This window comes from Cervus canadensis, chromosome 3, assembly GCF_019320065.1.
Source record: "Cervus canadensis isolate Bull #8, Minnesota chromosome 3, ASM1932006v1, whole genome shotgun sequence".
In the NCBI taxonomy this organism is placed as follows: domain Eukaryota; kingdom Metazoa; phylum Chordata; class Mammalia; order Artiodactyla; family Cervidae; genus Cervus; species Cervus canadensis.
Window position 1 is genome coordinate 58,932,294 of NC_057388.1, and position 72,089 is coordinate 59,004,382.

General features: G+C 38.5%; 1 pseudogene; it reads left to right on the forward strand.

Annotated features, from left to right (window-relative positions):
- The first annotated feature begins 23,316 nt into the window (after nt 1-23,316).
- Nucleotides 23,317-24,949, forward strand: LOC122437806 (annotated as a pseudogene).
- Nucleotides 24,950-72,089: the final 47,140 nt, after the last annotated feature.

A 72,089-nucleotide genomic window follows, 5' to 3' on the forward strand; every position in this document is an offset into this window, starting at 1 on the left:
ATTTGATGTAATCTGATTTATTAATTACTTCCTTTATGATGAATGCTTATTGTTTTTGTGTGTTTTGCTCATGCTAAGGCCATGAGGATATTCTATTATGTTTTATTTTATTCAATGAACATTTTTTTTTTACCTCTCACATTCAAAATTGCAGTTTGCCTAAAATGGATTTTCTGTTGTGTGAGAGAGGGGATCTATACTCCTTTTCGTCTTCTCCTCCTGCCCCTTTCAGTCTCCTCTTTCTTCTTTTTCAAGTGAATATCCAAAGAACTTAGCACCATTTATTGAAAGGTTAATCCTTTTCCTTACTCCACTGAAATATCACCTTTGTCAAATATCAGGTGGCCACGTGTTTGGTATTTGTATAAATTCTCTTTTCTGTTCTGTTCGTTTATTTGTCTTTCTGCATCACCCTAAGAAAGCAGTACTCACTGATATATCCCACTAATTCTTTTGGGGGAGGGGAAGTTGGGGAGAAGGATGGCAAGAGAAAGCGAACCCAAAAATGCTGGTATGGTGTTCTCATTCACTTTTTCAAAGCTTCCTGTTTGGCAATAATTTTAAAATTACAGATAAGTTATAATAATAAAAATATTAAAATAGTACAAAAACAACTGTACACTTTTACTCCTAAATACCTTCAGTTCAGTTCAGTTCAGTTCAGTCACTCAGTCATGTCCAACTCTTTGCGACCCCAGGAATCCTTAGGCTACATTTATTAAGACTAAGAATATGCTTTTATGTTAATAACTAGAACACAATTATAACTTCAGTAAATTTACCATAAGATTTTTATTTAATTTATAATTTATATTTCAATGATATCAATTGATCTGAAATTCTTCATATCACTTCCAGTATCCAGTCTAGGGTCTGGTTTTGCTTTCAATTGTCATGTGTCCGTATATTTTAAGACATCGACAGTTTAAAGTATTCAGTCTCCCTCCCTCCTTTTTCAAATAGGACTTGCCATATCTTTGGTTTGTTTGGTGTTTTTCATCATTATACTCAGGTTACATATTCTTGGCCACAATACCACATATGTGTTATTTCCTTATTGAGGTATTACATCCTTATTGGGATAGCTATAGAAAGTTCTTCACTTCAGTTTTTAGAAGTTATTATAAACTATGGACAATATACTTTTATCTTTGATATAGGTGGCTTTTATCCCAGTTTATCATTGTTTCTTTGAGTTTGCTTGTAATATTTTTGCCTTGCAAACCTTTTTGGTTTCTATGTAGTCAAACTTAAACAGTCTTTTAGTAATGCATCTGAATTTTTAGTTATAATTAGAGAGGAATTCATTTGTATTTTCTTCTAGTATTCATAGTTGGTGACTTTTTTTTTTTTGCCTTAATTGAATCTCTGATTCATTTGGAGTTCATATGAATGTATATATGTATACTGAATGAGCCCAATTCTACCTTTTTCCAAATGGTTACTCATTTGTCTAGCATTTACTTGAAAAAAAACAACAACAGGATTATCAAGTTTGAAGTTATTTGAGATATTATCTTTATCATATACTATATTTTTCTATGTAGCTGAATCTATTTTTGAATAGTCTGCTCCACAGGTCAGGGAATTTTTTTGTGAAAGGCCAGATTGCAAATAGTTTTGGCTCTGTGAAACCTATGAGTCTCTCTGGATTGTCTCTGTTCCAATAAAATTTTATTTACAAAGAGATGGTGAATCGTATTTGGCCTGTGAACTGTAGTTTGGAATCCTCTGGTCTGTTCTACTGCATTATTTTGTCTGTACATTCATGAGCCAGTGCCACAGTGTGTTAATTATAGAGGCTTTGTAGTTTGTTTTTATATCTGATAGGGCTAATCTCCACTCGGAACTCAATCTCTTTCTGGTTTATTTTTCTGTGTGAAATTTGCATCAACTTGCGAGGTTAAAAACAAAAATTCATCAGAAATTGTTTCAGAATTACATTAAATTTAAAGCCAAATCAGTTTAATTCTGTATCTTGTTTGTCTCCCTCCGCCCCCGCCCTTTTTTAAATCTCAGTTGCTTTTGGTACTTAAGAAACTATGTACTTTTATTGTAAAGTTTCCTATTGTGTGAATACTGTTTATACTGCCCTTAATCTCCTTTTTGCTTTCTTATCCCTCTAGTCTCTGATCTTCGGTTTTAAATAGAACCTGTTGACTCTTCCCATGACCTATACATCAGTCAATGCTGATATTCTATTTTCTTAATTTTTGGTCCCTTCTCCTCCCATTTAAAAATCTGCATTCTCCCTACTTCATCAGAATTAGTAATATTTACATATTATTTTTTAATCTATATTCCCATCTTGTTTTAGTCCTTGCTGTATAATTAAAAATATGCTAAATCCTTATTGTATATCCTTTTAAAGAACTTTCTTTCAGTCATCTTTGTTTGAATGAAGATCATGCTTTAATAAGTTTCTCTGGGAGAGTACATATGCATGGTATCCTCTCAGTGAATGAAAGAAATAGTAAAAAATACTTTACTTTTTCAGTTCCTATGATGTGATTCTTTTCTTCCATTCTAAGATAGAGAAAATGGTGAATTATTCCAAACAGTAATAGAAGTAATAGTGCGTTCTGAGAGCATTTGCAGCACCTAGGTGAGCTTCTTCAGTTAGCCGACTCTGCATGTCTTGTGGTCCTGGGACCATTCAGAGTTCTTTTGCTTCACGTAAATTTAACTCACATTACATGCGTATCAAGCAGGGGCAACCAAACAAATATTTTTAGAATGTTAGCTGTTCAGGGGTAAAAAATAACACAAAACTATACAAGTCCAAGGCCAACATAATGCAGCATATGAATATCTTAGGTAGTGGTTCTAATGCATAGTAAATAGTGCTCACTTAGCATGATGTAAAATTCTGATACTAATTTTCAGTAATTTCCCTTTTTTAACTCCTGTGACTATCTATGGAGAGTCTCTGGTGTGATGTGTCTTCTGCCAACATGACTGGTACAGCATTATCCACACGAACATTTTTACATGCTAGGTCCGGCCATGGAGCATGAATGATTCTTTTCCTTATGTTCTATTCCCTGGGCCCCCTATTATGAGATTACAAGTGAAAGCTTTGGAGATATGTTGCTTCTGGGGAAGAATCAGATGTAAAGAGAAGGTGTGATATACCTTAGAGACAATGAAGTGAAAAGAAAGAAAAAAAATAAGAGATGAAAGTTAAGGAGCCCAGTAAAATGAAAGCGAAACTAGACACGCAACCATTCTTTTGCCAACCTTCTCATCATCCATTATGGAAATGCCACTGAAAAGAGGATAATGGACAGAAAGAGATGCTCCTAAACATTAAACACTATCCAAAATAAAAGTAGGACTAGAAAAGAATCAGACCACAAACATGCAGAATTACTACAGTAAAGTCAGAAAGTAGAAGTTTTGGCTGATGGAAAGGCTCTTCACAAAATCAAACATTCACTGTTTTTTCTAATAATTATCTCCATTCCATAGTGTTCAATAGTGTTTTTCTTTTTCTTTATTTTTTTTTTTTACTATCAGTCATATCAGAAGCCTTGACAATTCAGGTGTGTCTAAATATGCCTTATAAATAATAAATAGCATCTCCAGAATCTCTGTCTAGTTCTATTAATAAAACATATGACTGGTTCTCAGAAAGTAGCAAATTCTATAATAACTTCCACATACTGTCTTCTCCAATTTTAATTTTCCCAGATTTGAGTCACCATCCTTTTCCTACAGTTTTGTCAAGCAGGAAGTTGTAGCCAAACCTTCCATTCTGTTGAAAATATCTTCAGAAGAATTTTGCCTTCTTGAAGTTAAGGCACTATTTCTGTGGACTGTCAGAAATTGTTATGTTCTAATGTTCTAATGGAAGATTGAGAATTTCTTCCGGCCAGATTCTATGCACTAGAGAACCAATAAAGCAGAACAGCCAAATGCATATCAAAGCATCATTATTCACGAAGGCCCAATAACTCATAAAGCATAGAATTCTTTGGGTAATGTTCAAATGGAGAGCACTCAGGAACATAACTAATAGTTTCTCCAACCTCCTCCTAAATTTCGACCAGAGAACTTGGCATAAACTTGCAGAGGGACTTGGGTATGAATGGATTCAGAGCTCGCTTGTTCAGTTACTTAAGCTGAGGACCATTGTCTGTCCTAAAAATCTCAGGTTCTAGCAGATGGAGAGGGTCAAAAAACTAGTCCTCATGTAAACATGGCCAAATGGATGTCAGATTCTCATTAATTTTACTCATCTGAAAGGTCATTCCTGCTCTAAAGTGAATAATCAGTAACTCACAATTTTTGAAAAATAACTTTAACATTCTCCATGTTTTGAAGGCAGAAAAAAAACTCTCTTATAAAGAAACATGAAAAAGAAGGGCCAAGTGTTTCCTACTAATACATTCTTAGTAGTTGCTATCATGAGTAAAAACATGAACAATGAGTAGTCAGAACCACACATATCAGTTGGTTCTGAAATAACTGTAGAGTAGCAAGCCACCAGCAAAAAATAAAAAAATAAAGTCAAATATTCCACTCTGCCCTTGAGAATTCATGGAAATAAATTCCTTGAGTTTTCATGGAAAAAAACTTTATTTCCTTTAGATGATCCAAAACCCACTTATTTCTTTTCCTAAACTGTGACTCTGAAAGGGTAGGGATAGGTAGTCTTTCATCTCTCATAGCCTGGCTGAAAATGCAACCATAATCAAGAACCATCTTCAGTGGATGGAACTGACCACTTTAAATATTTAAAGACTACATTGCCCCAGATTAGCAGCAATGGATATATTGCTGACATACTGACTTAGCCACCTCTCCAATGGAAAGTTTAAAGGGCACTGTTGGAGTGTTGAGGAGCAGTTGTTCTGATTAGCCTGTGTTTGCACATGATGGCCTTTCCCATATGCCAGATTGGCTGGGGAAATGGAGCAAGGACCCTCGAGATCTGAGATAAAACTGGACTGCAGCAGGCTGTGAGCTGGATTCCTTCCTTCACCCTAATCAATGAGTTGTCATGGCTACCAGCTATGGAAGACTGAAATGGAGGCCAGAAGCTAAAACATGCAAAACAAGAAATAAAATCTGTCCACAAGACCAGAGTGATTCTAGGGATAACAGCCTGAGGGTTCAAATGAAATCTGATTTAAATCTAAGAGAAATTCCACCTCATTTTATGCCTACTATTTTATACTGTCCCCAGATTTCCTTTAATAACATCAAGACTCTGATAGGCTAAGAAAAGTGGTCTTGATTCCTGCTTGCTAGCCTTTGTCCTAAGAGCCCAGAGTTCTTACCTGCTCAGTTGTAAAGCACCTGACTCCTTTAGGAAGAAGTTAACAACACTAAAATTTGGAACCAGAGTGACCCTGGCTGGCCTCTTTAAGACCTTTCAAACATCTCTGCTCAGGGCATTTCAAGCACTTGTACAGAAAGAAAAAGATAGAGGATTTGATTCTGAAGGATGAGTTTTTAAAGCTGCATGTATACACAAAAGCATGGAGAAGGAAATGGCAATCCACTCCAGTGTTCTTGTCTGGAGAATCCTATTGACAGAGGAGATTGATGGGCTACCGTCCATAGGGTCACAAAGAAGTGGACACAACTGAAGTGACTTAGCAGCATGCATACCAAAGCATTTCACAATGGGAAATGTAAATGGTGACTATGTTAACTTACTTGATCAAAAAGTGTTTTGTAAACAATAAAGAGCTTACTATTAATAACTCAAAACACCAATAACAGCAAGACTCTTAGTTCTGATTGCTAACGGATTGGTTAATTAGCAGATATGGCCATCCACTGTAGAGTAAATCTCCTTTTTCTCTGAATACCATGCATTTATATTTTTGCTTTTCCAACATTTTGTCTTTGATATAGAAACTTTATGGACCCCCCAAGAGATGCTACTACTGGACAAGCATCAGCCATAAGTCTAGCTTTTAATTACTAAATAAATATTTTTGGATCATTTACAGTGCATCAGAGTGACAGGCAGCCTGGTATAGATTTGATCAACCTTGACTGATCAATCAAGCAAAAGATTGATCAATCTTTTGCTCTAAGAGATATAGCTGACAATCTCCTACCATATAAATTTTCCCAAAAGTTCTATTATACTTTTGACTCAAAGATTCTGCAAAAGTAGCATTAGAGGAACTCTTTTCTCCACCATTGAATCATTTACCCCAGAATTTAGAAAATGATCTTATCTTCCCTGATAGTGCAGTTGGTCAAGAATCTGCCTGCAATGCAGGAGACCTCGGTTTGATTCCTGGGTTGGGAAGATCTGCTGGAGAAGGGATAGGCTACCCACTTCAGTATTCTTGGGCTTCACTGGTGACTCAACTGGTAAAGAAGCCACCTGCAATGTGGGAGACCCGGGTTCGATCCCAGGGTTGGGAAGATCCCCTGGAGAAGGGAAAGGCTACCAACTCCACTATTCTGGCCTGGAGAATTCCATGGACTGTATAGTCAGTCCATGGGGTAGCCAAGAGTCAGACACAACTGAGTGACTTTCACTTTAACTTAGAAAATGAGAAACAACAAGTGAGACATTCCTTATGCTCAGTTGATATAATGAAAAGAACTGCTTCTTTTTTCTTATTTTCCATCTTCAAAATGAATGTCCTATGACATTTTAAGCCTTCAATTAGAATTAAAGTTCTTTGGAGCAAATAAAAGAGAATTCTGGAAAATCTAATAAGAAAAGCAAAATTCTTTTTTTTTTTTTCCCTTCAAGTTGCCTGTCAGAGTCTCTACCCCAAAGTAGTGTAAGTTGGAAAGACTGTTGTGTGCAAAGAGCTTTAGCTCTCAACCTAACCAACATAATGAAAGGAAGGAAATTAACCATGGCCCAGAGAAGCCAACTTGGGAAACTGGGCTGGATCTCCTAACTGATTCTCCTGTCCTCGTATATGATTTTACTGTGGGGAAAAACAGTGGGATTATTTACCTTTTTACCCAATTATCTTTTTTTTTGACAAAAGTTTTCTAAGCTTTAGGAAATTGCAAAACCTTATATTAACATGTTGAAAGGAAAAACTAATATAGCAAGAAAGCAAAAAACCCATATTTTTTTTTTGTTTTATTTTTTCAGCTGTGTGATTCTTCATGTTTTGATTAATAAATGCTGTGTTATGCTACAGATAGTGTTAATATATATGACTGGCATTTATAAAACATTTAGTAGAATTTTGAATAAATTAAAAACATTCAATTACATACTGACAAATATTGCCGGTTAGGAGCTGATGAACTAACATGATAAATACAGGGAGGAGACTGACATAAGTAACAGTAAAGGTTATAGTCCTAAAAGTAAGACAAGTTGCTATTTTAGTAGGGTTGAGAATAAACATTGAAATAAGATTTCCTTTTTTTATATTATTTTCAATGCTAGCCTAACAAAACAGTATTTTTTTTTAAAGCATATTTGTATTGCTTTACTAGAAACACTTGTGGGTATAGGATGAATGTGAAACTTTTTTAGAGAGGAAAGGACCTGAAATCCAAAATTATACTTTCTCAGAAACAAAAATAGGTAGTTTCTCAAAAACATACAAAGCAAAAGTTTTTAACTTTGGCTGAACATTTGGGTGAGCTTTAATGGTTCTATGAGAAAAATGTTTGTGCGTGTACATGTATATATTTTGAAGAAAGGATCTAATCTTTTATCAATCTCTCAATAAAAGCCACTTTCCCAAGAAGATGAAGAACCATATATCTAAGGCATAACTCCCTTTGCTTTAAAAAGTTCCCTGCATTTTATCAAGGTCCAATGACACCTTAGAATTAGAAAATCTGGTATTTACCAAATTCTATGTTGTGCAAATATTCATTAAATACTACATCTCTCGTTTTCCATCAGGGAGCTCTGTTTGCAGAGATGATTGAGGTATACCTTCAGGCATATATCAGAAAACAGAACCATATAACTTTAAAACCATAAAGCCCTGAGATATCATCTCATATTATTATTAAAGTGAGATTAAGAAAATGGATATGTTTAGGGTGACATGGCTGGGATGATCAGCTCAATAGTAAAAGCCGAAAGATTTTCCTCTAAGATCAGGTACAAGACAAGGATGCTGACTCACACCACTTTCAGTAAACATAGTATTTGAAGTCCTAGCCACAGCATTCAGAAAGTAAAAAAGAAACAAAAGGCATTCAGAATGGGAATAAAAAAGTAAAACTGTAACTATTTGCAGATGACATGATACTATACATAGAAAACCCTAAATATGCCACCAAAAAAATCTTTTAGAACTCATAAATGAATTCAGTAAAGTTCTATATGTACATAAAGAAGAATTAAATATTGCCATTTGCAACAATATGGATGGACCTGGAATCTAAAAAAAAAAAAGTGAACAAATATAAAACAGATAACAGACTTGTAGACACAAAGAATAAACTTGTGATTGCCAGAGAGAAGGAAATAGGGAGGTGGGTGAAATAGGTGAAAGGGATTAAGAAGTACGAACTTCTAAAGTAAGTGTCATGGGGATGTAATATACAGCATAGAGGATATAGTCAATAATATTGTAAAAACTTTATATGGTAATAGATGGTAACTAGACAACATGGTGATCATTTCATGATGTATGAAACTACTGAATGTTGTACATCTGAAACTAATATAAGCCAATATAAAGCAATATTATTTATAATGTAGGCAATCCTGACTTATAGTATTATGTAATCAGATATTATATGTATAGTCATACATATATATGTGTATATATACACATATATATGTGTGTATACATATATATACATATACAGTGTATAGCACTGTAATGGTAATAGGGGTATATATTTCAAAATTTTGAATAAATATCAAAAATACATTTTAAACATATTAATACATGTTTCAAAAAATTTTTGTTGTTGTTGTTTAGTCACTTAGTCATGCCCAACTATTTGCAACCCAATGGACTGCAACACACCAGGCTTCCCTGTCCTTCACCATCTCCTGGAGCTTGCTCAGACTCATGTCCATTGAGTCAGTGATGCCATCCAACCATTTTGTCCTCTGTCGTCCCCTTCTCCTCCTGCCTTCAATCTTTCCCACATCAGGGTCTTTTCTAATGAGGAGGCTCTTCGAGTCAGGTAACCAAAGTATTGGAGTTTCAGCTTCAGCATCAGTCCTTCTAATGAATATTCAGGACTGATTTCCCTTAGGATGGACTGGTTTGGTCTCCTTGCAGTTCAAGGGACTCTCAAGAGTCTTCTCCAACACCACAGTTCAAAAGCATCAATTCTTTGACCTTTAGCCTTCTTTATCCTTCAAAAATTTTAGAAGGATATTATTTTATTAAGTTAAGGGGAAAATAATTAAGCTGCCTTCCCACATCAGGAGACTGTATCTTCTACCCAACTCTTCATGGGAATTCTGGCCATAATTTCATCAAAAGCTCCAAACTCTTAACTTATGCTTATTATATATAATGTACCAAGGACAACATCATGCCTATTACTGATATATAGAAAACTATCCACTTCTTATGTATTTATTTTATAATCAGCAAAAGTGTAAAATTTTCTTATACAGTATTTTTGGCTTTTTTTCCCTATTGTTTTCCCTAGGTTTTCCAGTAGACCATTAAATTATCAGCAAAATTAAACACAAAATACATTGACCCTTGAGCAGTGTGGTGGTTAAGGGTACCGACCCTCTGAGCAGTTGAAAGCGTTTGCATAATTTATTACAGGCCCTTCATATGCACAGTTCCTCCATTTATGTGGTTTCTCCATATCTACAGTTCTCCATCCTTGGGTTCAACCAAGTGCAGATCATGTAATACTGTAGTGTTTACTACTGAAAAAGATCTGCCTGTGAAGTATATTGGAGCATTTCAAATGTGTGCTTTTCAAAGGTCAATTGTAAGCAAAAGAAGCAAACAAAAAGCTCCCAAAGTTAAATTTACTTCATTTTAGGCTCTTTTTTCTCTTATTTCTTATCTAATTGCAGCACTAGTAGAATAGCATTAAATGACTGAAATCATAGTGGCATCTTGTTTTATTCTTGTCCTTAATGGGAAACCACTTGCAGGATGGCAAAAAAAAGTATTGTTTTCAGTGTCCACTCCAGTCTACTACTTTGATTCTTTGTAGCTCTTCTGAGGTCTTTGGAAGAGAGCATGCTGAGTTGGATTATCAGTCTCTGTTTCAGACTTGGAGGAGTGGTGGAGGTATGCTTTCTACTATGTACCTTGAAAAGAACACTTTTAAAAAAATATATTAGAAGAGTATCCTTAGATTTGTATTTTGTTAAGGATTTTTAAAAATGGAGCCATTGCTGAATTTTATCTGGTCTTTTTCGATATCTGTTGAGTTGATTGATGATTCAGTTTTTTCACCTTTGGTCCACTAGTAGGATTAATTATGGTAATACATTTTCTATGGGGCTTCCCCGGTCGCTCAGCAGTAAAGAATCTGCCGGCAATGCAGGAGCTGCAGGAGACACGGGTTTGATCCCTGGGTCAGGAAGATCCCTTGGAGAAGGGCATGACACCCCACTCCAGTATTCTTGCCCGGAGTATCCCATGGGCAGAGAAGCCTGGTGGGCTACAGTCCATAGGGTTACAAAGAGTAGGACAAAACTGAAGGGACTTTGCACGCATGCACATTTTCTAAGGTTTTAATCATGTTTGCGTTACTAGATAAACCCAGAATTAGTCATTGATTTTCTTCTTTTTAATATCTCAGCTGAATTTTATTCCAAAATTTGATATCTGTGTTCATCAGTGAAATGGATCTTTTTCTGGGTTACATTTGTCAGTTTGGGGATCAGAAATATACATATATATGCCAAACGAAGCTGTATTTTTCAATATTGTACCTATTTTCTGGGACATTTTAATATAATGGACATGATATTTAGAAAATGTCAGTTGGAGATGACAGTTTGAAAGTCCTTCTCCAAAATGGTCTGTCATCTTTTTGAGAACAGTTCATAAACACGTCTTTAAATACCTTTACTAACTTATTAAGTTTGCTGTGGCTTCTTGAGCCAATCTAGCCATTTATAGTCTCCTCCATATTACCAATTCATTTAGATTTCAAAAAAATGTAGTAGAATTCATATATGAAGTTTTAATGCCCTCCAAATATTGTTTATCTACTTTCCTATTCTCATGGTGACTACTTTTATTTTCTTTGAATTGTTTTGATGGTTTTCTGAAAACAAGATTGATGAATCCTAGGACAAATCTTAATTATTCCAAAATATACAACTCAAAAATTTTTGTTGATGAAAAGAACACAGAATGAATGACTACAAAAGTGGCTATTATGATTTTTTTGAAAGATTTGTTAATAGAAGCTGATCTGGTAAAATGGGTCTTATATCAATAGCACTTCACATATATAGACAGAAGCCTCTTCAACTACCAGAGGGAAAACAGATTATATTGGGTTTACCCTGAGTAGGGCTGTTCATACATAATGAGGAAGTTATTCACTGATGCCAGACTGTTCCTCTCAAGGCCAGTGTTTTCACTTTAACATAGCTGCAAAGTGCATTATATCACAGAATGACTGAGTTCCAACTCCGCTAGTAACTACTTATAATCATGAGTAAGTCTTTTTCCTACTCTGTTTAGACTCAGTTTTATAAGTGTAAATTGTAGGCGTTATACTACTTTTGTCTATAATTTTCCTTCTAGTTCTAACACAAAATGCGTTCTTAAATAAAAAGTCACATGGCATTTCAGCAATAATACAGTGAAAGTTTTCTTCCAGGCAAATTCTCCGTGAATCAGTCCCTAGGTCCTTAGTAAAAAATAATCTTTACATCTTCTGCCTCCCCATAATATTTATAATTCAGCAATACTGCGGTAATGGAGAGTTTGGAGCTTAATTTCAAGGAGTAAACACTCAAAAGATATATCCTGGTTAAACTCTTCTTTCATTTGAAACATCTTTCTTTAATCTCCTTATTAATGCTTCTCTTACTGTTATAAAACTGCACAACTCACAATAAGCAATAGGCGCCTCTATTAAGAGGTTCAGGGGGAATTAAAAGCCAAATGAAACAGAACCAAACAAAACAAATAAAAAAACCTTAATTGGGTAATGTAATTACATAATTTCACCTGCTTTCTTATTGGCCTTCAGAACTTTATGACATCTGTCACTTATCCTAGAAACCTTGAAATGTTTCTGGATAAATATGAATATCCTGAACAACTTAGAATATATGCATACACACACACACATACATACACACACACACAAAAAACACAGTTTAATTTAGGTCCACCTTTACAGATCATGTATTCACATAAAGCATACAACAAAATGACATCACCTCTGCATAACAAATCTAGGCTTAGTAAACAGATGAACTTTTTACCACATGCCAAGGGAGAAAAAGAAAAAGATCACAGACCACATGGGTTTGAAATATTCACAAATTCAAATGTCCTTGTGACTAAAGGTAGGTGGTGGCTGGCCACTTTCATCTGAGTAGCCTCTTATAATTTTCTCTAGCAAATCTGAGTTGGATCTTAGTTGAATACAATGCAATGTGTCTAGCTTTCCCCAACAAAGCAAAATTAAACACATTATTATTACATGATTTTGGAAACTGAATTCAAAGCACAAAATTTTCATGAGTGGCTATACAACCCATGACTCATTCCCACATTTAATTTTTTATCTTAATAGCATCTGGCACCTAATAATGTTATGTAACTGGAGGAATGAATAACCATTAACTCCTGACCTTCATTACTTTTTAAAATAATTTGGATGGTATTTCCCCTTGTCATTTACAAGTTTCCTCTCAAGCAAGTTAGTAACTAATTATTTATTATTTTAGGCAGTAGGTTGTTCAGGAAATTCTTGTGGCAATTCAGTTTTTAATAGGAGATATCATTTGTAAAACAAACAATATATAATTCTACACTTTTGTGTTTTCGCAACTTTGGATTACTTAACATGAGAGTACACTGCATTGTTGAAGTTACTTGCTACATAAATAGTTTTGTGGTAATTCTTTGTTGTACCATCAGGTCTCTAATTTATATGTTGTGTACAATCTGTTCTAGTGAAATAAGTAGCTGGGAATGGAGTAACATGTATTACCTTGCCACTATAATTAATAGAAAAAATTATCAGCCTCCTGAAATGTCAAATAATGCTATTTAAATTCCAGGGTGCAGTTTTCACCTTATCTATAGAAGTATCACGAGACAGTAATTAGGGGAGACTAAAGTCAAAGTCATTATATCCTATAAGTAATGGATAGTATATAGTAAATTTCATGGTTCCAAGATGTCAGCACATTTATTTTTACCTTTATTTTTTTCTTTTTACTTCTTTCTTTTTTACTTTTATTATTTTCACATTTATTTTATTTTTAAATTTTTTTTCACGTTTATTTTATTTTTACAGTGCAAAGTGCAGTGAGAAAATCTGTTGAAAATTATTCCACTGACTATGATTATTTTGTGAGGTCAAATTATTGAGGCATTTAGAAGGAAAAAATGAGAGATGTAAAGTGCTAGATAGTTGTTTAATAAGCATAGAAGGACAACATGATCTCAGCAAGTACACTTAAATATTTTAAATCCTGCATTTCACACTTGGAACTCAAATTTGACAAACAGTAGCATCAACATTCAGGTAAGATGAACATCTCCTGTTTGCAGGGTCCTGTGCTAAGAATTGGGGGTACCAGAGGAGAGAGAGGGTCATGGTACCTGTTTTCATGGAGGGAGCCCAAAGATAAGCAAGGGAACAAATAAGCAAAGTAATCCCAACTTGTAATAAAGGCTACAGTGAAATTAAACAAGTGGGTAGATATAATGGGCCAGTTATAGATACCACAATGGTGGGAAAGACTTTCTGAGAAGGTGACATTTGTCCTGAAGGAGGAAAAGGGGAGTTTTGGGCACCTGTGTTCATTTCTGAGTATCCGACCCAATGATCTAAGGATCTCATTCATTACTAATATTACAGATGATGACATGATAAACATGGGTAGGGTAAAGGTTACATCTTGAATGTGTTGTGCTTGTTCAGTTGCTTAGTCGTGTTCAACTCTTGCGACTCAGTGAATTGTAGTCCACCAGGCTCCTCCATCCATGGGATTTTCTAGGCAAGAATACTGGAGTGGGTTGCCATTTCCTTCTCCAGGGGATCTTCCCAACCCAGGGATTGCACTCAGGTCTCCTGCATTGCAGGTGGACTCTTTACGGACTGAGCCACTAGGGATTACAGACAATGACATGATAAATGTGTGTATGGTAAAGATTACTTCTTGAATGTGTAGTGACTCCAAAACAAGTACAAAATTATTAGAAAGTACAGCTAAAATCAAGTACAGGATGTATGTTCACTGGTGGCATTAACTGTAGATAAAGAAACCTTAGATGTTAGAAAATGTAATCTGCCATATGGAAGAGAAAGATGCCAGGGTAAAGAGTCAGTCATGCACTCTTCTCTCTTAGTTATTCAGCAGGGCTACACAGTATGACTCTTTCCAATTAAAACTGAGGTACCTAGTTAAAACGTTGCAGTAGACTTTGCTGTTTTCTGCCATCCTGCCTCTTCCCATTTTTATTTTGGTGATTGCATTGTTTTCCTCTTGGGGAAACTTCTTTACCCTGTGTTTTGCAATATTAGTATAATAAATCACCATGCCCTTCTTGACCTTCCTAAGCCAGGCAAGGAATCTGAATCTTAAGCTGAGTGATCAAGGACCTACTAGTATCATTATAGTTCATTCATTTCAGGAACCTCCTAAAGTAAATGCCAATAGCCCAACATCCACAGTAAGTGGATCTATTGGTTGGAGGCAGTAAAGAACAGAATGGATGTTATCAGGAATCATATTAATGAAACAGAAGACAAACAGGCCTGACTATCCCCACAGCAGAGAGAAAGGACAAAGAGGCTTAAATAGGAGTTGATGATAAACAGTAAAGATTCATTCAAAAAAACAACCAGCAGAAAACAGAAGAAACTGGAATCAGAGACATGAACACATAAAGATCATTAGCATATATATACCTAACAATCAAGTGTCAAAATATATGAGACAAAAGCTGATAGAAGTGCAAGAAGGAACAAATGAATGCATTATTATAGTTGAAAATCTCAACACCCTTCTTTCAAAAATAGACAGCTTTGGCAAGCAGAAAAGCAGTAAATTCAACACCATCAATCAACTGAATATAATTATATCTATAGACTACTTAATCCAACAGTAGCAGAATACACATTCTTTTCCAGTTGATATTGAGCATTCACCAAGATTGGGCCATAACACAGGGCTTCCCTGGTGGCTCAGATGATAAAGAATCCACCTGCAATACAGGAACCTGGGTTCAATCCCTGGGTTGGGACACAATTTAATACATTTTTAAAAATGGAAATGGTATGTCTTCTCTCAGATCATAGTGAACTTAAAACAGAAATAAAAAGCAGGTAGCTAGAAAACCCCCAAATACGTGGACAATAAGCCTGGATAAGAAACAGCACATGTATAAATAAGACATTATTCAAAGAAGAAATCTCAAGAGAAATTTTAAAATATTTTAAGCTATTAATGAATATTTAAAATGTCATGAAAATGAAAACACAATTTTTCAGAATTTGTGAGATGCAGCAAAAGTCCTTAGGGGGAAATGAGCAAAATTTATAGCATTGAATAAGTAGTAGAAAAGAAGAAAAATCTGAAATCAATCATCTAAGCTTAAACCTTAGAAAACTAGAAAAAGAAGAGCAAATTTATTCCAAAACAAGCAGAAAAGAAGAAATAAAAATTGGAGCAGAAGTCAATGAAAATAAAAATAGGAAATAAATATAGAAAAATCAATAAAACCAAAAGTTGATTCCTTGAAAAGATCAATAAAATTGATAAACCTGTAGCCTGGCTAACTAAGATAAAAGAGGTAGTGTAGGATACAAATGACTAAAATCAGAAATGAAGGAAAATACATCACTACATATCCCATGGATATTCTAAGGATAATCAGGAATATTATAAACAACTCTGGGCCACAAATTTGCTAATTTAGATGAAATGGACAAAATTCTTGAAAGACACAATCTGCTAAAACTCACACAAGAAGAAATAAACAATCTGATTAGGCCTATATCTATTAAAGAAGCTGAATCAGCGATTAGTAATCTTCCAAAACAGAAAACACTACTGGTAGATTCCATCAAAAATTTAAGAGGTTATATCAATTATTTCAGAAGATAGAATCAGAGGGAATACTTCCTAACTGTCTTTGAATCCAACATCACCTTAAACCAAAATCAGACAAAGACATTAAAAGAAAAAAAACTATGTACCAATACCTCTCATGAACATAGATGCAGAAATTCTCAAAAAATTGTTTTCAAATCAAATTCAACAGTGTTAAAAAAGTTATACATCACAAGCAAATTGGATTTATTCCAAGTATGCAAAGCTGATTTAGTATTAAAAAGTCAATTAATATAATCTCTCACATCAAGAAGAAAAACTACATGATCACATCAATAGACAAAATTCAATGCCAATTCATGGTAAAAACTCTAAATAAACTAAGAGTAGAGGGGATGTCCTGAAATTAATAAGTAATAGCTACAAAAATCTACAGCTAACATTATACTTCTTTGTCACTTTCCTGCTAAGATAAGCAACAAAGCGAGAGTGTCTCCTCTCTCCACTCCTTTTCAAAACTGTACTGGAATTGCTAACTAATGCAATGAGGACAGAAAAGGAAATAAAAGATATACATACTAGAAGGAAGAAATAAAACTCTTTGTTCATAGAGCCCATGATTGTCTATATAGAAGATTCTAAAGGATTGCCAAAAAAAGAAAAACCATCCCTCCTGGAACTAATAAGCAATTATTACAGATAGTAGGATAAAAGGTTAATATATAGTCAGTTGTATCCCTATATACCAGCAAAGAACAAGTGGAATTTGACATGAAACACAAACAAAAGGTAATGAAACATGTTACCTTTTGCAACACCACCAAAAAAGAAAAGAAATACTTAAGTAACAAAATATGTATAAGTTCTATATGAAGAAAATTACAAAACTGTGATGAAAGTATCAAAGAAGAACTAAAAAATTGGAAAGATATTCCATATTCATGGATAGGAATTCAGTGTTGTCAAATATCAGTTTTACCCAACTCAATCTGTAGATTTAATGCAATCTCAATCAGAATCCCAGTAACATATTTTGTAGCTATTGATAAAGTGATTCTAAAGTTTACATGGAAAGACAAAAAAAAAAAAATAGTCAACATGATATTGAAGTAGAAGAACAAAGTCAAAGGACTGACATTATTAGCCAAGACTTAAAAGCTATAGTAATCAAGAAGTGTGGAACTGGCAAAAGTAGAGACAGAGAGATCAATGGAGAGAATAGAGAGCCTTGAAATAGAAAATAAATATTGTCAACTGACCTCTGACAAGGAGCTAAGGCAATACATTGGAGTAAAAATGGTCTTTTCAAAAACGGTTGCTTGAAAACCAAACCTTAACAAGCAAAAAATAAATTTGTAAGTAGACCTGATCACTTCACACACAGACACACACAGACACACACTGACACACACACTCAAAATGGATCACAAACCTAAATGCAAATGCAAAACTGCAAACCTCCTGGAAGGTAACAAAGGAGAAAATATAGATAATGTTTGGATAGAAATGACTCTTTAGATACAGCACCAAAGGCAGGATCCATGAAAGAAGTAATCATTAAGCCGGACTTCATTAAAGTTAAAAAAGTATTTTCTATGAAAGACATTGTGAAGAGAGTGATGAGACAAGCCATAGACTGGGAGAAAATATTTGCAAAATGTATGTCAGAAATATACAAGAACTCTTAAAACTAGGCAAAAATAAAGCAAATAACCCAGTTAAGAAATAGAAGATTTTAACAGACATCTCAACAAAGAAGATACACAAATAAGTATATGAAAATGTGTTCCACAACATATGTCTTCAGAAAACACAAATTAAAACAACAGTAAGATACCACTATACACCTTTTAGAATGGCCAAAATCCAGAACTCTGACAACACCAGTTGTTGGTGAAAAATGGAAGAACAGAACTCTCATTCATTGCTAGTGGAAATACAGAATGGTACAGCCACTTTGCAAGACAGTCTGCCAGTTTGTTACAAAGTTAAACATACTCTTACCATATCATCCAGCAATCACATTCCTTGGTACTTATTCAAAGGAGTTGAAAAGCATATCCATGCAAAACCTGCACATGGATGATTATAGTAGCATTATTAATAATTGTCAAAACTTGGAAGGAGCCAAGATGTTCTTCAGTAAATGAGTGGGTAAACTGCGGTGCACCCAGACAGTGGAATATTATTCAGTGCTAAAACTATATAAGCTGCCAAGTCATAAAAAGACATGGAGTAATCTTAAATATATATTGCTAAGTGAAAGAAGCCAATCTGAAAAGGTTACATATGATGTGTTTCAAATTATATGATGTTATAGAAAAGACTAAACTATGGAGACAATAAAAATATTAGTGGTTTCCAGGGCTTAAAGGTAAGAGGAATAATTAGAGCACAGAGGATTTTTAGGCAGCAAAATTACTCTGTATGATACTGTAATGATAAATACATGTCAAAAATGTTCTAAACTTATAGAAACTTTAAGAGAGACACACAAAGATTCTTGAGGTTGGATACAGAGCCTGTATCATCCACAAAAGGAAAACAAAGGACCATTATTTTATTTTTGATAGTGAAAGCTTAATATAAATGTCTATTTTTAATTTAGATATATATTTTAACTGTATATCAAATTTAAATTTATTCTAAGAAGCAAAAGAGACATTCTTCAAAAAAAATGATCACTATTCTTAAAATTGTCAAAGTCATAAAAAGAAAGGAAAATGGAGGAACTATTCTAGACTGTAGGAGAGTAAGGAAAAAATGAAAATGAATGCAATGTGAAATCCTGGATTGAATCTTGGATCAGAAAAAGAAATGTAGGACAATTTGAAAAATTCCTATTCAAATTCTAATAAAAATTTTTTAGATATAGATATTATTATTCTAAACTTTATACAGCAAGGCAAAGATGATAAAATAGCTAAAATACTTTTGAAAAATAAAAATAAAGTAGGAATCAGTCTTACCAATTTCAAGACTTGCTGTCTAACTAGAATAATCAAAACTACTTAGTATTGACAAAAGGTAAGATTCACAGATCTATAGGACATATGGAGAACTGAGAAGTAGACCCACACAAATATTTCCAACAGACTTTTGACAAAGATGCAGAAACAATTCAATAGACAAAGGAAAACTTTTTGAACAAGTGTTTTGGAGCAATAGGACATTCATAGGTTGCAAACTGAACTTTGACTTACACTTCACACCTAATACAAAAAATAATTCAAAGTGGGTCCCTGATTTCAATGTAAAATGTGAATCAATTAAGTTTTCATTTAAAAAAAATTGATAAAATTATCATGATCTAGTGCTAGGCAAAGAGTTCTTAGCTGCTGCTGCTAAGTCGCTTCAGTTGTGTCTGACTCTGTGTGACCCCATAGACGGCAGCCCACCAGGCTCCCCTGTCCCTGGGATTCTCCAGGCAAGAACACTGGAGTGGGTTGCCATTTCCTTCTCCAAAGCATGAAAGTGAAAAGTGAAAGTGAATTCGCTCAGTCGTGTCCAGCTCTTAGCGATCCCATGGACTGCAGCCTACCAGGCTCCTCCGTCCTTGGGATTTTCCAGGCAAGAGTACTGGAGTTGGTTGCCATTACCTTCTCTGAAAGAGTTCTTAGAATTAACATCAAAAGTATCATCCATAAGGGGAAAAACTGATAAATCAGAATTTATCAACATTAAACAACTTTCCCTGTGAAAAACCTTGTTAAGAAGATAAAAATAAAAAGTTAGCAAGTGAGAGAAAATATTTGCAAACCATATATATGAGAAGAGACTAGTTCCTAAAATTCTCAAAATAAAATATCCATCAAAAAAACAGTTCAATTAGAAAATGGGCAAAAGACACAAGGGATGTTTCACTGAAGAAGATGTACAGATGGCAAATAAGCACATGAAAAGACATTCAGCATCGTTAGCTATTAGGGAAATGCAAATTAAAACAACAATGAAATATCACTAAATGTCTTATCAGAATGGATCAAATAAAAAATCACGCAAACATCAAATTCTGGCAAGAACATATAAAAATTAGATCACTCATACATTGCTGATGAGACTGTAAAATGATACAGCCACTCTGAAAAATAGTCTGATACTTTCTTAATAAGCTAAACATGCAACTACCATACAACCCAGTAATTATACCCTTGGGCATTTATCCCAGAGAAATGAAATCTGTGTTCACACAAAAACCTGTTCTCAAATGTGTATAACAGCTTTATTCTTAATCACCAAAAATTGGGCCAATCTTTGATCCAACTGTAGAACTGAGAGGAATATGCAGTCAGCACCTCTCAGTAAACAAATGTTGGGGCTGAGAGAAATTACCTTCTCTGCAGTAAGCTCCAGCATGGAACAAGCCTCATATACGAGGAGTAAATTAATAGCAAGAATAACAAAAATAAAGAATGCAAAAAAACCCAAACAACAACAACAACAAAAAACCTCCCAGTAAAAGCAAGAGTGGAATTCTTGCTAAAGACTTAAGAGAAAATTTCTGAATATGATTTCTTATTGGAACCATAATGAAGGAGGGAGTGGAGAAATTTTTCTTCCTTACATCACTGAAAAACCTTGACTTCTGTGGAAAAACAGTCTTACGGACAAACTAAGATTTAAAAGCAATCAAGATCCACAAGTGAGCTGGATCCTATAAAGAATTAATACCATAAAAGTAAATATGTAACAGTAAGCTATCAATGCATCTTTGGTGCTGGTAAAAAGTATAATTCATGCTGAAAAAAATGTAATCACTGATACCGAAGACACTTCAACTCTTTTCTCAAAGTGCAAAAGTGAAAGGACAACACAATGAAAATGGTAAGATCCCAAGTGGAGGACAAAACAAGTGAGAGGAACAGAGACCAACAAAAATCACAGATTCAATATAAAGTATAGGTGTGATTTAGGAAGAAACTAGGGCAGTGTAACAGAAGCAATAACACAAAATTAAATAAAATACACCAAGAAAAAGAATTAAAAAAAATCCAATTCTGTTATATATGAAATATGAAATATGTACCAGATCAAATTGAGGAAAATAGGCGCATACCCAAATATATATACTAGCAGGATATTTGTATAAGATGAATTTGTTTAAAAAATATTTCAGGAGTTCCCAGGCAGAAAGTATAGTCTTTCTAAAATAGGAACCAACTTCACTAGAAGACAAGACTGCAACAGCTGCAGAATTTTGGAGAAAAAAAGTTGTGTCTGAAAAGTATTATATGTAGCCAAATTTCTATTTATATGTAAAGGCAGTCTTAGATGTGCCAGAGTTTACCTTGAACATAATTTCTTCAAGATATGTCTTCACAATTAAAGAAATAAATTTAAAAATATGAAAACCCAGGTAAGGAACCTGTTGGATGAGAAGACTGGGTGGCCATCCTTGAGAAAGCCGCGAGGCCCACACTCGACTTACCAGAAAAGTCTGTGGGGGAAAATCACCTGCCCCCTGCCAACCAAGATCACCTCAAAACCTACAACTTACTTCACTCAAAAATGGTAAAGATACATCAACCATGGCCTGGAGATAGGGCTATAAAACAGCCCTGTTTTATTGCAAATTATTATTTTTCATTAACAGCTAATTTTGTTGAGCGAAAAAGTAGCCCTTAAGTAAAACCCTCCCTCAGATACAGAGGTTAATTAAATGTAATTATAAAAATGTCAAAAACAAAATCAAATCCAATATACTGGAATAAAATTTAACAAAATATTAATCTAGTTATATCTAAGCAACAGAAATAAAAATACATACCATTTGTTTTCTGAATGTTGCATATATATTAGATTGCATGGAAAAATCGAGAAATATAAACAAAAAGAAATTATAATCTAACCAGAATGTCAACTCTCAATGATCGTCAGTTTCAACTTGAAAATGTTCTTCCAGATATTTGCCTGTGTGTATAAATATTAAAAAATAAACATTTAAAAATATGTGTGTATATATGTGTATACACACACACACACACACACACACACACACACACACGTATAAAACCTGGGCTTCCCTGGCCCAAAGAAACTGCCTGGAAGCTGTAGATGTGGGTTTGATTCCTGGGTCAGAAAGATCCCCTGGATAAGGAAATGCAAACCACTCTAGTATTCTTGCCTGGGAAACCCCATGGGCAGGGAAGCCTGGCAGGCTGCAGTCCATGGTGTTACAAGAGTCAGACACGACTTAGTGACTAAACCACCACCACCATATGTATAAACCTACATTTGTCCCTTAGACCCCCAGACTGTGGACTTGTACTGGTCTGCAGCCTGTTAGGAACTGGGCCTCATGGGTGGTGGTAAGCAGCGGGCAAGCATGTCCTTCTCCATCTTCCACATCATTTGCCTTACCACCTGAAACACTTCCCCCCATCACTCATGTTATGATACTGCCTGAACCACCCCCTACCCCCATGAAAAAACTGTCTTCCACAAAACCGGTCCCTAGTGCCAAAAAGGTTGGGGATTGCTGATGTAAACAACTTTATATATCAGTTTTGGATTCTACTATGTCTGTGTAATAAACATTATTACTTTGAGTATCTATAACATAACTGCTTAGTTAAAAGCTGTTTTTCTCCAATTTACACTATATAAAAATATAACAATAATAACTAACTTTGCTCCATAATACTTATCTCTGAAATACACTCTAACATACACTGGTAAGAAAGTCACATCCATAAAGAAAGATCATCATAAGTCACTGAGGAAGCAATTATGTTTTACAAATGTATGAAAAATAGCTATGTGGTGGTGGTGGGGGAATCCTGAAGATTATCAATACATTCTATAGACCAAACATATTTCGATATTTCAGGCATTTTTAATTATTAAAAATAGGATGACTAATAGGTAGATAGATAAAAACTCAGCAGGTATTACAGCCAAATATTTATGTACTCTCTGGAAAATAATGCACTTTCACACGCATAAAAACTGGTAAATGTCACAAAATATACTCATTAATTTGACATAAACTTTTAAAAATCTAATGGCTCATATTTTTAACAAAAAATTAAGAGGAAATAATGAATACAGTACCATTTGTGTCATCTGGTCAATTGTCTTCGTGTGTAAAGGACATTTAAAAATCAGTAAAAATATGAGTTTTCAGGTTTCCATAGGACAATGGTAGCTGCTATTCACTTGACCCAGAAAACCCCATAAAATCATGCAACTCAAGAGGCTCAAATCTTTGTGTTCACTTTAACATTCCTGAAACTGCCCAAGCCATTCAGTTCAGTTCAGTTCAATCACTCAGTCATGCCTGACCCTTTGTAACCCATGGACTGCAGCATGCCCTGGGGCTTCCTATCCCATGGACAGTCTTCCCTGTCCATTACCAACTCCCAGAACTTGCTCAAACTCATGTCCATTGAGGCGGTGATGCCATCCAACCATCTCATCCTCTGTCATCCCCTTCTCCTCCTGCCTTCAATCTTTCCTAGCATCAGGGTCTTTTCTAATGAGTCAGTTTTTTGTATTAGGTGGTTAAAGTATTGGAGTTTCAGCTTCAGCATCAGTCCTTCCAATGAATATTTAGGACTCATTTCCTTTAGGATGGACTGGTTGGATCTCCTTGCAGTCCAAGGGACTCTCAAGAGTCTTCTCCAACACCACAGTTCAAAAGCATCCGTTCTTTGGAGCTCAGCTTTCTTTATAGTCCAACAGTCACATCCATACATGATTACTGGAAAAACCATAGCCTTGACTAGATGGACCTTTGTTAGCCAAGTAATGTCTCTGCTTTTTAATATGCTGTCTAGTTTGGCTATAACTTTTCTTGCAAGGAGCAAGCGTCTTTTAATTTCATGGCTGCAGTCACTATCAGCAGTGATTTTGGAGTCCCCCAAAATAAAGTCTGTCACTGTTTCCATTGTTTCCCCATCTATTTGCCATGAAGTGATGGGACCAGATGCCATGATCTTAGTTTTCTGAATGTTGAGTTTTAAGCCAGGTTTTTGATTCTCCTCTTTCAATTTCATCAAGAGGCTCTTTAATTCTTCACTTTCTGCCATAAACGTGGTGTCGTCTGTGTATTTGAGGTTATTGATATTTCTCCCAGAAATCTTAATTCCAGCTTGTGCTTCATCCAGCCCAGCATTTCTCATGATGAACTCAGAACATAAGTTAAATAAGCAGAGTGACAATATACAGCCTTGATGTGCTCCTTTCCCGATTTGGAGCCAGTCTGTTGTTCCATGTCCAGTTCTAACTGTTGCTTCCTGCCCTACATAAAGATTTCTCAGGAGGCAGGTCAGGTGGTCTGATATTCCCATCTGTTTAGGAATTTTCCACAGGCCATTAAGGGTATTAATGACCAGGCCATTAAGTGTATGCATATCTGAAAAGCCATCAAGTATCTGAAGGATGTCACTTTAAAGAAGCAGTGTGTGCCATTGTGTGGATTTGGTAGGTGTGCACTGGCCAAACAGTGGGGCTGAAGACAGGGTTGGTGGCTCAAGAAGAGTGCTAAATTTTTACTGCACATACTCAAAACTGCAGAGAGTAATGCTGAATTTAATTGCTTAGATGTAGACTCTCTCATCATTTTGCTCATCCAAGAGAGGAAAGCCCCTGAGATATGGCGCAGGACTTTCAGAGCTCATGATTGAATCAACCCACACATGAGCCATCCCTGCCACATTGAGATGGCTTTTACTGAAAGAAAACAGATTGTTCCTAAGCCAAAAGAGGTTGCACAGAAGAAAAAAATTGCAGGTCTGCAGAAGGTTGCAGAAGAAACTGAAGAAACAAAAGCTTCCAGCCTGGGGATAAATTCTGTAAAAAATAAATGCAAATAAAAATTTTTTAAAAAAGGTCATTTGATATAAATTTTCAATCTCTATATGAATCCAAAAAGTGTGAGTTAGAGGGAGTGGCCAAGATTGTGGAGTAGTAAGACCCTGAGCTCACCTCTTCCCAAGGGCACATCAAAATTACCACTATTTACAGAAGAGTTATTTATGAGAACAAACTGAAGACTAGTAGAAAGGATTTTCTACAACTAAAGGTATGAAAATGGTATAAAACAAGTAGGAGCGGTGGAGATGTGGCAGTCAAGATCCACACCCCCAGGTAGTCAATCAAAAATGGGAAAATGATAAAAAGTGCAGAGGTTCTCTCCAAAGTACGAGGGGTCTGAGACCTACATCAAACTCCCCAGTCTGGGGGTCCTGTACCAGAAAGATGAGCCCTCAGAACATATGGCTTTGAAGACCAGTGGAGCTTGGGTATGGGACAGCTGGAGGGCTGTGGGAAACAGAGGCGATGCTCTTTAAAGATGAATGCAAATTTTTATGTTTGTTCATTTGTTTTGTTGTATAGTTTCCACATATAAGAGAAACCATATGGTATTATCTCTTTTATGTGTCTAATTTACTAACTCTAGTCCTTAAAAAAGGTCCTTGTCTATGGTATTAATATAAAAAATAGTTAAATGAACGTGCTGCCTTTTTGTCCCAGTCTGGGGTAAGTACAGTATGGAAGAACCCTGGGTAAGAGGTCATGTGTGTTGGGGCAGCTGATGAGACCAAGCAGGCCTGGAGGAGGGGGTGCGGCCAGGGGCATGGGCACTAATCTCCCAGTTGTTGTTCAGTCACTAAGTCATGTCTGACTCTTTGTGACCCCGTGGACTGCAACACAGGCTTCCCTGTCCTTCGCTATCTCCTGGAGTTTGCTCAAACTCATGTCCATTGAGTTGGTGATGCCATCCAACCATCTCATCCTCTGCTTCTCTCTTCTCCTTTTGCCCCCAGTCTTTCCCAGCATCAAGGTCTTTTTCCAATAAGTTGGCTGTCTGCATCAGGTGGCAAAGGTATTGGAACTTCAGCTTCAGCATCAGTCCTTCCAATGAATATTCAGGGAAGATTTCCTTCAGGATTGACTGGTTTAATTTCCTTGCAGTCCAAGGGACTCTCAAGAGTCTTCTCCAGCACCAGTTTGAAGGCATCAATTCTTAGGCGCTCCACCTTCTTTACGGTCCTCCTCTCACATCCATACATGACTACTGGAAAAATCATAGCTTTGACTATACAGACCTTTGTTAGCAAACTGATGTCTTTGCTTTTTAATATGCTGTTCAATCCTTGGGTTGGGAAGATACCCTGGAGAAGGGAAAGGCTACCCACTCTAGTTTTCTGGCCAGGAGAATTCCATGGGGTCACAAAGAGTAGGATCGACTGAGCGACTTTCACTTCACTTCACTAAGTCTGTTTAGGCTTTTCTTCCAAAGAGAAAGCGTCTTTTAATTTCATGGGTGCAGTCACAGTCTGCAGTGATTTTGGAGTCCAAGAAAATAAAGTCTGTCACTGTTTCTACTTTTTCCACATCTATTTGCCATGAAGTAATAGGACCAGATGTCATGATCTTAGTTTTTTGAAGGTTGAGTTTTAAGCCAGCTTTTTCACTCTCTTCTTTCACCTTCATCAAGAGGCTCTTTAGTCCCTCTTTGCTTTTGGCCATTATTAGATAATACCCCTTCGTGGATCACAGCCTTGTCATGGTGAAGGGGCTTGTGTATCTCAATAAAGCTATGAGCCACACAAGTCAGATGACTAATAGTGAAGACGTCTGACCAAACATGACCCACTGGAGGAGAGAATGGCAAACCAAATCCAGTGTTCTTGCCACAAGAACCCCATGAACAGTATGATCTCCCAGTACCCCACTGGATAGCAAAAAAAAACCAAAAAAACAAAAAAAAGGAATTTCAAATCCAAATAAATTTTGCCACATATGGCAATTAAATAGCCCTTCTTCCCCCTCATCTTCAAATATCTGTTTTACACAGCTTATTTTTCCCAGAAGCACCCTAATGCTGGCGAAGGTTAATAAGAAACATGAATTCTGGGCAAAAATAATGACTCTGGGTCCACTGTTGGTAAGTTGTTGGATGCTGAGAAAGGACACTCACACTGTGAATACCATTAGACCCTGCTTTAGCAACTACTCTCCATGTTAGCTATGATTCTGAGGCGATCGAATCCTTTACATCCCTTAACTGAGAGTTAACTTTAAACACCAAAATATTTGGCTTTTAACCATTTAGGATTGGACTGTTCCCAAAGTGGATGTCAAGTTAACCTGCATTATCTTCCCCCTTAAGCCAAGTTTCTGGAACATAGCTCTCTGTCTTCCTGATGCCTTGACTCACAGGCCTTATTCAGATATATGTCTCTATATTCCATAGCTGTAAGCTATTCTCATGTTTGAGTTCCTGATTCTTGTGGATTTTCTTCCTCCTCTGTGCTCAGGTTATCAGTGAATATGCCTCACCGTCAGTGTGCCTGCCTTTCAAGGCAGTTTCTCTATCTCTGCCAGCCTTTCAGACAGCAAAGGATCAGAAGAATCAGAGCAAACGAGGGCCCTGAAGAGTCTCTCCTCCTGTGTCCCATTTTTCTCCCACTTAAAGGGGTGATGTAAAAATAGCTTTGGTCTCAAATGTCCCAGAGCATTTGAATTCTGTCTTTGGTGAGTCACTCTGCCCCTGAGGTCACCTGAGTAATAAATGGAAATCAAGTCGTATTCCTTTTATTGCTATCCCTTGCAACTTTACTTCAAAGAAATAGCCTTTTCCTGACCAAGAGGATGGGCCTGTATGGAAAAGGAAGCTGTATCATTAACTGTCCCCTATTCCTGCTCTCCAAAAGTAGGAGGAAAACTCATCTCAAAACCAGGCTCCAAGACACCTTGTGGGCCCTATTTCTAATGGATAGACTCATCGAGCACCAGAAGATCAGGAGTAGCTAATTTTTTCTTTTCCTTCCTATACCTGGTGGCCTGAGCAGGAGCCTTGACCTGAAACCCAGTACCTGGGTACATTTCCTTCTTGAGCTCTCTTCTCTGACATCCCAGCCTTGATGTAGATGCCTGCCATGCTGACATGCAGGCAAGTTCAGTACTTTCTCTTGGTATCTATCTTTCTCTACATCCATCTCCTTTAGAACTTTGTTGGGAGATGGAACATTAGATTGTATTGAATCAGCTAAGATACTGTTTTCAATTGGGGAAATTCATTGAATCTCTAGCCTAAGCCACAGAGTCCAGCCTCATCTGTAATTTAGCATCAGTGTTTCAGTTTCAAAATACAACTAAAAGAGATTTACTCAGGTTTCCTTTGCCAAGTTTCCTTGTGCTTATAAAGGCTGCATGAGTCTTTCTGAGTATCTTTTCAATGGTAAGATTTTGGCACCATCTAATTGTTCTGCTAGCCTACCATCATGTCACACCTCAGGCATGGTTGTATAAAATCCAGATAAGAAGTTGCTGCTTTAGCAGGTCCAGTGGGTGTACTAAGTAGCTACATGGAGGAAAGATAGCTTCCTGCACAGGAAATGTCCCTGGTGTTTAGAACTAGAACTCTAAGAACCTCTGAGACCTGGAGGACAACCTCCTAGGTGTAGCTGACAGATCCAGTATTAATAGGTAATACATTTATATTAAGAGTGAGGACTGTCTTTTCAAGGTCTTTCAAATTCCATGAACAACAAATTTCTATAAGAGAAAGTTATTCTCACAATAAAATTATCAGAAGTTTAGCATATGAAATTTTTTGGCGTTTAGGATTTTGTTGCTAGATTTACTGCCCTATGTAGAGTTCTTTCTTTTCAGGTCAAGAAAGGAGTTCATTAGGCTTGTCCCTAGCCTCTCTACATCAGTCACAGTCTGAGCTGCAAAGTTTGTTCTTGCCTGTTTATTAACCGAGCCTATGCAAGGGGTTCAAAGTACAGGATCAGTATTTCTTCAGCGCACTACAAAAAATGAATTGAGAAGTGACGCCAGTGTGACTGTTGGGAATGATGATATTGAGTAAAATCACTTATCTAATGCAGGGGTCAGAAAATTTTCTATAAAAGGCCAGCTAATACATGTTTTAAGCTTAGCAGGCCAGATGCAACTATGCAATTCTGTAGCTGGCAGGAAAGCAACAATGGACAATGTAGAAATGAATGGGTCTGGCTAAATTTAGCCCAGGGCCTTAGTTTGTAATATCCCCCAGCCTGATTAGAAATACCAGTTAAAAAGGTAAGATGAAAGTCCCATTTCCACAAAGAAAGGGCCCATTAATTCAGATATTCAATCCTTCTGAGAACCAGCTGTCTTCAGTACCAACTCTGTTTTAGGTCTTGGGCGTGTTCAGTTCAGTACAGTTCAGTCGCTCAGTCATGTCCGACTCTGCGACCCCATGAACCGCAGCATGCCAGGCCTCCCTGTCCATCACCAACTCCTGGAGTTCACTCAAACTCATGTCCATTGAGTCGGTGATGCCATCCAACCATCTCATCCTCTGTCGTCTCCTTCTCCTCCTGCCTTCAATCTTCCCAACATCAAGGTCTTTTCAAATGAGTCAGCTCTTTCCATCAGGTGGCCAAAGTATTGGAATTTCAGCTTCAACATCAGTCCTTCCAATGAACAGCCAGGACTGATTTCCTTTAGGATGGACTGGTTGGATCTCCTTGCTGTCCAAGGGACTCTCAAGAGTCTTCTCCAACATCACAGTTCAAAAGCATCAATTCTTCGACGCTCAGCTTTCTTTATAGTCCAACTCTCACATCCATACGTGACTACTGGAAAAACCATAGCCTTGACTAGACGGACCTTTGCTGGCAAATTAATGTCTCTGCTTTTGAATATGCTGTCTAGGTTGGTCATAACTTTCCTTCCAAGGAGTAAACGTCTTTTAATTTCATGGCTGCAATCACCATTTGCAGTGATTTTGGAGCAAAAAAAAAAAAAAGTCAGCGACTGTTTCCATTGTTTCCCCATCTATTTGCCATGAAGTGATGGGACCAGATGCCATGACCTTAGTTTTTTGAATGTTGAGTTCTAAGTCAACTTTTTCACTCTCCTCTTTCACTTATCTCAAGAGGTTCTTTAGTTCCTCTTCACTTTCTGCCATAAGGGTGGGTGTCATCTCCATATCTGAGGTTATTGATATTTCTTCTGGCAATCTTGATTCCAGCTTGAGCTTCTTCCAGCCCCGTGTTTCTCATGATGTACTCTGCATATAAGTTAAATAAGCAGGGTGACAATATACAGCCTTGACGAACTCCTTTTCCTATTTGGAACCAGTCTGTTGTTCCATGTCCAGTTCTAACTGTTGCTTCCTGACCTGCATACAGGTTTCTCAAGAGGCAGGTCAGGTGATCTGGTATTCCCATCTCTTTCAGAATTTTCCACAGTTTATTGTGATCCACACAGTCAAAGGCTTTGGCATAGTCAATGAAACAGAAATAGATGTTTTTCTGGAACTCTCTTGCTTTTTTGATGATCCAGCAGATGTTGGCAGTTTGATCTTTGGTTCCTCTGCCTTTTCCAAATCCAGCTTGAACATTTGGAAGTTCATGGTTCACGTATTGCTGAAGCCTGGCTTGGGCATGTAGTAACCAGCAAAGCAGGGGTACCTCACAGAGCTTATAGTATAGCAGAGGCCAACATTAAACCAGTGATTCTGCAATTGTCTAATGATTGCCATTTCCACATGTGGCTTGAAAGAGAGGAATGAGGTGTCATGATAAGGCATTAGAGGCATATCTGACCTAATCTATGCCAGTGGTCAGGGTAAGGCTTTCCTAAGTTAAGTGGGCTTATGCTGTGAACAGGTTATGTTAAGGCATTTTTAGTAAAATACATGGACTCTGTGTTCTTTAATGTTGTTAATTTGATATTATTCTATTCCATTTTCTCACTTTATGTGGAATCAGATGAGGCTATCAGAGGGATTGTGCTGAGGTAAAGACATTTACCCAAATGTAATTACAGTTCCAAGAATGTGATATAGATTAGTTCTCAATATTAATTAGGCCAATCTCAGACTCCATCAAGCTATCTGAAATCAACAGCTTTCTGAACAGCTTGTAATAATGTTTAAGTTACTTTCCAAATAATTATAGCCATGCCAGTCTCTAGCATCTAATAAAATAACTGAGGATATAAATCAACTTAATGACTCTAAACACCTCACTTTCCTTTATTTCTTTATTTATGGTAAAGACCTTTCTAATTAAGAAGACAAATCACACACACACACACATTTCAGTGTTTGATTACATTAAAATATAAGCTCTGTACATAAGGAGAACAAAAGTGAAAGTCACTCAGTCGTGTCCAACTCTTTGTGACCCCTTGAATATATAGTCCATGGAATTGTCCAGGCCAGAATACTGGAGTGGGTAGACGTTCCCTTCTCCAGGGCATCCTCCCAAACCATGGATCGAACCCACGTTTCCTGCATTGCAGGTGAATTCTTTACCAGCTGAGCCACCAACTCTGTACATAAGGAAAAAACCCCACAAAATCATCAGACACAAGCCAAAAAAAAAAAAAAAACCCTGGAAATAGAACATGCAGTATATAAGACAGAGGTGGTAATATCATCACTACATAAAGAGCTGAATCAAATCAGTAAGACTAATGAAGACATCCTAATAGATAACTAGAAAAAGATGTATGACCAAATAATTCATCTGACACGTATTGTATATTTGATAAATATTTTTAATAGATAAATGAAAAAGCACTTATCAAAAGAAGAAATGAAAATAGTAGTATATAAAGGGGTGAATACTCAATTTAACTAGTTATTTAAGAATTACAAATTAAACAAATGCTAGTTTTAATTAGGTTGGCAAAAATTATAAATAATGATAATATTCACTGTATTATTACTCAAGATGATTTGAACCCACTTTCAATAGAGAGCTAGTACTATGTATCAAAATTCCTAAAGTGTGCAAACTCTTTGACCCAATAATTGCACAGGTAGGAGTTTGGTGTTGATTTTAAGAAAAAAATAGGTGTATTTTCAGATGCATTTATACAGCATTTTCCACACAGTATAATTTATAAGACTGAAACATAGAGCAACCTACATTTTTATCAGTAAGTAAATAGTGAAATGGGACTTCCCAGGTGGCTCAGTGGTAAAGAATCTTCCTGGCAATGCAGAAGCCACAAGAGACATGGGTTCAAACCTTGGGTTAGGAAGATCCCCTGGAGGAGGAAATGGCAACCCCACTCCAGTATTCTTGCCTGGAAAATTCCATGAACAGAGGAGTCTGATGGGCTATAGTCCATGGATTGCAAAGAATCAGACATGACTGAACATCTGAGCATGCATGCATGCAAATAGTGAAATAATGGTGAATCCATAAACTGAGATGCTATAATCTATTTTAAATGATTATCTAAAAAATTACTTATATGAATACTAAGATTATTCAAGATAGTTTGTCCGATGAGAAAGTTGGTTACAAAACAATGTATGGTGTGATCCATGTGCTATCAAATCTGTTTATATATACAGAAAAAAAACAAACATGGAGAATATTTACCATAGTGTCAATAGAATTTATTTCCAATGATATTTAAAAAATATTCTGTTTTCTTATATGGAAATTCCACATTTCCTATCATGAATGTGTATTGCATTGATAACAAGAAAAAATTCATTAAATTGTTTTTGTTTAAAACACACACACACACACACACACACACACATTTAGGAGATTCACAGGGACCTACCAGGAACTTTCTGTCAACAGACAGTAAGGAGATTGCAGTGGGGGCTGTGGGAAATCTCTTTTAAAGACCCTCTTATTTCTTGCCAAACTGCCCTCAGTTTCCCCTTCCCTCCTTCCTTCTTTGAAACTGCCTGGGGCGTTTTACAGAATCTAATTTGTTCTGAGATCAGGATATTTGCACCTCTAGGGGAGAGATGATGTTGGTGTCAAAAGAGACCCAAAAAAGCACAAGGCAAAAGAACATTCAGCGATGAATGACAGAGCTTCTTGGGAAGCCTGGTGGCACAGTGGTGAAGAATTCACCTGCCAATGTAGAAGCCGCAGGAAGCACAGATTTGATCCCTGGGTCAAGAAGGTCCACTGTCTTGGTCCTTTAATGGACCGGAACCTGGTGGTCCAGAGTCAACGATAAGAAAGTAAGAGAGAGAAAGAGGCTGATATCCCCTGGTTTACGCGGAAAGCCAATAGAGCCCTGTTCTTAGGGCTTGCGCTGCTGCACGTAGGCACCAGGTGCCCTCTCAAGTGGGCCTTAGAAGCCCGGGCAAGAAAGTGAGCTCAGTGGGCCTCCAAGCTCCAAGGAATTAGCCATAAATAGAGAGAGAGAGAGAGAGAGAGAGAGACAGAAAGAATAGAAAGAAAGACACGGGGACCAAAGCTCTGATGGAGCAAAGGTGTTTTAATCAACATGGCGTGCACATATATACTGTCTTACAAGGTGGTTATTCTCAGCACAGATAAAGATTAAAATTCCAGACTTAGAAAACATAAGACGATCCCTATCAAAGAGAGAGTTGCAAACAATCTCCTTTTACCCTATGGTTCATAAAAAGGAAGAGGGTACTTATCACCATAATGAGAAATGAATCAATAAGGGCCAGAGGGTTCCTGACAGATCCAAAACAGCACACAGGAAGCCTATTGTTAAATGCTTCCTGACACCACTGGAGTAGGCAACCTACTTGCTTGGAAAATTCTACGAACAGAGGAATCTGACAGGCTACAGTCCATGGGGTTGTGCATTTACAATGCTGTGAGAACTCAAAATATGTAATGGTAACTAACTGAGACAAATGTTGATGAAACAAATCAGACACAGATGATTCATGTATAATTAGAATTATCAAACTGTTCGTAAGGCTGAATGACTTGAGAACGCAGTTTATCCAATGCCAGGGCCCCTTTTTGTGCTCTCTCTATGTGTGAAGGAGAAAAAGGGACAAACTCACACACTGATTCTGCTGGTGGTACATTCTCAAATCATTGTGATCATCCTTAGAAGGGTCCTGACACTACAGATCCTTCCTGAGGGACAGATCTTCCCCATGCATGTCAACAACCTAACTTGAGGATTTGGGAGGAACACTGGCAATCATATTTCCCAAACTTCAGTCTTTAAAAGAACCAGAGAAGGGACTTGTAGACACAGTGGGGGAATGGCAGGGGGCGGGGGGCAATTTGAGAGAGTAGCATTGATATATGTACACTACCATGTGTAAAATAGATGGCTAAAGGGAAGTTGCTATATAACACAGGAAACTCAACTCAGTGCTCTGTAATGACCTAGAGGGGTGGACTGGGGAGGAGAGGAATATATGTATACAGCAGAAACTAACACAGTATTGCAAACCAATTATATACCCCCAAAAAAGGAATCAGACAATCCCAGTCTCCACCCCAGGCTGTGCAGAAACAGCAAATGGGCCCTACTCTGTGCCAAGCACCTGTGTTCATAACCAGACCAATCAGAATGGACTTTGAGGGACAGCAGATTTTGGTTTAGTCCCCTGAATGATAAATAAGAAAGAGAATTCTCTATACTGGAAATAAATGCAGAAATTATTTTTCTTCCAACTCAGGTTTCTAGCCAAGGCAAAGGTGAAGTAAATGGGGTTTATATATGGTTTGAAAAGAATGCAACAATCTAAAAATTTTGTTTGACAGGGACTGTAAAAAAGATGTTTCTGTTGAAGGGATTTAGACACTCTATCTCACCCCCAAACATGCAGACACACATCACACATCTGTTTGCATTTATTGATTTATTTAGAGCTTGAAGGGAGTTCAGAAGGGTAACTAAAGAACTCTATGAACATCAAAGTTCAGGGTATAGAGACATACATGAGAGACTGCAGAGAGGGGAGTGAGGGATGGGGAGATGGCACGTCCTAAGAGAAGCTGGGGTGGGGGGAAATGGGCAGACAGCAGTCCTGAGAGAGGACACACCATAAGTAAAGGGGAAGGTTATACCCTGAGCCATCGATAGCACAGTTGTCTAATCAAAGTCTGGGAGGAGGGATCCGAACATAACTTGTAGCCATGTAGGTGAGGGAGCTCCTCTAGTGCCAACTTCCCTGGCTGCATCAGCACCCCAAGGTACCTGGCTCTGCGTAGCGGAATAAAACATACGGTGACATTGGACAGAGGTTCGTACATTATACAGGAGACAGGGATCAAGACCATCCCCAAGAAAAAGAAATGCAGAAAAGCAAAATGGCTGTCTGAGGAGGCCTTACAAATAGTTGTGAAAAGAAGAGAAGCAAAAAACAAAGGAGAAAAGGAAAGATATACCCACTTGAATGCAGAGTTCCAAAGGATAGCAAGGAGAGATAAGAAAGCCTTCCTCAGTGATCAGTGCAAAGAAACAGAGGAAAACAATAGAATGGAAAGACTAGAGATCTCTTCAAGAAAAGTAGCGATGTCAAGGGAACATTTCATGCAAAGATGGGCTCAATAAAGGACAGAAATGGTATAGACATAACAGAAGCAGAAGATAATAAGAAGAGGTGGCAAGAATACACAGAAGAACTGTACAAAAAAGATCTTCATGACCCACATAATCATGATGGTGTGATTGCTCACCTAGAGCCAGACATCCTGGAATGTGAAGTCAAGTGGGCCTTAGGAAGCATCACTATGAACAAAGCTAGTGGAGGTGATGGAATTCCAATTGAGCTATTTCAAATCCTAAAAGATGACACTGTGAAAGTGCTGCACTCAATATGTCAGCAAATTTGGAAAACTCAGCAGTGGCCACAGGACTGGAAAAGGTCAGTTTTCATTCCAATCCCAAAGAAAGGCAATGCCAAAGAATGCTCAAACTACTGCACAATTGCACTCATCTCACACGCTAGGAAAGTAATGCTCAAAATTCTCCAAGCCAGGCTTCAACAATATGTGAACTGTGAAATTCCAGATGTTCAAACTGGATTTAGAAAAGTCAGAGGAACCAGAGATCAAATTTCCGACATACACTGGATCATTGAAAAGCAAGAGAGTTCCAGAAAAACATCTATTTCTGAACATCTATTTCTGCCTTATTGTCTATGACAAAGCCTTTGACTGTGTCAATCACAATAAACTTTGGAAAATTTTGAAGGAGATGGGAATACCAGACCACCTGACCTGCCTCTTGAGAAACCTGTATGCAGGTCAGGAAGCAACAGTTAGAACTGGACATGGAACAACAGACTGGTTCCAAATAGGAAAAGAAGTACATCAAGGCTGTATATTATCACCCTGCTTATTTAACTTATATGCAGAGTATATCATGAGAAACGCTGAGATGGATGAAGGACAAGTTGGAATCAAGATTTCTGGGAGAAATATCAATAACCTCAGATATGCAGGTGACATCCACCCTAATGGCAGAAAGGGAAGAACTAGGGAGCCTCTTGAGGAAAGTGAAAGAGGAGAGTGAAAAAGTTTGCTTAAAGGTCAACATTCAGAAAACTAAGATCATGGCATCTGGTCCCATCACTTCATGGCAAATAGATGGGGAAACAATGGAAACAGTGGCAGACTTTATTTTGGGGGGTTTCAAAATCACTGCAGATGGTGATGGCAGCCATGAAATTAAAAGATGCTTACTCCTTGGAAGGAATGTTATGACCAACCTAGACAGCATATTCAAAAGCAGAGACATTACTTTGTCAACAATGGCCCATCTGGTCAAAGCTATGGTTTTTCCAGTAGTCATGAGAGGATGTGAAAGTTGGACTATAAAGAAATCTGAGTGCCAAAGAATTGATGCTTTTGAACTGTGGTGTTGGAGAAGACTCTTGAGAGTCCCTTGGACTGCAAGGAGATCCAACCAATCCATCCTAAAGGAGATCAGTCCTGAATATTCATTGGAAGGACTGATGTTGAAGCTGAAACTCCAATACTTTGGCCACCTGATGCAAAGAACTGACTCATTTGAAAAGATCCTGATGCTGGGAAAGATTGAAGGCAGGAGGAGAAGGGGACGACAGAGGATAAGATGGCTGGATGGAGTCACTGACTCAATGGACATGAGTTTGAGTAAACTCCGGGAGTTGGTGATGGACAGGGAGGCCTGGTGTGCTGCAGTCCACGGGGTCCCGAAGAGCTGGACACGACTGAGCAACTGAACTGAACACTGGACAGCTGGGCAGCTTCACAAAGAGACACATCTTCTGTAAGAATAAAAATAGAGAGGAAGTTTTGTCCTTTTCATTTGGAAAGGGAGGGTCATTCCTTCATAGCACCATGAGGATTGAAATAACAATAACAAATTTCCTGAATAATTGTGCTCAGGAGTTGGATTGAAGTGAACTAGCATCAAAACCAGAGAGAGTGACAGAAGCAATGGCCACTCCCATGAGATAGCCCCAAGCTCCGTGGCAGAGAGAAGTGAGCAACAGACGTGAATAAACAAGCCTAAGGATTCTTAAAATATCTGGGATGAAGAATCTGTAAACATTTGCAATATGAGTAGGTGGTTAGAGGAATTAAGGGCATCATTTTCGAGGCTATGAATACATTACATCACTTAAACCCATGCTGGTGAAACAACACACATACCAGTAATGCTAGAGAGATCAGTTATTTCAACTTACGTCTCCAGTTGATGGGGCATGTTCCTGGAAATAAAAATTACCCCAAGCCTGTGCCCTCATTATTTTCTTCAGGTTATAACTGTAAAAATGTCAAATAAGTGATAACAGTGAAAAGATGGAGAAAATAGGAGCAGTTTATAGTAAGAATCATATGGGATTAAAGATAGTCATGGGGCTTCCCGTATAGCTCAGTCAGTAAAGAATCCACCTGCAATGCAGGAGATCAGGATTCGATTCCTGGATCAGGAAGATCCTCTGGAGAAGGAAATGGCAATCCATTCCAGTGTCCTTGCCTGGGAAATCTCATGGACAGAGGAGCCTGGCAGGCTGTGTTCTGTGCCGTCACAAGAGTCAGACACGACTTAGTGATAAACCACCACCACCATAGACGGTCATAAATTCTTTGGGGCTGCTCCCACTAATTGGTGGAGTCTGTTTGGCTTCTCTTTAAAGGGGGTCAACCTGTGGCTTCTTGGACCAAAACTGCACAGGTGAACTAGTGCTGTGCCAGTTCTGGGCCGGTCCTTGAACAGAGGCCAGCGACTGCCTTCTAAGGCTTTGGGAGTCTTGAGTGGCCAGGTAAGAAATCCAGCTACCCTACTGGATATATCTCATAGAGGGCCCTGAAGCTAAACAGAGGGAGAGAGGCAGAGGTGAGCTAAACTTTCAAAACAACCCCATCAAGATGCTGGTATGTGAATAGTCTCTTGACTCTTCCAGACCAGGTCAGCCTTCAGCTGAATATCACTAAATCATTCCAGTCATTGCTATGTGAACAGGAAAATTGCTCAGCAGAGCCCTACAGGAATTCTTGACCTGTGAAATTGTGGGCTATAATAGAAAGTGATGTTATTTTAAACTATTGAGTTTTGCAGTTTGTTAAACAGCAGTGGATTAAATTAGAACAATATTATAGGCTTCAAATTCTACCCCGGTTTGCCCCTCAGCCTACTGCTTTTTTTTTTTTTTGTATGCGTGTATGTATGTTCATTGTGTAGAGTCCTCCAAGAGATTATAGGCTTTGTTTTCTGGATAATGCAATAGATATGTCACGAGGAGGCACTCTATCTATGGTACAGAAGGAAAGGCCCTTAGCAGGGCTGTTTTATTCCCTTTCTCCCCTTGGAAGACTCCCTGAGATCTCTTTCAGTCTGCTCTTGCCATTTTCTTTTTAAAATTTTTTTATTTTCTATTGGAGTATAGTTGATTAGCAATGTTGTGTTAGTTTCAGGTATATGGAAAAGAATATATATATGAATAGATACATATATATGTACAACTGAATTACTTTGCCGTGCATCTGAAACTAACACAGCATTGCTCTCAGCATTTTCATACAACATGATCCTATATTGGTTTCTCATTGAGCAGCCCTTCAGTTTGTAGTTCAGAGAATTGCCATAGCCAATTAGAGGAGATAATTCTATGTAATGAGAATGAATGGCTGAATTCAATAAGCTCCAAACTTCTATATTATTTTCTATGCTTATTATGGCATTTTTGTTGTGTTGAAAATAGCATCTATGTCGGTCACTCTCTGAGTTATAAAATGGAAATAGCATTTACCTTCTAAGTAACTCAGAATTATTGTGAGATCATGTGGGTGGAAGCTCTTTGTAAACTTTCAAATGTTATATACTTGCAAAGTTATTATCATGACTATTAAGGAATTAGTAAATTACAGATAGTGTTGGAATATGTGGGCTTAGCATTGTGTGGTCTTAGGCAGTTCACTTATTATCTCAGCAATTTTCTCATTCTTAAAATAAAAAGTGTGTTCACTGTGTAATTGTTGAGGTTCCTTCCACTTCTCAAATACTGAAATTTTTGAGAACCTGTGTTGGCATGAGCAAATTAGTACATAATATTCAGAGGTAAATGTGACTCCATTCTTGATGACCAGAAATTTATAATGCAGTTGTTAAGCTATCTCATGCTTTAAAAATAATCATAATTCAAGTTAACCTTTTCTTATTGAACTGTAGTTTGTAGTTGACTTACAGTATTGATGTTAGTTTTAGGCATATGGCAAAGTGATTCAGTTTCTTTTATATATGTGTGTGTGTGTGTGTGTGTGTGTATTCTTTTTCAGATTCTTTTCCATTATAGGTCATTAAAAGGTACTAATACCTTGTACCAAATTAACCTTTCAAATGCAAGTTCCCTGGGACCTAAAAGTCCCTGACAGGTAATTTTCCAGATACTAGTATTATGTGCTGGTTGCTATCTTCTATTTATCCCTCCAGACTCACTCTCTGTCCTTGCAGTTTGACCTGAACCAACTACATCAATGTGCTCTCTTGCTTTAGGGCATCTAATTGGGTTCTGCCAGTCTAGAGGTCCATCAAGAGATGGAAGAGGAGAGAAAAAAAAGGTCAGGGTATTTATTCCACCTGCTTTCCACCTATGGAGTCGTCAGAAGATGTCTGTTCCCTTAACCCAAGGACACAGTGTCTTTCAAGGCTGCCTTCTCCACATGACTCTATCCTTCCAGGTTCTGTAAACGACTCTTTCTCCTTGACCCTTTCCTCTAGGGATGAAAACAGCTCAGGTTTATCTAATCCTGGAATACTTCACAATCCCTTGTAGGGTAGGCAACCTCCAAAATGGTCCCCTGTGGTCCAGCTTCTGGGTCCTAACACCTGTATATAATCCCCTCTTCTTGAATGTGGACTTATTGACTCACTTCTCTGTAGCTGACTGCTTCCATTCCTTATGGAGAATTTGTTTATTTAAAGAGGTTCACAACCCATTATCCACAATTCTGAAATCCTCAAAGTTCTGAAAACTAAAAGTGGTAAATTGAAGGCAAATGTGACCTGAAATAACATGAAGCTACTCATAATCTTTATTTATGCTTCTTAGTGTGAGGTTCATACTTTCATTGTACAAATACTGATGATTTCCATGATGCATTACATCGAGAATATTATATATAGAAGGGCTCCCCAGGTGGTGCAGTGGTAAAGAATCTGCATGCCAATGCAGGAGATGCAATAGATGTGGATTTGATCCCTGGGTTGGAAAGATCCCCTGGAGTAAGGAAATGGCAACTCACTCCAGTACTCTTGCCTGGAATATTCCATGAGAAAATTCCATGACAGAGGAGACTGGTGGGCTACAGTCCTTGGGGTTGCAAAGAGTCAGGCAGGACTGAGCAACTGAGCATGCACACATTATATATAGAACATAAGGTAGTTGTATTGTACTACAAAAAAAAAAAGAACCCTCTGAATTCCAAAGCAAACCTGGCCCTAAAGCTTTCACATGTATTATAACCCAATCTTTAAAGCTTGAAAACTATTCTGTCTCTTAAAGATAACGTTGCTCTTCTCTGCCTTGATTCTTTATATATTGGTTTTAAGGTTTAACTCTCAGAGAATCATTTTACTTACCTTGTTTGCCAGTTTGTGGGAACTCTTCACTGTCATCTTCATAAAATTGACAATTGTGGGTGAATAGTAGATCTGACTAAAAGGGGAAGTGGGTGTGAGTAAGGAGGAGAGGGAGCAGGAGGAAAGTCGTGGGGTAGCTGAGCTTTCAAGGATAAAGAAAATTCTTTCTTTGGTAAGGTGACAGTAGGGTTCCAGACAGAAATAACCGCATGGAGGCGTGAAGCAACCCCGGGTGCCTGACTGCTGAAAACAGTTGGTGTTGGGTTGGGATGGGATGAGGGCTGCATAGGAGCTGACCCTGGGAGAGTAGTGGAGTGAGTCAAGGGTTTCTCACAGCAAAGAGAACTATAAAATGAAAGTCAAACAGCCAGAAGTGCAGAGAGAATAGATTGAAAGGAAGTGAGGAGGAGGCTAGGACCCAGGAAAGGCTTTGGCATACATCTGAACTAGGCAGTGGGATGGAGAATAGAAGAAAAGAGGCAAGAAATCTTATAGCAGACACTCAAAAGGTCTTAACAGAAGTTGGGCATGAAAGGAAGGGAGAGGAGTTAAATCTAAGTCATTGATTGCTGCTCCTAGAGCAAAGTTCACTAAGAAGAAAGTTACATTTGAACATTCTTAACATCTGATTGCTTTTAATTTGAAATAAGAAAATTCTAATTTTACCAAAGTGGAGAGGTCCATGACCAACATACTATAGTAAGCAGTATGTGGAACTGGGGGGGAGGGGGGGTCAGTTCAGTTCTTTATTGGAACCTGGATAAAAAAAGTTTCCATCTCTAACCCTTAGTTTCTTTGCCTGAAGAGCAGAGGTAGTATCACCAGCATGGCAGGATTTGTGGAGGATGTACACATTAAGTAAAAGAATGTGTATGTGAAAATTTCAGTCACTCTCAAAGTGTGTAAATGAATATCAGTTACATCGAATGCGGTTACTTTGATCATAGAGGTTAAGAGTCTTCCCAAGGTTGCAGAGCAGTGATGATTCTGGGACCAGAGACTGATGCATGATCTCTGCTCCAATCCCAATACCTCTAGAAAAGAAGAAACCACGTGGGCTTAGCTTGATAGATAGCAGAGAACAGAGACAGCACAGAGAGTCTTGTGCTCACCATTCTGTTTTCCTGCACATAATTGGCCTTTAGTAGAAGATCAATTCTTTGCCTTGTTTCATTTATTGTCAGCATGAATAATAAGTATAGAATTGACCATCACCCTTAAAATGTCAAGGAGATTAGGCAAAGGGACATACCACAATTAAAAGCCTACTTAACAGGATAAACAAATACAATTCTCTTGAGGGTGCTTTGTCTCACTTGCCTTAGGTAGTTAACTTGCTGCAGACATTGAGAGACAGTTACTTGAGTCAGTAAATGATTCCCACTCTAACTCATGGATGTCTATGCATACAATTTATTTTCAAGTTGGCCAGAAAATCTGAATTTGTGTTTCTAATTGATATCAGTTGTTTCATCCGCCCTGTTAAACTCATGGCTCTGAAATATCAAGAGCATTTTTCTGTCACTGCCAGGACTTAAAAATGACTAACCTGAAGTCACTGCTGATGACCTCACATCGTCATTGACCAGCTAGCTATGATACGTCAACTGCTTACTTGGTAAACTGGTGTTCACATAGATGAAAAAGCAATCTAATGGTGTATATTACAGGATAGACCAGGAGTTATAGCTCTGCTTTGGCTTCTTATTATCTTTATAATCCTTGAGGATTGCTAACTTAACTTCTGAGATGTTAGAGATCTTTGGAAATGGAAATTATGACATTTCTTACGTACAGAACTGGCACAGAGTAGGTGGCAAACTGGTACATAGTAGGTGCCCAATTAATGTGATATTTCTTGCTTTAGACAGAACGTGTTTCAGTTGGAAGAACTTTACAACTTCCATCTACAATCTGCTTTCCAGTTCCCTTCTAGGTTTTCTTCTCATTTTCAAGGACTAGGGTTGGACTCTTGTTCTTTTTCTATAGGAATAAAACAGCCTGGACGTGGCCCCAGATTGTCCTTTATATCTAATAGTGGAACCAAGACACATTTAAGCATTAATTCTAAAACCCCATATAGTCCTCCTTGAATCATATTCTTTGTACCAAATGGCTGAATTTTTACCGAGACCACTTAGACAAAACATTTATTAGTTTATTTTTTGTTTTATATCTAAAACATGTTTGTACATTTGGTTCATATACACTTGGTTTATATTTTTAAAACTAAGTAGCAGGGTTATTAGGCTATGAGCTTCTTGAGTTACAGACTCTTCTATCTAGCTTTGTATATATCTGGTCTTAGCACAGGACTTAGAAAAAAGTACAGAGAATGTTTCTGATTTGTCTTATTTGAGGATTTTCCTACCCTCTGGTCACCTAATTATAAGTATGACTCCCAAGTCAACTTATCTGGAGTCACTTATGTGATGTTTTGCTTTTAACATTTCTTGAATTTTTACTTTAAAGGCTCTGTTCCCTTCAATAACTCCCTAGTGTGACTCAGCAATTCTCAAATTACATGCTAAATGCTCTCTAAAACACTTTAAAAATTTATCTCTGAAGAAAACTTCAGATAAGCAAAGTGCTTAAAAACAAAACAAAGACATGCAATTTAAAGTGTTTGTTCAGTTTCCAAATACATTGGAGATTACTTATTGGTAGGAAATGACCCAAGAAATGTTAGGCCAACTAATTTCATCCTCTCTCTTCTCCCATCTCCTTCCATACAGTTTTGATATGCATGTATAAAAATGATAGCTAACATTTATTCGGTATGAATAGCTAAGATACTAGGAACTCTTGCTATGTGCCAGGCCCCAACCTAAACGTTTTTCATGTTTAACTATTTGTTCCTATAAAAATCGTATGCGGTAGGTGTTATCATTGTCTCCATTCTATAACTGAGGAAACTCATGCACACAGAGGTTCAATAACTGGCCCAAGGTCACACAGCTGTTATGTTGTATAGATAGGATTTAAACAGAAGTAGTCAAATTCTAAGTCAAAACAGCAGAAAGGGTCAGTATCAAATATATTATCCAAAGGATATGAGAAACTAACATCCACTGGAAAGGCATACTAATCATGAACTTCCAATAAGATGTGTAGCCATGCATTTCAATATCAAATGACAATTCCTTTCAAATGAGGCCAAAATGAGTTAGCTTGTGGTAGTCGCTCAGTCATGTCCAGCTCTCTGTGATCCCATGGACTTTAACCTGCTAGGCTCCTCTGTCCATGGGAGTCTCCAGGCAAGAATACTGGAGTGGGTTGCCATTTCCTTCTCCAGAGGATCTTCCTGACCCAGGGATTGAACCCTGGTCTCCCGTGTTGCAGGCAGATTCTTTACCATCTGAGCTATCGGGGAAGTCCTTAAGCTTAGACAAGAAAAATATTGAAAATCTCTATGATGATTATAATTTTTTTTTAATTCCTAAATCATGTTATTTATTTATTTTTTTTGTCTTTTTTTTTTTTTGTCATACATTAATATGAATCAGCCATAGATTTACACGTATTCCCCATCCCGATCCCCCCTCCCACCTCCCTCTCCACCCGATTCCTCTGGGTCTTCCCAGTGCACCAGGCCCGAGCACTTGTCTCATGCATCCCACCTGGGCTGGTGATCTGTTTCACCATAAATAGTATACATGCTGTTCTTTTGAAATATCCCACCCTCACATTCTCCCACAGAGTTCAAAAGTCTGTTCTGTATTTCTGTGTCTCTTTTTCCGTTTTGCATATAGGGTTATCGTTACCATCTTTCTAAATTCCATATATATGTGTTAGTATGCTATAATGTTCTTTATCTTTCTGGCTTACTTCACTCTGTATAAGGGGCTCCAGTACCCTAAAGACTCTACCAGAAAATTACTAGAGCTAATCAATGAATATGGTAAAGTTGCAGGATATAAAATTAACACACAGAAATCCCTTGCATTCCTATATACTAACAATGAAAAAACAGAAAGAGAAATTAAAGATACAATACCATTCACCATTGCAACAAAAAGAATAAAATACTTAGGAGTATATCTACCTAAAGAAACAAAAGACCTATACATAGAAAACTATAAAACACTGATGAAAGAAATCAAAGAGGACACAAACAGATGGAGAAACATACCGTGTTCATGGATTGGAAGAATCAATATTATCAAAATGGCTATTCTACCCAAAGCAGTCTATAGATTCAATGCAATCCCTATCAAGCTACCAACGGTATTTTTCACAGAACTCGACCAAAGAATTTCACAATTTGTATGGAAATACAAAAAACCTCGAATAGCCAAAGTAATCTTGAGAAAGAAGAATGGAACTGGAGGAATCAACCTGCCTGACTTCAGACTCTACTACAAAGCCACAGTCATCAAGACAGTATGGTACTGGCACAAAGACAGAAATATAGATCAATGGAACAGAATAGAAAGCCCAGAGATAAATCCACGAACCTATGGACACCTTATCTTTGACAAAGGAGGCAAGGATATACAGTGGAAAAAAGACAACCTCTTTAACAAGTGGTGCTGGGAAAACTGGTCAACCACTTGTAAAAGAATGAAACTAGAACACTTTCTAACACCATACACAAAAATAAACTCAAAATGGATTAAAGATCTAAATGTAAGACCAGAAACTATAAAACTCCTAGAGGAGAACATAGGCAAAACACTCTCCGACATAAATCACAGCAAGATCCTCTATGACCCACCTCCCAGAATATTGGAAATAAAAGCAAAACTAAACAAATGGGACCTAATGAAACTTAAAAGCTTTTGCACTACAAAGGAAACTATAAGTAAGGTGAAAAGACAGCCCTCAGATTGGGAGAAAATAATAGCAAATGAAGAAACAGACAAAGGATTAATCTCAAAAATATACAAGCAACTCCTGAAGCTCAATTCCAGAAAAATAAATGACCCAATCAAAAAATGGGCCAAAGAACTAAACAGACATTTCTCCAAAGAAGACATACAGATGGCTAACAAACACATGAAAAGATGCTCAACATCACTCATTATCAGAGAAATGCAAATCAAAACCACAATGAGGTACCATTACACGCCAGTCAGGATGGCTGCTATCCAAAAGTCTACAAGCAATAAATGCTGGAGAGGGTGTGGAGAAAAGGGAACCCTCTTACACTGTTGGTGGGAATGCAAACTAGTACAGCCGCTATGGAAAACAGTGTGGAGATTTCTTAAAAAACTGGAAATAAAATATTATATAAGCATTTAACATGTTAGTATATGTTTATTTGACTTATATACTTATAAATTGCATTTGTACATGCATATGTGTGCATGTGTGTATGTGTGTATCATAGGTACCTAATACTTACAGGGCTATATAAGATATATATATATAAGGTGTATAGCACATGTCTCAGACATCTATATATTCATCTTATACACTACAGGTGGATGGGTAATGTAAGTATGTCATTAAAAGAGTTCTGTTGCAGATACCTCTTCTTCATCTCTTTAAGTACTCTGCCCATACCTCTCATTGTAATTACCTCTACAGGGGCTACAATCTTCCACAAATTTCTGACAGGTGTGATTTAATATTTTCTTATTTTAGGCCCTTCACACTTCCTGTCTTTGGGCATCTCTGAAACATTCACAAATGAAATCTGGGAGCAGGCATCCTGTACAACAATGTTGACCTTGAGACTGGCAGCTAAAGGAAACTGCCTCCCCCTTTCTTACCCAGACTGATGATTTTGAGATACAGTTCATTTTTTTATCACCTCCCCTTTGAAACTCCTTTCCATCTCCCTCCCCATCCCACTCCTCTAGGCTAATACAGAGCCCCTGTTTAATTTTTCATTTATCCCATGAAAAATGAGATATATTTCACAAAGTTTCCCAAAGGCTCATGGTATGAAGTGACTAGTTGTCCATCGGGTGTTCAACCAGTTGTCCTTAAGGTGCAGCTGCCTTAAGGTGTAGTTGGGTTTCCCTCTTCTCCTGCTTCATTCCCCAGCCCCTTGCTTCTCCTTTTCGCAATCAGATTCTCAAATTAACTACTCATCATAAACCTCCACCACAGATTTTGCTTTGGGTGATACCAAGCTAAGACAGTGCTGTTATATTTTCTCTCTTCAATTATTTATTTTATTACTAAGATATAGTAAAAATTAGAACTTTAACAAGGAATGCTGTAAGTTGCATTGCCTGTCAAAGGTCTTCGTTTCAGTTTATAGCTTTCAAAAATAAGAACTTTCTGTGGTAAAAGGTTTGCAGGCTGGAAAACATTTATTGGAGGCCAGCAATGGTCTGGTGATCAGAGTCAGTGAAATAGTGATTTATGTCACGTGTGTCTGGAAAACAAATTGAAGTCATTCTCCAGGCCAGATCCCCGTTTCAAGAAAAATTATGTGGTATCATATACAAGTCCTAGTGGGAACATTTTGACTTTTAAAGGGCATGCATTTTTATTAAATGTATAGCATAGCTATGTAAAATATTAATGAGGGTGATGTTGGTTCATTCGATATGAAAAAAATGAGGACGACGATGGATGAGTGTGGTGTGATATATCGTGATTCCGCTGTCAAGTGGCAGGTTTTTTTTGTTTTTTGTTTTTTGTTTTTTTTGCTGAATCAAGTTTAAATTCAGAATACCTCTCTGCCTGGCAAGCAAACATTGCCATTTCTAAGTGGCAATTAATAATTTGGGGAGTGGAGAAGGAGGAAAGCAGGTCAAAATGCCTTCAACAGGCATCTTGGTCATTGATTGTTTAGGATCCTCTAGGGCAGGGTTTTTCAACCTCAGCACTATTGCTATTCTCTGCTGGATAATTTTTGTTGTAAGGAGATGTCCTGTGAGTTATTGGATGTTTAGCAGCATCCCTGGCCTTGGCCCACTGGTTGCCAGTCATATCATGCCCCCCAAAGCCATGACAATCAAAAATGTCTATAGACATTGCCAAATGTCCCCTATGGACAAAATTGCCCCCAGTTGAGCAGCACTGCCTTAGGACAATGCAGATGCTGATTGACTGGAGTGTTGGGATGCTTTACAGCACAGAACAGACTGGTTCAAATTCTTAAAATGAGATTCTTCTGAGAAGATCTGAGACAGTGAATCAGTCCAATTAAAGCAAGGTTTACTAATACCCTGCATATGTGCAGTAGATAAAAATAAGTAGCCTCAAACTTTTCTCTGACATTGGTGGTACATGAGTCACCTAGAGAGCTTGCTTAAGACAGGTGCCTACTAGGACTTTGCTGGTGGTCCAGTGGTTAAGAATCCACCTGCCAATGCAGAAGACTCCAGGTCTATCCCTGGTTGGGGAACTGAGATCCCACATGCCATGGAAAAACTAAGCTGGTGTGCTGCAATTACTGAGCCCGCGGGCCAGAACTAAAGAGTCCCCTGCACCACAATGAAAGATCCACATGATGCAATGAAGATCTCACGTGCCACAACAAAGGCCCTATGCAGCCAAATTAATTAACTTAAAAAACCTATGCCTGAATCCCACCCTCAGCAAGTCTGATTCAGTAATTCTCATGTCCCAATGAACCTGATTTGTTGTTGCTGCTGTTCAGTCGTTCAGTTGTGTCTGACTCTTTGTGACCCCATGGACTGCAGCATGCCAGGCTTCCCTGTCCTTCACTATCTCCTGGAGGTTTCTCAAATTCATATCCATTGAATCAATGATGCAATCCAGCCATCTCATCCTCTGCCATCCCCTTCTCCTCCTGCCTTCAATCTTTCCCAGCATCAGGGTTTTTTCCAATGAGTCGGCTCTTCCAATTAGGTGGCCAAAGTATTGGAGCTTCAGCATCAATCCTTCCAATGAATATTCAGGGTTGATTTCCTTCAGGATTGACTAGTTCAATTTCCCTTCTGTCCAAGGGACTCTCTAGAGTCTTTTCCTGCACCACAGTTTGAAAGCATCAATTCTTTGGCTCTCTTTATGGTCCAACTCTCACAGCCGTACATGACTACTGGAAAAACTGTAGCTATTACTATATGTACCTGTGTCAGAAAAGTGATGTCTCTGCATTTGAATACACTGTCTAATTTTGTCATAGCTTTTCTTCCAAAGAGCAAGCATCTTTTAATTTCATGTCACCGTCAGCAGTGATTTTGGAGCCCAAGGAAATAAAATCTGTCACTGTTTCCTGATTTAATAAACCCAGTGCTTTGCATCTCCCATGATATCCCAGATAATCCTGATGCTGGGGGTTTGTGAGGCTACACCCTTTAAATAACCTTGGACTCAAAGTCAGAAGAGCTTGATTTCAAGTAGTCCACTTAAACTCCATTTTTTTCTGTTTCAAGTAGAATGGGATAGATGGGATAGATGTGTGGATAAATAAGCAATAAAGGGAAGAGGGCCAGGATAGAAATACATAAAAGATCTTAACTGCCTTGTTCACCACCACTGCCACGCAGCTGCTGTCAAACAGCTGCACTCACAATGTATCCTTTGAATGAATTAGTGATGTATAACTCTGAGATAAAGAAGATAGCATGAATCACAAACACTGTTTGGAAATTGTACCATTGTTTAATTTTTGTTGATTACTAATGTATGTGTTGTCTACTGATAATAAATACTTTGCATTATGAGTTTTTGTGTGTTGTTTCTTCTACACATTTCATTAATCCTTGGAGTCTATGAGAAACAAAGTATTGTCAGAAGGCAAGACAAAAAGAAAAAGTAAAGCACATGTTGAGACTGCATTGTGATTACAGACTGTGTCAAGTGAGTATTCTCTTGTCTCACTTCCTATCCATGTGGCGCTGTTCACCCATGTGCACCGTCCGGCTTCTAGGACATCTCATGTACCTGTGGATAGACCAATTAGGTGGTCTGTGAGCTTACAGGTGTTCATATTTATGTTAATTTGGCTAAAGTAATTTGAAGTGCCCTTCTGTCACTTTCAAGTAAGTTGTTGGGATTGTAAGAAGTAGGCACTGGTTCCAGTTCTGTTTTTTTTCTGAGGTAGTCTCTTGAGACTACATGGTTGAAGGATCACTCATAAAAAGTGATGACCGTCCTTTTTTCCCATGTAGAAAAACTATATGGGCCCAAGCAAATATTGTTTTCAGGCCTAAAACAAATGCTAAAGATAAATGTATGCTTCAGACATCTCTGTTGTAACGCACTTTGCCATCTTCAGACCCTCTGCTTAAACAGGTCATGTTTATATTATATGACCCTCATTAAAGTCACAGGTGATTGGAACAAGGCTGCACATCTTACTCAAAGAGAATCATGGACAGGCTGGCCAGTGACCAACTCCTTATGAAATCTGACTCAGAAAGATAGGCTGGGCTGTTGAGGTTCCATCCTTGGGAATTTGAAATTTGGCAGTTTTGAACCTGAGTTAGAAGTAGGGGTAGACAGTAATCAAATTCCTGATGTTGAGTTGAGGACATGGCCATTCCAAGTGTACATGAATAACACAAAAGAACAAAGAGCAGGGGAAGAAGATGCTAGCAGGGTGACAGAGAAGCAGTTAAGCAGCTGTGTAGTGAGAAGCAGGTGCCATGAGAGACAGGCTCTGCAGCTGAGAGAGTTCCAGTCCTGTCCTCTGGAAGTGCAATGATACTAAGCACCATGCCAAGTAAAGTAGAGCTTCCTTTCCCAGAGTTGTTCTGAGGTTAGCCTCCAATCTTTCCAACCAGACAAGGTTACCTGGAATATGCTATTGGGATTCGGAAGTGATTCTCATGGGTGGAGCCCCAGACTATAACATTTCAACTAAAAACAAGACAGAAAATGATTTTTAGATGGGAAATATTCCTAGAAAGGACCATCAACTTGCAGAATGTAAATTCCAAGTCATCTGTTAATGTTTACAGGGAAGAAACAACTCTCAGAGACTCTATTTCTTAATTAATTGATTTTTCCCTCTGTGAATGTCATTTTTGATAAATATAACATCTCCATATGCTATTAGATAGTCCTTAAATCTTGTTTTTGTGGCTGGAGAAATCTTTGTGATAAATATATGTATGGCCTTGGTGATGATGGTTTCACAGGTGTATACTTACCCCCAAATTCATCAAGTTTTATGCAAAAAATAAGCACAGCTCTTTATATGTCAATCATAACTCGATAAAGTGATTTTGAAAGTCTCATTTTTGCTAATTGTAGTTTTTTTTAAAAGAAGAGAAAAACCCATTTTAAGATGACAGTAACATTTAAGGAATAGTAGGGATCTATATCCAACTGTAGCCACATTTTTGGAAAGAGGGAAAACCAATGTGATAAAAGAGGAGGACATGATTGTAGTTTTAGAAGAAAGTGAGGGGGATCTCGAAACAAACTGAGAGGTTAAAAGAAAAAGATATGCAAATGCTATGCCACTTTGTATTGTCATCTTTCCCCTAAAAGGGGAACTCAGATTACAATGTCAGTCCAGAGACATAATCTGGGACTAATCAGAGATCAGCATTAACCTGCACAGCTTGGGAATGGCCTTCTCAATAGGCACCTGGTGTCTGACTGTCCATTTGTACAAGATGGATGAGTGCAGGTGCCATAATAAGGCTGTGGCATTTGGTTATGATAGTGGTCTCTGATGACCAAAGCGATCCATAAATTATAACTGAACTGCAATTGAGTGCAGTGGCATGTAACACAATTTATTCATTCTAAATTCAAGCCTAGAAATGTTAATGCAGGAGCCAAAAGGCAAGGCTGAGAGTTTTATAAGGAATCCTGCTCCTTCCTTCAGCTTCCTTTGTGATTTTTAACTGGGTGGTGTTAAGGATAAGAGCTTTACAAAATTGTCTCAAGATAATGGTCCTCCTTGTGGACAGATTTGCCTAGAATTTTAACAATAAGGGTCAAGTGTAGAGAACAAAAATTCATTCATTCATTTCATAGACATTTCCTCATTGCATAACTGTGTGTTGAAAATTGCCACACTGAGGCTCACAGTCTCAAGAAGGCATCAACCCATACAGATAATCTAGAACAATGTACAGTAATACGTGCAGTATGTTCATGGACAGCTATAGAAATTCCTAAGAAGGAGTTTCTAAAACTACCTGGAAGGGTCAAGGAAGGCTTCCTAAGTTTGGTGAATGATACCTAAGCCAAATCTTGAAGGATATGCAGGAGTTTGCCAGGCGAAGGAGGAGGAAGTGAAACAGTCCATGTTCAGAGACTAAATGAGCTAAACGACAGAGTGAGAGGCAACATGCGATACAAGAAAAATTCATGTAGTCTCAAAAGACAGGAGACTGCTGGTTGACTTTAACCTGCCCAGTTTCCATTACCATTCTACAAAGTAAGGACCTACTATGTCCTGAGGTACTTGTAATCTGTTGGGGTTACATATAAAGCCTGAAGTCCACCCACTTACAAAATATAATCCTGTAGCAAAATGTATTAAAATAAATTTTGAAAAAACATCATGGAAATATGAATAAAAGTCTGTGGAAGTCCTGAGGAAGAGGTGAAAATTAGTGACACTTTTATTAAGGAGACAACTTTCGAGCAGGTCCTTGGCAAAGAATTTCTCAAGTAGTGAAAGCAGGGATTCCATGCTGTGAAATGGCGAACACATTTTCTCGAAGGAGGGAAATGCCTGGAGTAGGAGAGGCTTGGGGAGCCTGGTAGAAAAACCACAAACTGACCTTTCAAATGAGACCAGGGAGTTTGCTAGGTTTGAAGTCAAGTTCCCACCACATTATTATATGTAGATTTTATGTTGATTCTGAGTGGCTTGTGTAGTGGTGTAAATGGAGATTGTGGGAGAAGTAAAATCCACCTACTCCCTCTCTAAGACTCCATTCACCATGGAACTAGAGTTCTCTTGAGTTCTGGAAACATCTTTCCCCAGGACAGACAAGAAGGGCATGTCCCACTGGTAGAACTAAAAACCACTGAAATGTTTTGTATCACTTATCCATGGATGTTCAACAAATCATCTCAAACTTAGTGGCTTAAAACAACAACAATTATTTACTATCTTATGCTTCCTATGTGTCATGACATCCAGAGAAACTTGGATTTGGAATTCTGGAACAGCATTTCTTTTAAATTTTTAGTTAGCGGTTCACTGGTACTACAGTCTGTGAAGCCTTGACTTGGACTGAAGGTTGTAAATCCTCCAGCATGTGCCATTCTCATGACTGGCAAGGGTGTTGGTGGGAGGCCTTATTTCCTCCCCTTAGGGTCTTTCCATAAGGTACTTAAAATATGGCAGCTGACTTCTAGAGTGGGCAATCCAAAGACCAAGGTGGAAGATAAATGTCTTTCATGATTAATTGTACTGGTCACATACCATCACTTCTACAGTACACTACTAGCTTTGCCTAGGTGTGGAAGGGGACTATACGAGGGTGTGAATATCAGAGATGAGGATCATTGGAAGCCAAATTAGAAGCCAGCTACCATAATCTCTAAGTGTCCTATAGCCTCTTACCTCTTTACTGTACCTCCATGACTTTGCACATTCCCCTTGCATGAATTTTCTTTTGTCTTTTCTTCTCTTTCAAGGGCTGGCCTGAAGTTTCCTTCCTCTGAAGAAGCATTGTTGACACAGACAGTACTTCACACAAATATCTCTTTTAGAGTTTATGTGTCTGAATACTTGTTAGTTGGCTGATAGCAGGTCAAAGACGTGTTGGTACTGGCCAAAGTGCTGGATGAATGAATGGACATTTATCATGACACCAGAGTATATTCAGTTCAGTAGCTCAGTCGTGTCTGACTCTGCGACCCCATGGACTGCAGCATGCCAGGCTTCCCAGTCCATCACCAACTCCCGGTGCTTGCTCAAACTCATGTCCATCCAGTCAGTGATGCCATCCAACCATCTCATTCTCTGCCATCCCTTTCTCTCCTCCCGCCCTCAATCTTTCCCAGCATCAGGGTATTTTCAAATGAATCAGTTCTTCGCATCAGGTGGCCAAAGTATTGGAGTTTCAGCTTCAACATCAGTCCTTCCAATGAACACCCAGGACTGATCTCCTTTAGGATGGACTGGTTGGATCTCCTTGCAGTCCAAGGGACTCTCAAGAGTCTTCTCCAACACCACAGTTCAAAAGCATCAATTCTTCGGCGCTCAGCTTTCTTTATAGTCCAACTCTCACATCCATACATGACCACTGGAAAAACCATAGCCTTGACCGGATGGACCTTTGTTGGCAAAGTAATGTCTCTGCTTTTTAATATGCTGTCTAGGTTGGTTATAGCTTTTCTTCCAAAGAGCAAGCATCTTTTAATTTCATGGCTGCAATCACCATCTGCAGTGATTTTGGAGCCCCCAAAAATAAAGTCTCTCAAAAGTATATTGATAGCCTGTGATTTTCAGTTGCCCTCTGAGACTTTAGGATAAGTCTCAGGATGATCATTATAAACCACATTCTCTCCTATAAATAGATGACAGGAGTATGACAGGACTTGGCTCTCCTACTTGACAGGACTTGGCTCCATGCAAACTTTGCTTGGCGTAATCCTCCTTACAAGTATCTTAATTACAAAATTCCAGTAGAGGCGTATGATCATAAAATTCAAAAGTTACCCAAATATTATTGCAGACATTTATTTTAAAATATGTCCTCATCTCAACAAATCTCATCAAATAAACCAAATAAAGAAGGTAAGGAAATTGCAAATCAAGACAACATCAACCCAAAATCAGAGGAGGGCAGGGAATGAAACTGTAGGACAAGAGCTAATATTTAAATAGCTGTTGGGGTGGGATGCCGTAATCACCGATTTGAAACATAAATTATTATCAGGTTGGTTATCATTCTCCAAGCTATGTTTTATTTAATTTATTCATGAAACTATCATGATGTATCTGCAAATTAAGAATTGATTTTTTGAACTTTTTCACTCAAAATATATGATAATTTGAGTTGAGTCTTGACTGCTGCTTCCCTTTTCAATTCTCTCTGTGAAAAAGCCTTGCTCAGCAAACCATTGGCATGAATATGGGATCAAGGGATTGAGAACTGCGTGGAGCAAAGGGGATTTTTAAGAAAAATTGACTCTTTGGGCCCAGGACATAAGAACAGAGCAGTATTTCATTGATCTTGACCAGGGGTCCTAGTTCTTCATCAAGGCACCATCATAGTCAGTCAGTCAGTTTAGTCGCTCAGTCGTGTCTGACTCTTTGCAACCCCATGAACCACAGCATGCCAGGCCTCCCTGTCCATCACCAACTGCCAGAGTCTACCCAAGCCCATGTCCATTGAGTTGATGATGCCATCCAACCATCTCATCCTCTGTCATCCCCTTCTCCTCCTGCACTCAATCTTTCCCAGCATTAGGGTCTTTTCAAATGAGTTAGCTCTTTGCATCAGGTGGCCAAAGTATTGGAGTTTCAACTTCAACATCAGTCCTTCCAATGAACACCCAGGACTGATCTCCCTTAGGATGGACTGGTTGGATCTCCTTGCAGTCCAAGGGACTCTCAAGAGTCTTCTCCAACACCACAGTTCAAAAGCATCAATTCTTGGGCACTCAGCTTTCTTTATAGTCCAACTCTCACATCCATACACGACCACTGGAAAAACGATAGTTTTGACTAGACGGACATTTGTTGGCAAAGTAATGTCTCTGCTTTTTAATATGCTATCTAGGTTGGTCATAACGTTCCTTCCAAGGAGTAAGCATCTTTTAATTTCATGGCTACAGTCACCATCTGTGGTGATTTTGGAGTCCCCAAAAATAAAGTCAGCTACTGTTTCCACTGTTTCCCCATCTATTTGCCATGAAGTGATGGGACCAGATGCCATGATCTTAGTTTTCTGAATGTTGAACTTTAAGCCAACTTTTTCACTCTCCTCTTTCACTTTCATCAAGAGACTTTTTAGTTCCTCTTCACTTTCTGCCATAAGGGTGGTGTCATCTGCATATCTGAGGTTATTGATATTTCTCCCAGAAATCTTGATTCCAGATTGTGCTTCATCCAGCCCAGCATTTCTCAGGATGTACTCAGCATATAAGTTAAATAAGCAGGGTGATAATATACAGCCTTGATGTACTCCTTTTCCTATTTGGAACCAGTCTGTTGTTCCATGTCCAGTTCTAACTGTTGCTTTCTGACCTGCATACAGGTTTCTCAAGAGGCAGGTCAGGTGGTCTGGTATTCCCATGTCCTCCAGCATTTTCCATAGTTTATTGTGATCCACACAGTCAAAGGCTTTGGCATAGTCAATGAAGCACAAATAGATGTTATTCTGGAATTCTCTTGCTTTCTCGATGATCCAGCAGATGTTGGCAATTTGATCTCTGGTTCCTCTGCCTTTTCTAAAACCAGCTTGAACATCTGGAAGTTTGCAGTTCATTTACTGCAGACGCCTGGCGTGGAGAATTTTGAACCTTACTTTACTAGTGTATGAGATGAGTGCAATTGTGCAGTAGTTTGAGCATTCCTTGGCATTTCCTTTCTTTGAGATTGGAATGAAAACTGACCTTTTCCAGTCCTGTGGCCACTGCTGACTTTTCCAAATTTGCTGGCATATTGAGTGCAGCATTTTCACAGCATCATCTTTCAGGATTTGAAATAGCTCAACTGGAATTCCATCACCTCTACTAGCTTTGTTCATAGTGATGCTTCCTAAGGCCCACTTGACTTCACATTCCAGGATGTCTGGCTCTAGGTGAGTGTGAGTGATCACACCATCATGATTATCTGGGTCATGAAGATCTTTTTTGTACAATTCTTCTATGTATTCTTGCCACCTCTTCTTAATATCTTCTGCTTCTGTTAGGTCCATACCATTTCTGTCCTTTATCGAACCCATCTTTGCATGGAATATTCCCTTGGTATCTCTACTTTTCTTGGAGAGAACTCTAGTCTTTCCCATTCTGGTGTTTTCCTCTATTTCTTTGCATTGATCGCTGAGGAAGGCTTTCTTATCTCTCCTTGCTATTCTTTGGAACTCTGCATTCAAATGGGAATATCTTTCCTTTTCTCCTTTGCTTTTCACTTCTCTTCTTTTCACAGCTATTTGTAAGGCCTCCTCAGACAACCATTTTTCCTTTTTGCATTTCTTTTTCTTGGAGATGGTCTTGATCCCTGTCTCCTGTACAATGTCATGAACCTCCATCCATAGTTCATCAGGCACTCTGTCTAGCAGATCTAGTCCCTTAAATCTATTTCTTACTTCCACTGTATAGTCATAAGGGATTTCATTTAGGTCATACCTAAATGGTCTAGTGGTTTTCCCCACTTTCTTCAATTTTAGTCTGAATTTGGCAATAAGGAGTTCATGATCTGAGCCAGAATCAGCTCCCAGTCTTGTTTTTGCTGACTATATAGAGCTTCTCCATCTTTGACTGCAAATAATGTAATCAATCTGATTTCAGTATTGACCATCATAATAGTCAGCCTATTTAACCCTGTTTCTAGATTTCTGCTATTTGGGACCATGACCCTCCTGACCCCACAGCACCCATGAAGCCATGATATAGACAATCACTTTAAGGCAAGGGTAGTCACAGTGAACTTCTCAGGCAAATTTCTTAGCATTCGTGTGCCTCAGTGTCCCTATTTTAAAATGTAGATAATAATACTATCTACTCCATGGGGCTGGTTACAGTAAGCACTCTAAGTTTATTAAATATATTCTTTTTAGAAAATACCTCTAACACTTCACATCTTTCCTCTCTTCCCAGCTCTGCCATTCTCTTTCTCCTAACATTCCTCTCCTACCCCGAACTCCTTACATATGGCCAGTGTTTATTTAATAATTATTTCTTCTAGGAAGCCCTTCTTGGTTCCCACTCTTCCTATAAACAGGTTTCCTGCCCCTTCTAAGAGATTCTTAGCATTGGATGCTATATATGAGCATTCCAATAAAGACCAATTGCTAGTCTGGAAAATGTTGGTTATCCGTATGTAGCAGGTAGAAATGCCAGGTCCCAAACTCAGGTGTGCAAAAAATATATTGCGTTTCTTTATTCTTCAGAAACCACTGTGAAACTTGGCCATAGTCATCCTCAGGGTTAAGCCTAGATGGATTTCCTGGTGATGGGTAGGGATATCCAGTTTTTGGACCTGGGCATACCTGGTCTCCTTTAGAAACATCACCTTGGCCCTATTTGCTGAGACACTGCACACAGCATCCTTTCTGGGGTCTTGGCCCCTCTGCATCAGGATGCTACCAGGGTGCATCAGGATGCTACCAGGAAGCCAAGCTCATCCCCACTGTGCCAGACTTTTTATACTCCACCTTTCTCTTCTTGCAGCTCAAGTCTTTGTAGGGTCCAGCTCCACTGGTGAGTCCAGCTCTCCCTTTCCCTCCCTGTCAGCATGCCTCTGCCCCTGAACACACTTCATCCCTTTGCTGTTCTCACAAACCCCTAGACTCTCTGTGTTTATAAAGAAACAGCCAGGTGTTCTTGTCGGTGACTTCTGCTTTCTTCTCGGCCACATACCTCATCTGTGCAGTGACACACAAATAGCCTGTAGAAATGGGCCAAAGAGAAAAAGGGAAAATCAGAGGCAGTAAACACACAATAAATAAAATAACATCTCAAAATATCATCCAGTCCTACAACATTCCTAAAGCACGAGGTTCGCAATGGATTTTCATACTCTGCGGAGATGGAGTTCAGGGAGGACAGGGATCTCCTAAAGAACCCGCCATGAGCTTCAGGCACTTAGCCCAGCCCAGACCTTCCATATGCGGAAACCACACATAGGAGCCCTCTGCCTCTAGCTCACATTTGTATTCCAGGACTGGACCCAACCAGGGGGCCAACCAGGGTACAAACAACAGCTAAATTAACTCAGCATCTCACATATCTTTTTCCGTCAGGCAGTTGCCATTTAGGGGCATCTTGCTGGGAAAATCCACCCCTTTCTGCCAGCTGAGTCTCCGTATTTATGAGCAAGTGAACCTTTTACCAGCATTGCTTGGAAGACGCAGACAGTGTTCCCAGCTTTAGAAATATAGTTATTTGTCATCTGTCCTTTCTTCAGAACTGATGAGGGATGTGTTTTCTTGTTACATCAGAGTGCTCATGCTCTACTTCTCTTGGTGTGAAAAGATGACAGCTGCTGATGGTCTTGCCATCTGAGTGCGTGAACATGCCTGCAATATCGGGGGGTGTTAGCGAGAAAGAGGTAAGTGTGTGCGCATGTGTGACACATACAGTCACACATACCCAGAGACACACAGAGTCACACAGGCACACACACACACGCACCAGCACACGCAACATCATTGGTGAAGTCTAGGCACAGATCAACTTTACAAAGTTTTGTTCAAATATTTAAAAGTACAGCTTTCTGGCTTTACTCTTGGTAAAATGGTTCCTACTTTTCAGAACTGTTTTCTCTATTGCCTGCTATTACCAGGCTGGTGGCTCAAGAAGGTAAGGAAACTGCCTGCAATGCAGGAAACCCAGGTTCAGTCCCTGGGTTAATATTCTCACCTGGAGAATTCTGTGGACAGAGGAGCCTGGTAGGCTGCAGTCCCTTGGATCTCAGAGAGTCGGACATGACTGAGCAACCAACACTTCTGAAGAAGACAACCTAAATAAAACATGATCTGTTGCATTTTCATCATAATTTATTATAATCATCCATTTAATTGTCTGGATTATCAGTAAACTTAGACAGCTTTTATGTCCAGCATCATCTTAAGAGCCTAGCCACAGTAGATGTCAAAAACCTGAATGTACTTTTGCCACAATCATTAATTTGCATTTAGAACTTCTGGATGTGGTAACATCTAGTGTTAGCCTGGTATTACTGCTAGTCTCATGTTATTAAGTCTGTGTTTGCTTCATGCTGTCTTTAAGTCACAAAATTGAAAATGTTTTCCTTAGAGGGGTTAAGTGACTTGCCTGAGTCACCCAGCTGGTGGCAGAGTTGGGATTCAAATACAGATCTTCCTCACTCCAGAGCAGCATTGCACCACAATCTCTTCCCAAAACGGAATTGTTGTATTCATCAACTTGCAATGTCTGACCTCATCGCAGATGAGGACTAAAAAGGTTGAGTGATCTACTCAATGGGGTAGCAGTAAGAAACAATCACTGGTCAATCATGGCTCCCACTCCTACCCTTGTAACAAATAGTTATTTATCCTCTGCAGAGGATAAGGAGCTCTACCAAATACTGTGTGTGTGTGTCCAGTTGCTTCGTTGTGTCCAACTCTTTGCAACCCTTTGGACCATAACCCACCAGGCTCTGCTGTCCATGGGAGTTTTCAGGCAAGAATACTGGAGTGAGTTGCCATATCCTCCTTCAGAAGATCTTCCCAACCCAGGGATTGAATCGATGTCTCCTACGTTTCCTGTATTGCAGGTGAATTCTTTACCACAGAGCCACTGGGGAAGCCCACCAAATACTACGGAGCAAATAACATGTAGAAGGCGAGGCCCCTGTTCTTACTCAGTTATTGCCTGCAGAAAAATAAAGAACCAACAACCATAAAGTGCTGGCCCCAGTCAGAATGCTTTGGGAATGGGAGGAAGGAGGAAGACACAGAAAGGCTTCTTGCCAGATGGTCGTTTCCAGCTAAGTCTAATAAGCAGAAAAAAACCAGTCACTGAGGGTTTCGCTCTATTGTGATTCAGGAAACATCATCACTCCCTCCCATCGGGGTGCAGGTTCACCTAGCCTTTCCTTTGCCATCAAATCACTACTGGAAGAGCCTTGTAGTCCTGGATTTCCAATAGGATAAGAGGTTCCTAAAGGACTGTCTAGAATTCGGTGGGACATCAGCTCTCTACATTGATAAAATGAGAAAGTTGTTAGGAGGACTTCATGAGAGGCAGATACTTTTGAAATTCTGTCTTCAGTGGCTTCCTTTGGTCAAATTTAATTCTGGAAGTAGTTCAAGTAAAATGGTTACACAAAAGGAATTTTCCTTTGGATTAAGTTGAACTATTATAAATAGCAATAACCCGATACCATGATTTAAACTACAAACAAATTTCTGGCAAACATAGATGCTGATCTCCTTTTAGTCAGATATTCACCATGTGTTGCCTGCTTCTATGGTGACCATATTCCAAAAGGTGTCAGATTATCATCCTGCTTGAACCTTCAGACTTACATTTCCCTCAGAGTAGTGCTCAATGCCCTTGGAAAGGCTCAAGAGTCTGTAGGGCAAGAGGCTTGAGTCAAAAGCCTCGTGAACTGCCCCCGAACCAAGATACCCCTTCCCAGCAGCCCTTCTACTTTCCTTCACAGCTGGGTTGACAGATGTTCTGAACAAAAATACCAAAATACCAGCCAGGAAGGGAGCATTGGTCATAGCTTAAAAATATTGCTTTGCTCATTTTAATAAGTTGTTTGCAATGTATGCTTCATGAGATTTTTCAAGTTTTAGGAAAACAACCCACGGCAGTATTCTTGCCTGGAGAATTCCATGGACACTTCTGTCCTGGCAGGCTACAGTCTATGGGATTGCAAAGAGTCAGACATGATTGAGTGACTAACCCTTTCACCTTTCTATAATTTTAGAGCAATTCTTGGTATTGCTGAGGAAAACACAAATCTGAACAGTTTTAAAATATTAATGCTTATAAACAAAGGAAAAATCTTGAATTGTCCTCTTCAGTACTGGATGTTAGCAAGTGAATGCTACCCAGTAATCTTGCTCTAGACTGGACACCAAACACGGTTGCCTGAGCCAGAGATTGGCTAGAAACTACCGACCCCATTTCCTTTTTCTGGACATGTAGAAGAGTATATGCCCAAGTCTCTCTTGCAATTAAGTTGTGCCCATGTGGCTGAATCTTACCAGTGGAATGTAGGAGGAAGCACGATATACGTCTTGCAGACCAGACCATAAAGTCCTTGCATGATCATTTTGTCTCCTTCTTCCTCTTTTACTGCAGCTCTGGATAGACCAAAGGAGTCTGAACTCCCTGTGGCAGTTACCACAGGTAACTGCCCAACCCTGAGAAAAGAGTCGTGCGCAAGAAAGAAAGCTTTGCTATGTCATGAGATTTGACAGTTTCTGTTACTGCAGCATAACTGATCATGCCCTGACTAATACTTAGTCTTCTCTTGCCCCACCACATGACACAGTGTGCTGAGTTGTGGCTACTGCAGTGGATGCAAAGGGTTATCACCCAGATCCCCTCCTTCAGGTCGGAGGAATTCCCTCCTCTAGCTCCTGGGAGTGTTGTCTGCCCCAGGCTCACAGCTGAGTGCTTCCCAGGCATTGCCTTTAGCCAAAAGGAATTTCCCTTCCCAATGTTACATGTCCCCTTACCAAGAAAAGTCCTATAAGACTTGGCCCCCTTGCCTCAATTTGAGACACTTCTGCAGAGCCAGTTCTAGACTCCCCATGAGGTCTGCCAAGGCTTCTGCTGTAATTACCTTGCAGTTTAACTTGCTCAGTCCTGCTTCCATATCCCTCTCAAGTCTGTGTTCCCATTTGGATGACTCCCCAGTAAGCTTCCTGCATGCAAATCTCTGACTCAGAGTTTGTTTCCTAGGGAACCTGATCAGTGATACCCTTTATTTCCATAACATGCTGGATTCTCCTTTGTTTGATTGCTTTACCTACGCTGTGCCTTCTGCTCTGAACAATTCTGCACCACCCCACACATCGGATGCTTGCTGAGCCCAGTTATATTGGTCATTGACACCATCTGCAGTCCAAGTATAATATCCTCCATCTCTGCTGCTCCTCTGATGAATGGTTCCAGTTGTATGCTCCTGTCACTGTACCTTTCTCCATTATAGCATCTATCCCAGGTATTGATTTTGGAGTTGTGGGCATGGCTGCTGCCCCTTAGACAATAAACTCACTGGCAGCAGATTGAAGTCCTATCTCTCAGCCCAGGACTTAACACAATGCCTTACACTTCCATGGTCATCAGCACTGGAGACATCGGCATTCTCCAGTGCTCACTGGGCATGGAGAGTTTTGGGGAAGACCATTAGGGCAGGGTAACTTTTGTAGATATTAATTTGTATTTGTTCTCTGTCTTAAAAGATTCGGAAAGATGAGAGACTTCCTATTTCCCTCCTCCAGGGGACCACGTTTTTTCAGAACTCTTCACTATGATCCATTCATCTTGGGTGGCCCCGCAGGGCATGGCTCACAGCTTCATTGAGTTACACATGCCCCTTTGCCATGACAAGGCTGTGATCTATGAAGGGGTCAGTGAGTTCAGTTTTCTTAAATACTTGGAAGAGGGGCTGCTCTCCAGAAACTTAGACTTCGAGTCCTGATAGATGGTGAGGATAAAAATTTGAGGAAACAAGGTAAAGACTTCCTAAACCATTCAACATCACAATAATCCAAGTCTATGCTGCAACCACTAATGCTGAAGTGGACCAGATATATGAAGGCCTACAAGACCTTCTAGAAGTAACACCAAAAAAAAAAAAAAAAAGTGCCCTTTGCATTATAGGGACTTGGAATGCAAAAGTAGAAAGTCAAGCAATACCTGGAGTAACAGGCAAGTTTGGCCTTGGAGTACAAAATGAAGTAGGGGAAAGGCTAACAGAGTTTTGTCAAGTGCACACACTGGTCATAGCAAACATCCTTTTCCAACAACCCAAGAGCTGATTCTACATGTGGACTTCACCAAATGGTCAATATTGAAATCAGATCAATTATACTCTTTGCAGCCAAAGGTTGGAGAAACTCTATACAGTTAGCAAAACAAGATCAGGAGCTGACTGTGGCTCAGATCATATGCTCTTTATTGCAAAATTCAGGCTTAAATTGAAGAAAGTCATGAAAAGTACTAGATTCAGGTATGACCTAAATCAAATCCCTTATGATTATACAGTGGAGGTGACAAATAGCTTCAAGGGATTATATCTGGTAGACAGAGTGCCTGAAGAACTATGGACGAAGGTTCATAACATTGTACAGAAGTCAGTGACCAAACCATCCCCAAGAAAAAGAAATGCAAGAAGGCAAAGTGGTTGTCTGGGGGAGGCTTTACAAATAGCTGAGAAAAGAAGAGAAGTGAAAGGCAAGAAAGAAAGAGAAAGATACGCCCAATGGAATGCAGAATTCCAGAGAATAGCAAGGAGAGATAAGAAAGACTTCTTAAATGAACAATGCAAAGAAATAGAGGAAAACAATAGAATGGGAAAGACTAGAGATTTCTTCAAGAAAATTGGAGATATCAATGGAACATTTTGTGCAAGGACGGGCATGATAAAGGACAGAAATGGTAAGGACCTAACAGAAGCAGAGAGATTTAGAAGAGATGGCAAGAATACATAGAAGAACTATAAAAAGAATGTCTTAAATGACCCAGGTAACCACAACAGTATGGTCACTCACCTAGAGCAAGACATCCTGGAGTATGAAGTCAAGTGGTCCTTAGGAAGCATTACTATGAACAAAGCTAGAGAAGTGATGGAATTCCGGCTGTGCTATTAAAAATCCTAGAATATGGATGCTGTTAAAGTGCTGCACTCAGTATGCCAGCAAATTTGGAAAACTCAACAGTGGCCACAGGACTAGAAAAGATCAATTTTCATTCCAATCCCAAAGAAGGACAGTGTCAAAGATTGTTCAAATTATCATACAGTTGTGCTCATTTCACATGCTTATAAAGTTATGATCTTATAAAGCCAAAATCTTTTAAGCTAGGCTTCAGCAGTACATGAACCAAGAACTTCTAGATGTACAAGCTGAGTTTAGGAAAGGCAGGGGAACCAGAGATCAGATTGCCAACATCTGTTGAATCATAGGGAAAACAATAGAATTCTAGAAAAACATCTACTTCTGCTTCATTGACTATGCTAAAGTCTTTGACTGTGTAGATTACAACAAACTGGAAAATTTTTCAAGAGATGGGAATACCAGACCACCTCACCTGTCTTGTGTGAAACCTGTATGCGGGTCAAGAAGCAACAGTTTGAACCTTACATGGAGCAGCTGACTGGTTCAAAACTGGGAAAAGAGTAAGACAAGACTGTATATTGTCACCCTTTTCATTTAGCTTATGTGAAGAGTACTTCATGAGAAATGCCAGGCTGGATGAGTCACAAGCTGGAATCAAGATTGCTGGGAGAAATATCAGCAACCTCAGATATGCAGACGATACCACTCTAAGGGCAGAAAGTGAAGGGGAATTAAAGAGCTTCTTGATGAGGGTGAAAAGCTGGCTTAAAACTCAACATTCAAAAAACTAAGATCATGGCATCCAGTTCCATCACCGCATGGCAAATAGAAGGGGAAAATATGGAAACAGTGGCAATATTCTTGGCCTCCAAAATCATTGAGTATAGTGACTGCAGCCATGAAATTAAAAGATGCTTGCTCCTTGGAAGGAAAGCTATGACAAACCTAGACAGCATATTAAAAAGCAGAGACATCACTTTGCCAACAAAGGCATGTATAGTCAACACTATGGTTTTTCCAGTAGCCGTGTACAGATATGTGAGTTGGGCCATAAAGAAGGCTGAGTGCCCAAGAATTGATGCTTTTGAATTGTGGTGATCGAGAATATTCTTGAGAGTTGCTTGGACAGCAAGGAGATCGAAAATCAGCCCTAAGGGAAATAAACCCTGAATAGTCATTGGAAGGACTATTGCTGAAGCTGAAGCTCCAATACTTTGGCCACCTGATGCGAAGAACTGACTCATTGGGAAAAGACCTTGATGCTGGGAAAAAACTGAAGGCAAAAGGAGAAGGGGGCAGCAGAAGATGAGAAGTATAGATAGAATCACTGACTCAATGGACATGAATTTGAGGAAATTCCAGAAGACACTGGAGAACAGAGGAGCCTGTCCTGTTGCAGTCCATGGAGCTGCAAAGAAGCAGACATGACTTAGCAATGGATAAACAACAAAACTCACTGAGGTTATGTTACATAGCAGGGGAGGGAGGGAGTGCCTTTGAAAGATTCTCAGTACATAGAAGAGAATGGAGGCAGTGCTTTCCCCAAATACTGGAGCCTGTGGTTTGTCCCTGGTAGCCAGATGGGGAGGGGCTCTGGCTATGGTGCCTGAGAAGGACTAAAGCCCAGAATGTGGACTCGGGAGTGGGGAGAATCCAGAGCAGTCAGTGCTGATATTTTATGTCCTGTGGGCCCATCATCATAGAGATGAAAATCTGGATTTTGTTTATTTTGAAAATATTTTAACACTTCTTATTTAAGAGGTTATAGTTGAAAATTCACCCTTAATAAATTAATACTCAAAACAAACTAGATTGAACTTCTCTAAAGGTGAGAGTGTTTCTTTAATTGCCTGACTCTCTCTTGTCATCCTAGCTAGAGCCCTCTGAGATGAGTAATACTTTCTCCAAAGCTTGACAGCCTCCTCCACTTCCTTTGTTCTCCTTGCAAAACATTTTTCTCACATAAAATGCCCTTCACCACATCCAGCATATTAAACTAACCTTGGAAGCGCACATCTGAATATATTACTTGGAGGTTTATTTACAGCCTGCCTTATAATTATAATAAAGGTTACCCTTATTCCCTTGCAGATTGATAAACTGTTTTGGATTTAGGGCTTTGGGTGGGTGAATGCTGTTTTGGGGTGAAGGAGGCAAAGATTTGTGGCATCTTAAGAAGAGTCACCTGTCTTGGGAAGCCTCTGTGTCATTTGGCAATTTCACCACCTCATTAGTGATATTGTACTTACACATGTCACCAACACTTGAGAAAATAATGTTATCCCTGAGTGCTGTGGGAGAGGACCACTTAGTATGTAGGAGAATGAGCTAGCTAGAGCTTGCAGACGGTTCTGTATCATGGACTGTCTAACCTATTGAAATGTCTAGCCTTTAAATTATACAGAAATGACCATAAATTCACAATGTCATGATAATCAAAGTAGTCATGAGGTGAATAAAATGGGGCCTCCCAAGATCTTGTGAGGAAGAGGAGCTTTGGCTTCCTCATGTGGGCTGGATGGGTTCCATGTGTCTTTCTCTCCTTGGATGTCTTCTCTGCCCATCTCCATCTCTTCATACTCGACTCTTCCAGTTAACAGCTCTCTTATTAATTCATATATCTAGCCAATTTTGATTGTCTGCTTCATTTTGAACATCTGTTCCATACTAAGATGCCTCAGGAAAAGAGACACAGGAGAACCTTCCCAAAACATGCATTCTGTTCTCTCCTAGCTCCAGAATCCCTGGTCTGTTTCTGCTTGATCACATTCTACTTTCCACTCTGAGTGTTAGTTACCTTCATGCTGCTTTGCCCCTTTATCATGAGCTTCCTGAGGACGGAAAAGATGTTTTGAGCTTTGTCATCTCTTTAAGAACCACATGCATATCAAGTACAGCATTCATACTTAGTTAATGCCTGAGGAATCAGAACAAATCACCAAGATAGCCTTACCCATAAGGTCCAGCAAATGCCCTGGGCAACTGATCTGATATGGAAGAATGTATTTTACAAGCTGGGAACTTTGTCGGATATTCATTCCAGAGTTGAAAACCCATGGGGTTTTGAACAATTTGAACAACTTAAACTTAAGTCAGTGACATTATAAACTCCAGAAAGAGGGCATTTCCGAGAGAACTAGAGCAGAGAAGTTGCCCAATCAGAGCTGTCTTAGGTACAAAATAAGTTCAGTTCACCCCTCCTACCTCCTCAGTCCTTCTGCTCCCCAAAGCTTTAAATAACTAGCCAGAACAGCTTTAGTCACTCTGAAAAATTTATGTAACTTCTGATAAAGTCTAGCCCCAACATGCCTCTCACACTGTGCTGACTCATTTGCTCAAAATATGCCTGACCAGTGAGGCAGAAATAATGATTCTTACTGGCTTTTAACTATCGGTCTCCCCAGTTCTGTTTCCCTCAGTCCTAGGGGCAGATGCTAATTTGGTACAGAGAAAAAAAAAAAAGTACTCCTGCCAATTTCCATCCTGGAATGACTGAAGAAAGAAAATGTACATGATTATGTTAAAGGCTCATATATTTATATTAAAGTGTCATTCACAACCTCCACCCCCACTTCACACTCCACCACCACTTCCATTGCCAGATAATTGTTTCAACCTAATTGCATCTTGGAGTTATGCCATTGCCCTATATTAAAAGAAATGAAGTTAAACATCATGGCAAGGAAATTCAAAATAACATCTTCTTTACAGAAACTTTCAGAAATCCCTTTCTGCTTTGCTACGCGGAATAGCTGTGAATTGACAAAGCAGTTGATTTGATTTAACTTATGTTAGAAATATTGCAAAAAGTGTAACTAATTCAATTTCTCTTTCTCTACTGGATTTCTAAAGGTTACAGCCAATATTTGTACCCCGTTTGCAAAGAGCGTATGTCTCTGAGAGGCACAGTTTTGTTTAACTCTCACTTCTGCTTCCATTTCTTATTCATGCCCCTTGGGCCCTTTCTTTGTCTTCTGCCTTTATCTTGTCTTGGAGTATCTTCTATGTCCTTGAAAAATGCCTGAACACTTTATGGAAAAGGAAAGGGCATACCAAAAACTTGATGATCAGTTTATTTGAACTCTTCCTACTTCTGAAAGATAAGTCAAATCATTCAAATATAACAGTCATTATGGTCAAAATGAGGGCCAAGGTATAGGAGCACATATTTTGCTTTTCTGGTTGTGGAGACCAGATGGAGAAGGAAAGAATCAATCTGCAAGCAATCATCACACAAAACCCACCTCCATCTTCCAAAATGATACTGCCTCTATTTTCTCCCAAGGATGATTGGTGTTCAGAGGTTCTTGATGTTCTTGACCTATTCTTTGTAGGAATTAAGGGTGAGAACACAGGTGCTTATATTAATCATGTATTGAGTGATACCTGAGCAGGCTCTTACATATTGAGTATGATTCATGCTTTTATATTAATTCACAATTGAAAATGGAATTGATTTTACTTTGATATTTTAACATTTAGAACTAAACTGTGCCATGGAACCCTTCCTTAAATCTTACAAGAAAAACTTGGAAAAATCTAGAATCTTACAATGCTAAAGATATAGAGACCTTTGTAGTCATCTGTTGTTCCAAACATAAATATGTGTATGTGGGTGTATATTTTATTGAACTTAGTTGCAAAATTAGCATATGCTTGATATAAGAATATCAAACTACCCTGAAATATAAGAAATAGAATGTAAGTATAATCATGTCTAGTCATACTTCTCAGGATAAGCACCATTAATATGAGCTTGCATTCATTCATTCAGAAAATTTATTGACCATCAATTTTGCATTAGACTCTGTGGATTAAGACAGGAATTCTAAAATCAATAAATAGATATACAAACAAATATCAGTTAGTCATAAGTGCTACAGAGAAAAATAAAGTACAGTGGTCTAGAGTAGATTTGAGAGTGACAAGTGAGATCTCCGGGCGGAAGATGACTACATGGCAATGGGAGCAACAGAGGCAAGCCCAGCAGGAGTGTGCTAACCGCATGCTAGGAACAGCCGACTGACCAAAGTAGTTAAGATGCTCTGAGGAGGAGGGAGAGTGTACAGAATGCGGTTAGAAATGTCAACAGTGGTGGTGGTGGTTTAGTTGCTAAATTGTGTCCGAGTCTTGCAACCCGGTGCACTGTAGCCTGCCAGGCTCCTCTGTCCATGGGATTTCCCAGACAAGAATACTGGAGTGGGTTGCCATTTCCTCCTCTCAGAGGCAGATTTTTTTTTAAGTTCTTGAGACTTAAGGAGACTTGTTTTTTTAAATGCCAAGAGAAATGATTGGGTGGTTCTAAATGGGAGAGTGGCATCTTTAATAGCCAAAAGGCTTTTGTGTGGGGAGAAATGATCTAGGAGGATGCCTGAAGATTTTATTTTCAAGGGGGTATCCTCCAGAGAGAAGAATTACTGTAAATGATTATTTTGTAGTGCTTTCACTTATAGCTGTTCCTATTGATTTACATCCTACAAGAATATTAACACCAGCAAAAAATAATAAGCTACTTAGCAGACCCAGAAAGATCTACCTCTCATGTCGTGTCGATGCCTGAGTTCATAAGCAGAGCAAGCAAATGAGGCAAAGCTGAAATAGGTTCAGTTGACCCATCTATCTGCACCCCCTAGACAGCCTATGCCTATTTCTTATGCAGTAGCTAATATCTCTACATATACTTTATAAGCTTTTTATTTTGAAATAGTGTAAGACTCACAAGAAGTTTCAAAAGTAGCATGAAGAATTCCCATGTACCCTTCACCCAGCTTCCCCCAATGGTAATATCTTACATAATACTTAGAACATGTAAAACCAGGACACTGACATCTGGATTTCATCAGTTTTCACATGCTCTCTCTTAAAATTACTTATTTTGGGAAAGTAAATAGTAATACTATGAAATTTTATCCCATATGCAGATCCAAGTAATTATCACCATAACCAGGGTATAGACTGTCCCATCATTACAAAGAGACTGACTGCCTCATGTGATTCCTTCATTATATCTTTGTTGTGTTGAAAGTCAGCTTTTGTTTTATGAACATTTCAAACCTGTCTATGAAGAATACTTATATTTATGGCTTCTCTATTTTATTTTTGCTAAAATGTATACATCTACTTAATACAATCTTCTAGACCTTTAAACATCACAAACAGAAAACATTTACATATGGATTTTAAATATAATTAAATTCTCCAAAACATTTCAATAAAAATCAAGTCTAATTTGTCAGCTTGTTAATTGAGCCAATCACCTGGGAAATAGACAACATTCATGGGGTACCAGAATGATTTCACAGTATATTTTTATTATTTTTACTTACTTTAATACAAAAGGGGTGATGATATGATTTCAATTTATTTCTTCACTTTTCACTGTATTTATATTTTACCTCCCCAAGGATATAGTAATCTTGCCACACTCAAAAGAAAATAAAATCCCTAACAAATCTGCTAAAATGATAGTTTCTGGACCACTAAATAACTGATTCTTGGTCATGGCATGAGATTTGGTTGTGTTGAAGCTCTTTCAAACCTAGATGGTACACATAGGACCCTCTTTTTTACAATTAACCTTCACTTGCAAATGAATTTTTCAAGCACATCCCCTTAAATAAAACACACCCCTAACACCATTCCCTGCCAAAAGAAAAGTTTGACTTTTTGGCACCCTACATTGTAAAACCCATTATCTTTTCAAGTTTATTCATAGCTCTGATATCTGTTAGAACTTCTGGAAATTTGAGGATGCTTTATCCATATCTTCCCTGGTGGCTCAGATGGTAAAGTATCTGCCTACAATGTGGGAGACCTGGGTTTGGTCCCTGGGTTGGGAAGATCCTCTGGAGAAGGAAATGGCAACCCACTCCAGTATTCTTGCCTGGAAAACCCCATGGATGGAGGAGCATGGTAGGCTACAGTCCATGGGGTCACAGAGTCGGACATGACTGAGCGACTTTACTTTCACGTATCCATATGTTATTATGATTAAAAGTGTTACTCAAGGTTTTGTAATTCATGAGATGAGAATTTAGTCTGTGCAGTCTGCTTTCCCCTTTAGGTCCTCTGGTTGGCCCACCATCTCCATGCACTCTCTGGAATTCCTTTTCTGCCTGGTTAGTGTATGAGCACTAAGTTCCACCAGTCCTTCCTAGTCTGAATAAAATTCTTTCTTCTCCTTGAAATATTTTGTTTGCTCACAATTCCCAAAATATACCCATTCCTGCCTATATAAAATTCAACATATTCAATAAAAATTCAATATATACTTCATGAGCAACACTTACCCATATACATTACAGTTAAGAAAAATAAGCATATACTACTACATTGTTTTTATTTTACAGCTATCTTGTAATACATTTGATTAAATGACGCTTGCTTTTAGGCTTTTTGATGATAAAATTAACACAGCTTGGTGCATGAGTGCCCCTGTAAGCAATACTCAGGGGTTTTCTGATGGCATCTTTGTGTTCTGGCAAAAACAAGATATTGTACTCCGAACTTGATTTTTTTTTTTTTTCAAGCCTCAAGGCATGAAGTCAAGGAAACAAATAGTTTAAGTGATTCAAATACAGGACAAAGTCTTTATTAGTTAATGGACATCAGAGAAAACCTGAAAACCAGGTAACTCCCCAGACCAAAGAAGGTTTGGAGTTTTACAGAAGAAGAGAGGCCTATGTTTTCTTGTGGTCTGTCTTGAGTTGCCTTAAAAAAAAAAAAAAAAATCTCTAACTATTGCAAACTTGTGCTTGGGAGAGGTGGAGAATGTACTGGTTTCCCATGCTTCTTGCTCAGGATTTTTGGTAAATGCCATTCAAGCAACTGTCAGAACAATTCTTTCAAGAGCTATTTTT